Here is a 60,948-nt window from a genome sequence, read left to right on the forward strand (position 1 = left end):
GGAGAGGTTTGTTCTCAGAACCATATTGGCAGGATGGGAAGATGAATGTCTGGGTTCCCTGTTTTCCTAACTATCTGCCTGGACCTAAACATATTTCTCTGGATTCCACCTTCTGTAGCACAACTAAAGCCTGAGCCTCTGGGGTCTCTGTTGTGAACTAACAAGCTGAAGTGACAGAGAAATGAAGATTTTACTGGGCTAAGAGTAAGCAAGCTGCCTGGGGGTGGAACATACTTCTTGCACTTAGGTGCCTGATACTCACCAGCTGTTGGCTTGGGCCTTGAGGGTGGAAGGTTGGAGGGTCGAATGGATCCTAGGAAAAAGAACAAGAGGAGGGTGAGTGTTAGATGCTAACCCAAGTCTTGTCCTCCTCACTGTCCTACATCTGCCCTGTAATCTTCCCAAGATCCTCATGCTGCCTACCTCAAACCTAGATTGAAATAGAGAATGGAGTGGACATTACTTGAAGGACTGAAGTTGGCATCATCTTCTCTGGCAGGGAGAGTGCCTTCAGACTAACCTTTCCCATTGTCCCCTTAATCCCACCCAAGTCAAGGGCTCTCCTAGGATTTGGATTCTAAGTCACCATGACAGTTTAGGGTCACTTCACCTGAGACAGTGAGCTCCACGGGGGCACTGGAGTTTGACAACAGGTAGACAGATGAGTCCCAAGAACCATAGCACCTGTATGTGCCTGAGAACATTGAGGACACAGCACTCATGTTGAATTTTGCTTGAAACGTCCACATTTGGAACTTTGATTTTAGTCTCTTGGTTGGGTGGGCTGCTCCATCCTTCGACAGAATGAAAGTGTCCACCTTGTATGTTGACTGACAGAGTAGGGTCACATTGTCTCCTGAGTATACTGTTGAATTAGGCTTCACTGAGAGGGAAGGAGTGAAAAATAGCTGTCCTAAGGAGAAAAAGGATGATGAAAGGTGATGTGGGAAGGTCATTTGTCAATCTGTTGTTTCATTGGTTAATCAATAAAGAAAACTGCTTGGTCTGATAGGTCAGAAAATTAGGTAGGTGGAGTAGACAGAACAGAATGCTGGGAAGAAGGGAAGTGAGCCAGACGCCATGCCACTCCTCTCCAGGGCAGATGCGATGAAGCTGCAGCCCAAGATGGACATACACTAGAATCCTTTCCGGTAACCCAGCACTTCGTGGTGCTACACAGATTATTAGAAATGGGTTAGTCAAGATGTGAGAGTTAGTTAAAAAGAGGATAGACATAATGGGCCAGGCAGTGTTTAAATGAATACAGTTTGTGTGTTGTTATTTCGGGGCATAAGCTAGCCAGGTGACCGGGAGCCAGGTTGCAGGAATGCAGCCCACAGCTCCATCAACAGAAAGGCTACCTTTAATGTTCTGAGATGACACATAACCTGTATCTGTCCTCAACACCTGGAACCCCATCTTTGTTCTCTACCTGAGCCATTCTCCTGCTCTGCTGTCTCTGCATTTGTTCCCAAATAAGATCCCTATCCCTCATCCCAGCCACCACCTCCTAAAATTCCCCATGAGAACTCATGCTGAACCTAGGTGCTTGATAGTATCTATTTAGTTCCTTACCTGCGATCAGGATATCCAGGGGATCACTGGAGCTAACCACTCAGAGGAGAGGTTGTGTGCACCATAGCATCTGTATTGGCCTCCAGTAGAGCTGCTGACAGATCCCAGAAAGAAGTTTGCCAAGGAGAGGTCAGCCTGGCTCCACTGGACATAGTGCTGTGTGAGGTTGTCTTTCCCTACCTTGTACAGAGCAAATCTATCATAGTTGATGTCAGACCAACACTGCAGGGTGAGATTTTTCCAGGGTCCTGGATATGGCCTTGGTGAGTCAGCAGAGAGGGCTTCTTGGACAGGCCTAGAGAGGAGGTGACAGACTATGGACTGGGGATCTAGCTTTTAGCAAACATTTATCCCCTCTCATCCTGTCCTACACATGTTACTGCTTCTTCCCAGCTGTCAGGATCTGGATCCATCACTTGGCTCTTTCGTTTATACATTTTCCCTGCAACTACTCAGCAAGACAGATCCATGGCAAGGGGCTAGGCTGTCAAAAATATTTGGTTAATGATGGGGCTGACTCACCAGAGATGTGTATTTCCAGAGGGTCACTTGGTACTGATCACATCTGTGGGGCTTGTTTGTAGTAACCATAACATCGGAATGTCCCTTTACGATCTGGAGTTATATGGTCTATAGAGAAATAGGCTTGGTACTGCCTAATAATGTGTATGTTCTGTGAGTTCATGGAGCTGAGGAATTTCTGATCTTCCTTGGTGAGAATGAGCTTGTCATATCTCTCCCATGAAATACATTGGAGAGTGATGTTCCTTCCTGAAGTCGCCATAGGGCTGGGCAGTGCTGACAGCCTGGGTTTACCCTTGTGGATTCCTAGGATAGAATGAGCAGCCTGTTACACGGGCTCACACAGCCACAGTGCTCTCCAGGGCTAGAGTGTGGGAGGGGACTACTTCTGAGGGCAGAGCTTCGGGCTGAAACCCTGCCTGTCCCCTCACCTGTCACCACCAGTTCCAGGGTGTCACTGCGCTCTGACCAACCACCCAAACTGTAGCAGTAACAGTGATAGTTCCCCACATGTTGCCTTGTTACATAAGTGATGGAGAACTTGGCATTGTTCTCAGTTTCCTCTGGGGTCTGTGTACCCCATGGTTTCTGACTTCCTTCTTTATGCAGAATATATATTTCTGTATCCATGGTCCCCTGACAAGAGATAGTCATTGTACTTCCACTTGCAATCACAGAGCCTGGCTCAGCCTTGATGGTGGGTTTGTGGAGGGTCCCTGCAAGGAAGTAAAAAAGAAGCAGATGAGTTTGTCTGAAGGCGGCACTTAGAAAGTCACATTGTGGATGACCTTTTTTTTTCCTTTTAATTTATTCTTCTCTCATACAATACATCCTAATAGTAGTAGCCTTACCTCTTCCCTCTCCCAGATATCCACTGCACCTCTGTTTCCCTTAAGAAAACACAGGTGTCCCAGGGATATTATTCCAACAAGGAATGTAAAAGCATGCAATAAGAATAGGCACACATTCTTATATTAATGCTGGACAAGGCAACCCATAAAAAGAAAAAAAAAGCATCCCACATGCAGACAAGAGTCAGAGACAGCCCCACTCCTATTGTTATGAGTCTAAAATAATCCCCAAGCTAGCCAGGCAGTGGTGGTGCATGCACTCAGGAAAATAACACAGGCAGATTTCTGGAAGTTCAGTGCCAGCCTGGTCTACACAGGCAGTTTCAGGACATAAAGAGCTACACAGAATAAAACAAAACACCTAAGGTAAACAACCACAGCATGTGTGCAGAGGGCCTAGAGCAGACTCGTGTAATGTCCATGGTTGTTCTTTCAGTCTCTGGGAGCTCTCATGCTTCCTGCTTGGTTGACTGTGTAGACCATGTTCACCTAATGCCCTAAGGGCTCTGACTCCTACAGTCTTTCCTCCCTCTCATCAGTGGGTTCCTTGAGCTCTTGTGGTTGGTACTTGAGCTGAGCCAAAATGCCAGAAGGTTCCATGAAGATTCTTTTCTGTCCTGGACCTGCAGGGCATTGCTGTCACTGTCTGCCTTGGATTCTGCATCTTGGGTCCCACTGCCTCCCTTACCCTGTGTCAATGGGCTCAGGAGTCCTGGCTCCTCACGTACAGTACACACCAAGTCCTCTCTGAGCACCTCTATCATTCCAACATCATTCTAGGGGAAGTCTTGGATTCGTCACCTGAAAACAGGAGCTCCAGGGGGTCACTAGGTTCTGACCACACCAGTGGGCTGTTCTTGTTAAAGCTGTAGCATCTGAATGTCCACCTTTGACTGGAGGTCACAGGGCCCACAGAGTACAGGGCCTGAAACTGCCTAGTAGAGTTTTTATACTGTGAGTTCAGCATCCTGGAAGGCTTCTTTTGTCCTTCCTTAATCAGAACAAACCTGTCATATTGCTCCTTTGAGGCACATTGGAGGGTGACATTTCCTCCTTCAGTCACTGCAGGACTGGGCAGGGCTGACAGACTGGGTTTCCTGTAGACTCCTAGGAGAGAAAGTAGAATCAATTAAATGTTCTCAAGGGCTCATCTTTCATGGTGTTGGAGAAAGTTCTTTTGAACAAATTCACTTCTTTACCATCAAGCCCAAGGCTGTGGACCTTGTGTGTCCTCTCACCTGTAACCACCAGCTTCAGGGGTTCACTGTGTTCTGACCATCCATCACATGTCTGATACTGGCAACTATATCGTCCTGCATGATGATATTCTATGTTTGAGATGGTGAATTCAGCCTTGTCAATAGAATTCTGTAGAATATCTGTGGGACTTAATTATTTATATCTATCTTTATACAGACTGTATACTTTGGCTCCTGTTGTTCCCTCACACACGATGGTCACTGTAGCCTTCTCAGATACAACAGAGTCTGGCTGTATTCTGAGGATAGGTTTAGGGAGAGTCCCTGTAAGGAAATGAACAGCTATGACCGAGGAGAGTCATCCTCAGATTTCATGTTCCAACACCAATACTCCAGCCATCCCCAGGTTTAGCACACCTATGTCATTTTCTAGCCTCACTGCCCAGCATGGCTCCAGGAATGATGAGAAGCAAAGGTCAGAGCATTTGCATACACTCACCTGCCAGCACTTGGGTCCCTAGGCCCAGAGTCAGTCCTGAAAGAGAGTGCCCTGTGAGAGACTGTGCGACAGCATCAGTCTTAGACCAAGTTATCCCCTCCCCATCTCCACATCTCACCCACACAGAGCAGGAATGTGAAGGTGAAGGTCATGGCATCTCCTCCTGGAAGCTGCAACTGTGTTTATGAGCAGAGGTACGGAGACTGCCTGGAGAGACAGGAAACACAGGGTGTGGCCTCTGGAGGCAGGTACTCCGCATGACATGGTTGTATTGGCACAACCCCACAGGAAGGGGAACTGCCTTCTTCAGGCTCTGACTTTCTCAAGGCTGGGATTAGGTCAGGTAGTAGACTGTGAAATCAGTTCTTTGATGGATGAGGTTTCTATAATCCAATCAGTGTTTCCCCCATTCTGTCCTCATCTTTGGAACTGTATGAAGATTACATGTAAGAAACACATGGATGGTCAGGCAGTGGTGGCACTTACCTTTAATTCCAGCACTAGGGGGGGCAGAGGCAGGTAGATCTCTAAATTCGAGGTCAGCCTGGTGTACAAAGTGAGTTATAGGACGTCAGGATTGTTTCACAGAGAAAACCTGCCTTGTAAAAACAAACAAAAAATACATGCATGAACATTACACATATGAAATACAAATTGACATATGGTTTGGCTTTATTCCTCTTTACATTTGTATGTGAAATAATCTTCATATTTACAATGTTTGAAGGTTCTGTGAAGGGTCTCTCTGTGTACATCTGCATGGAATTTATTTTATAATCCTCTTCCTCACAGTCTCATGTTCTGAATTTCAAATGTGTACCACTATTTCGTTGTTCGTTTCATATGTGTGGCATTTTCATTACAACTTTTAAAGTACATTTATTCATTTATGCTTCTTTATTAAATACATTTATTTAATAATAATAATAATTACACTTATTTTCTTCATTATGTGTGTACATTCACACGTGTCACAGCACACTCATCGAGGTCAGAGGACAACTACTGAAGGCAGTTTTCTCCTTTCATCACATGGATAAGAGTCAAGGCTGAAGGTTGACAATAGACACTTACTTATACGCTGGTCCATGTCACTAGCCCAGTGTTAACAATCTTCAAAATCACTTTCCTTAGTCCTTCCACATCAGGCAAAGAAAATGCATTGGGTTCCAGGGGTCCTGGGCCAAGTAAGGTCCCAGCTTTATTTGACTTTTTTGGAGAGCAGGCTTTAGGTGTAGCCACCCTTCCTCCTTCTCCTCCTCCTCCTCCTCCTCCTCCTCCTCCTCCTCCTCCTCCTCCTCCTCCTCCTCCTTCTCCTCCTCTTCCTCCTCTTCCTCCTCCTCTTCCTCCTCCTCTTCTTCTTGAGTGTACTAAGGTTTTCTTTATTGAATGCGAAACTAGCGGATTACAATGAGGAAAACAGGAATGGGATCCAACCATCCAGGTGTGGCGAGGGGGAAGACACAGATCAGACACTGTTGCAGGCATTTGGGTACCCAAAAGCCACACCCCACCTGGTTCAGCCTCTCAAAGGCTATTGGCTGATGGAGGTTCCCCATCAGGTTAGCCTCAAACTAAAGATCTTCCTCAACCTTTCACGTGCCAGGACTACAGATATGCAAAACCATCCTAGTTCGCTTTCCTATTTCTGTAATAAACACTGACCAGAAGCAGCTTAGCTAGAAAGGGCTTATTTCACTTACAGTGTACAGCCCATCAGGGTGGGAAGACAAGGCAGGACTCCCAGATGCAAGTAGGACCTGATGCAGAAGCCGGAGGAGAATACTGCTTCCTGGCTTGCTCCCTGTGTCTTGCTTTTGTTTATTTATTTAATTAATCAATTTATTTATTCATTTATTTTCATTAAAAAATTATACTTCCTCCCCTTCGCCCAATCCCCTCCTGCTCCCCTACTCACCCTTCTCCCTCCCCCTCCCTGCTAGAGAGAAGGCAGGGAACCCTGCCTTGTGGGAAGTCCAAGGCCCTCCCCCCTACATCCAGGCCTAGGAAGCTGTGCATCCATATAGATTAGGGACCCAAAAAGCCAAAACATGCCGAAAAAACAAGTCCCAGTGCCTTTATCAATGGCTTATCAGTCAGCCCCCATTGTCAGCCACAGAGAGTCTGGTTTGATCACATGCTGTTTCAGACCCGGTCCAGCTGGATTTGGTGAGCTCCCATTAGAACAGGCATACTGCCTCAGTTGGTAGACCAACCCCTCGCGTTTCTGACTTCCTTGCTCATCTTCTCCCTCCTTCTGCCTTTCAACTGGACCTTGGGAGCTTAGTCTGTTGCTCTGATGAGGGTCTCTGTTTCTATCTCCATCCCTTGCTAAACGAAGATTCTATGGTGATATTGGAGATAATCATCAGTGTGATAGTGGGGCAATGCCAGTTCAGGCACCCTCTACCCTGATGCACAAGGGCCTAGCTGGGGACATCCCCGTGGACACCTGGGATCCCCTCTAGAGCCAAGTCTCTTGCCAACCCTAAAATGACTCCCTTAATGTAGATATCTTCTTCCCTGCTCCTATATCCACCCTTCCTCCATCTCCACCCTCTCACTCCCCCAAGCTCTCGCCAGTCTTTCCCTTCTCCCTTCTCACTCCCCTCTCCTCTTCCCCCAACCTCACACCCACCCCTGCCCCCATTCCCATGCTCCCAACTTTTGCCTCGCAATCTTGTTTGCTTTCAGTTTTCAGGAGGATCTATATATGTTTTTCTTTGGGTTCACATTATTATTTAGCTTCTCTAGGATCACGAACTATAGACTCAACAATGTCCTTTGTTTATGGCTAGAATCCACTAATGAGTGAGTACATAGCATATTCATCTAAAATTTTGGGTCTGGGTTATCTCACTCAGTATAGTGTTTTCTATTTCCATCCATTTGCATGCAAAATTCAAGATGCCATTGTTTTTTACCGTTGAGTAGAACTCTAATGTGTATATGTGCCACACCTTCTTTATCCATTTTTCCATTGAGGGGCACCTAGGTTGTTTCTAGGTTTTGACTATTACAAATAGTGCTGCTATAAACATAGAAAGTGAACAAATGCTTTTGTAGTATGATTGGGCATCTCTTGGGTATATTCCCCCACCTAGGTCTTCGGGCAGTAGAGGAGAGGGTGCCTGAACTGGCCTTGTCCCTTAGCCACACTAATGAATATCTTGAATATCACCATAGAACCTTCATCAGGTGATGGATGGAGATAGAGACAGAGACCCACATTGGAGCACTGGACTGAGCTCCCAAGGTCCAGATGAAGAGCAGAAGGAGGGAGAAGATGAGCAAGGAAGTCAGGGCCGTGAGGGGTTCATCCACCCACTGAGACAGTGTGACTGATCTAATGGGAGCTCACCAAGGCCAGCTGGACTAGGACTGAATGAGCATGTGATCAAACTGGACACTCTGAATGTGGCTGACAATGGGGGCTGACTGAGAAGACAATGATAATGATACTTGGATTTGATTCTACTGCATGTACTGGCTTTTTGGGATCCTAGTCTGTTTGGATGCGCACCTTCCTAGGCCTGGATAGAGGGGGAAAGACCTTGGACTTTCTAAGAGGGACTGAAGTGGAAGGGGGAGGTGGATTGGGGGGAGTGGGAGGGAAAAGGGGAGGAGGTGGAAATTTTGAATAGTATTTTTTATAAAGCAATAAAAAAGAAAAGGAAAAAAGATTCCTTATCAGATAATTTTTCAAAATCAGTCATAAATTAATAGGTCCTATCTTTGAAACCACAAAATACAGTCTTCCAGTGTAAGATTACTTTGCTTTCTTTCACACTGCTAATATATAACAAGTTGCTTGGGTGTGAATGTGTGTGGGTTCCTGGGATACTTTGATTTTCACCTGTAATAAGTAAAATGTTTAATTATGTAAGGGGTTTGGAAAATATGCTGTGTTTTACTTTTATTCATTGTAGTCACTAATTTGAAAAACAGAATGTAACCATATTGTAAATTTTACATTGCCTGGAAGGTTTTTCTGGGCTATATATGCTGTAAGGGAAAGAATAAAGACAGAGTTCAAATAAGTTAGAAGGAAAACATCAAGAATGAGAGAGTTAAAAGAAAAATATTCAAGAATGAGTTAGAAAGAATTAGAAAGAAAACATCAAGAATAAAGATAGAGTTAGAAGGAAAACATCAAGAAAGACAGAAGGAAATCACCAGGAAAACTAAGAATAGACAATGTAAGAGAAGGGTAAAGCAAATATCCAAAGGAAACTATTAAGAGAGTATGTGAGTATCTCTTACCTAACCTCTTGATTCTGCATGGGATCTGTCTTTGCTGGGCATAGCAGTTTCAGAAACCCACACAGAATATCAATGTGTTTTGAGTAGATTACAAGGAAAATGAAGACGAGTGAATACAGACCCCTTTTACCCCATTCACAAGAATTTTAGTAGAGTTCACTTTCAGTGTAGCCATATCTCATAGGATCCCCTGGGGAAGAAGCGTCTGAATGTGTTAATCAGGGAGTCTTGTGGACAGTGTTCTTACATAGAATAGTGAAGTAGTTCAGCACCTCCTATCATGTGTAAGATCCTGAATTTTATAGCTCAGCAGTATCAGAAAGAATTCTGTATGATTTCTAAGATCTCAGCATCTAGAGTGACATGCAGAAGCCAAGTGTGTATTGCTTTGTCCTTCTTATACAAGGTGACAGCCAAAAATGCCTCCGTCCTCCTTCTCTGAACATCTCCTCCACCTAAACAAGGAGGGCTTTATAGATGTGGTCTTTAAAGAATATTTTATTGCTGAATATTGGAAATTTGGATTGGCCAGATCCTCGACCATAATAGTCCCTGGTCCTCTATGTCTAGTCCCACATTTCTCATAGCTCTGACTTATGAGAATTACAAATGTGGTCAAAGAAGGAACATTGGTTTATGCATTGACCTTGGGGTCTGAGCTAAGTATGAGTAAAAGTACATATGTGAAATCCCAGCACTTTAGAATCCAGTCATTTATAATCCCCCAAATCTTTTGGATCTTTTGCTTAGAGCTACCAATATTTCACACTCTGTAGGATACCACCTTCTATTTTAATCAGCCTTTCCCCTTGAAGAACAGTCTTTTTCTACTAAATGCAGTTCCTATTATGTGTTGGACCTAGGAAGGTTCTGGGGATGATTGTGAAGAGATGCAACCGGGTCCATTAGAGACAAAATAGGGACTCTTCCTAAGCAGCAAGTATTTCTCTTTCTGAGAGACTCTGAGGATGAAGCCCCTTATCTACACCTGGGTGGCCCCTGAATTATCCCCAAGTGAGACTGCGAGGTTAACAGAAGAATCTGATAATGAAGGAATCTGGTGTTTTCAGTAGTCAAACTCTTTTAGAGAAAAGCATTCCAGTTTGTGGATATCCATACAAACAGCCCTCCTGAGCTCACTTGGTCCTCCATACTCTGTGGATATTGAGAGGGGTAGCACTGTGTCCCTGCTTACTTCAGTGACTCTGAGCATGACTAGCTTGAACATCTCTAGCAAATCAATCTGTTGCCACTCCGAATTTACTGGATATGCTACAATTATATCTAGTAGAATTTATTTAATTCACGGATTATTTCATGCTATTTGTCCTTACAGGAGAACTCAGATTAAATTCAGAGGCCCTAAGTGGTGGTCTATAAGCATCCATACTTACAGTTCCAGGAGATCTGCTGCCCTCTTCTGCATGTATGTACATGTAGGTAAATGTCTCATATGTAAAATGAGATGAATAAACCCAAATCTGTGCATATATTGTGAATTCCAATTTTCTATATTCTTGGAATTTCTTGAGTGTTCAAATGAATGGGTCTCTGATTCTTGTGCCCTCTTTTTTGGTTCTTTTCCTTCTCTTGGTTTTTCATCCAACTATGATGTGATTGTTTTCTTCTAATCTCATTGTTTTTTATTTTGTTGTATTGTGATAGTATCTCTTAGAATTCTATTCTTTTTTAATGAGATAGGGAAAGGGAGAGGATTCAGATGGAAGGTAAAGGAGACAGTTTCTATAAAGGAGTGAGGGAGAGGAAGTGAGTGAGTGACCACGATCTACTATATGGGAAGACAATCTAATTTTAATAAAAGACCTCTGTGTTGGATTCGTGATCACTATCTCTATCACAGAATATCCTCATATCTGCCTTTAGAAATGATTAGTGTTTTTTTCCATGTTATTCAAGACACCTTCTTTTTCATCCTGTATGAGGTATGAGCTGTACTTGATAAATACAGGATAAGGATCTTGTCACCTTTGTAATATGCCCCATTTATGATAGTCTAGAAACATGCATGCTCCCAGGGAATGTGGGACCAGTGAATGTTAAGGGCCTGTTACCAGAGGACTGTGATCTGGACTTTTTCACAGGTAACTCGGGTCATATCCTTGAATCCCATTTAAGTCCCTACTAAGGGGCAGAGCTTGAAACAAACCTATGCAGGTTGGGCATAGCTGAAGAAAACGTCATCAAGAGTTGAGTGTTTGTTTAGTATGAGACATGGTCAGCAGATGGTTGTAAAATATCCTGTTTTAACAAATATAACTTGTGGTCATTTATGAAGTATAAATAAAATGTCCTGAGGGCAGGAACTCAGTGTTCAGTCACTCTGACTTGTTCTGAAGCAGGTGAAGGGAAAGGTAACTCAATATGTTGACACAGTTAGAACCTACTCTGATGCATTTCCTTCCCCAAGGTGAGCTTAAAATATCCTAGTGTAGGAGAAATGGTTGTTCCTTCTTTCTCAGAGCCTCTGCTTGTGTGTCTTTCATTTCTTCAACCTGTCCATTTAGGCAACACATAGTTTCTTATGATAATTATTCTTCTTCTGGTTCTTCAAAATGCTTTGGTGAAGATACAGGCTGTGTTTTTGGGACTTGTAAAGCCAAGGAGCTACACTGAACACATGACTAGTGTTTATATGGAGACAAGCCCTTTCTATCAGACATATAGTACAAGAACTGCTCCTTACTTCAAATACCCATGCAGTGATGATTAACCACTGAAACCTTGTTACATCCACTTAGGTCTAGGCCAAAGAGTGACTGGTGTCACCAACTGGTTCCTTCCTGAAACTGAAGAGGACACATTTGCAAATGTTCAAATGGTGGGTGAGCTAGTATTAGTCTTTTACATACAAGGGAACTTCATAGAAGGGAAAGTTAGCTATCTCTAATGCTGGAAGTCAAGTGAGTCAAGGGTTGAGGTTGCATTGGAGATGGGTAGGATTTAGTCCTGATCAGAGGGAAAGACACTCTTATGTGTGCTTTCCTATCAAGGAAGAACACCAGCCTTTCTGAAAAGTGAAACTTTCACTGGGTGTTGTTGTTCAGTCTCAGTCTTTTGCAGTGAATAATGACCTGTGCTTTAATCTTTAAATAAGGGAAATGCTCAGGCAAAGGAATATTTGATCTTGTTACTGCTCCAGGGATTGAATTGTTGAAAGCTGAGGGTAGAAGGATCCTTTTGCCATAAATTGTGATAAACCTCCAGTAGTAATCTGAACACAGACAATGTGTCTATCATTACCGCAAGTTGTATGTGGATTACCAGTGTGACTCTAATAAGGACCTGAGCTCATTAATATATATCCATTTCTTTATATATAATATATAAGTACATTTCTTTGCCAATATCACTGTTCAGAGGATGCAGTTGTATTCTCTAGTTTCTCATTGTCCCAAGAAAGCTAGTGCAACAGGTACAGGTATTTTACAGACAGAGGGTCATCTCTCTCTCTCCCTTCCTCCCTCTCCCTCTTCCTCTCCCTCTCCCCGCCCCCCGCCTGTGTGTGTGTGTGTGTGTGTGTGTGTGTTTGTGTACGATGCATCTTGTATCCTCTATTGAATTTTGAGGGTAATAGTTTGCTGGGAAGAGCTTAGCTCTACTGACTGTGAACATTAAGAAGGGATGCTGTGATACTGTAGGGAGAAGATCTTTAGTAAGGATTCAGCATGGAGGCAGGTAGGGACCAGAGTAGAATGACAGAAGAGTGACTAAGTGTAGAGAAGAATGGATATAGAAGGGAAAGGGACTTCAAGTGCTGCAGAATGTAGACGGATCAAGAGTATAGAAGATTGAGTCTTCACTGCACTTGTGGGGGAGCAATATCCTTGGGACAGTGACTTAATCAGCTCGTGTTGGGAATGTTTGAGGTTAGTATCAGAATGAGAGTAGAGGGATGGAGAAATGGAATAAGGCTCTTTGCTCCTGAGATTACTGGAGTATTAATCATGGCCATCAGAGACAGTGACAGAGAAGTTTAGAAACAAGTTGAAAACTTTTAAGATTCAGCCTTTAAAGTATTTTCTTCAGCTACAATATATGGAAGAACTAAAGACTGAAGTTTATAAAAAGAGAATCATCTCACAACACTTTCTTTCTATTCATGTGTTCTATATTGTTTTGTGTCTACTCTAATAATTCACTCCTACTTCTAATTTTTTTAAGCTTTTTCTTCCAGTTTCTTGTTCATTTTAGTTTCTCTAAAATCTCTCATTCCCCAGAGGCTTGAAGCAAAAGAAAGAGTTACAAGAATAGCTCACAGTGGTCAGGAACACATTCCTAGGCTAAGTGATAAGGGTAGAGCCATTACCATAACAAAACAAAGTCCCAAGGCCATAGGAACAAAACTGTGACCAGCCACAGGTGCACAGTGCCCAATGACAACTTTGAAACACAGATCCATTGTAAGTAGGCTGTCAAGTAAAGAGTTGACATGCTTTTTCTTAGCAACTTTGATGGGACATCTGTGCCTCTGTCCTTGTACATAGCTGTAAGATTTCAAATTTATGATCTATTTACAAAAGGGCCTTTAATATAGTGTGAACTTACTCTGAGGTGAAAGTGAGATAATTGTGTGAAGGCAGTCTGAACAAAAAACAAGTAGATTTATGAAACATGTCCCAGTATATATTTTATATATCAGAACAATATAGCTAAATGAAAGGTTATCTTTTGATCACCACAGATATATGCGCCCAGTAAACAATTAACACACTGTAGTACTGTAGGGAGAATCCCCAAGAGGTAATGCATGGGAAAAAGCTCTTCACTGCAAGGAATCTGCAATGAGGACAGCTAACACATTCAGAAGGCATTGTACCTTATCGCTATGCTAGATAAGGTTAACGAGATGTGCATCTCTGGTGTCACTATTCCTTTTCACTTTGTTAAATAAGGGCTATCTCCATGAGATCTGTATCTCTGAAGGGCTGACTGCTGAAGTACTCACTGAGCTCTCACTGTGTAATTCTGCGGTCCATAGCAGAAACAATTATGCAAGTTTTAGGTCACTTGGGATCTGACTTCCCATCTTGCCTGAGCTTGTGGTTTGTAATTGGCAATTTCCTTTTTCCTCTGACTTCTTCATTTCTGACAGAGGAAGCCCGTCATACTCTGTTCCCTGCTCCAAAACTTCTCAGTTTGCTTTTTTCCCCTCTGTTTTTTCTCTATCTGGACCATAATTCCTGATATGACAGTACAGACACTTTCTCACTGCTCTCAGCACTAAGGCTAACAGATAATAATCTCCCTTTGACATTTCTTGGGGGTACAATGAGGGCAATGACCTCTCTTTCAGGGTTAGTGTGAGAATCAACTAGTCCAGCAACCTGGGAAGGTTCATATATGGATTCTTGTTTCTGTGAATATACATTGGTGTGGGAGGGTGCATTGGTTGTTTCTTGCCATTTTGGCATAGACTAAAGTCACTTGGGAAATAGGGAACCTCAACTGAGGATGTGTTTTGATTAGATTATACTGTAGTCATATCTGTGGGGGCACTTTTTTACTTTCTTGATTAATGATGCTAAGAGACATCAGAACCTGATGCTCGCCATCTCCGAAGACAACATGTGAATGTTTGGGACTCCTGACATGGTCACTTCCATTCCATGTTCCCAGCATGTAGTTTCCTGACATAGGTATAGGAGGAGGGTCTGTAATTTCACAGACACCGGGTATCTCTGCTTGATCCATTCAGCCCTTTCTCTTCTGGCTCACTTTGGTGTTGCTTATTCCTCCTCCCACAGCTTCACGCAGAGGCATCCAAAGTGGTAGGAAGTATTGGTAATGACTGAAATTAGGACAACCATTTGTTTTTGAGACAGGACAATAGATTCTCCTCATGTTTCCATCAGCAACCTGTTCTATTCACCATATATATGACTTTCTGTGAACTAGCATTATGCACAGAATGGAAAGGTCCTTAAAGCATCTGGGCTGTGTGGTGTCATGTGACATCCCATCTACTTGTACCCCTTCCATTGACCTCTAACTTAGTAATTATTAAAGTGTAAGTTTCTAGAGTTCACTTTAGACACCATGTATCGGTACCAGGACACATCTATTCCCTCCATGGGCCTACCAGAGTCATAAAAATGTATGACAGGACCAGGTAATATTTTTCACGAGGCCAGAGTCAAGTGGTATACAGATAGTGTGGACAAGTGTAGTCTTCTAAGGTCTGCTCACCTGCTAGTTGTGGTGGCACATCCTTTTTAGTCCCAGTACTTCAGAGGCTGGGAAAGTTGGGTAAGTTCAGTACCAACAAGGTCTGCATAGTGAATTTTAGGACAGCCAGGGCTCTGTAGAGATACCTTGTCAAATAAAAAGTCCAGCAGCAACAAGAAAAATAAAAACAAAGAGAAACAAAAGAAAAGGTTCTTCTCAGGTACAGGGAGAAATTGAGTATAGCCTACCCAAATAACTGGACACTCAGGTCTAGAGAATGGATTGTATAACCTAAGCCATATTGTAAGGGCAGCATCATCTAAGTATAAATCAAGACAAAGAAACTAGAAAAAACAATTTATAGGCTAAAGCCTTCCATGAGCAGAGCTACAAAATCTCCAAAAATGTCCTTCATGTGCCACATAAAGACAGTCCAGAAGAGCAAGTATTTTATAACATAATATTTATGAGATTTTGCTAGGAATTCTGAGATGTTTACACCATGAAAAACATTCACTAAATGTGAATTCTTCAGACATCATTCTGCTGTTAGCTATGAGGATGTATTGTGAAATGAAAATAACACTCATGAAAGAGTAGAACTTACCTAGTCATGTAAATCCCATTTAACATTCCAAACCATATGTTATTGATGATAATAACATGGTTACAAGTAAAATCATACATAATGGGGACAGTTTTTGAAGAAGAGTTAGCATTTGTCATTCATCAATGACAATGTACCACAGTCATTCATCATGGACACTCACAGGAAATTAGGAAAAGAGAACCCCCAGAGTCAGAATTACTACATATACCAAAACACCAAAGTTAGCATCATACTGAATGGAGGGAAAACATAACTTTTGTATTAAATCCTGAGGAAGGTAACAGATTCTCCTCTCTTCACACATTTTTGGCTTTGTACTTAAAGACTTAGCTAATACATATACAAAAGTAAAATAAAAAAGCATTTCATTAAAGGTAAAATGAGAGAGAGAGAAATAAATATCATTATCATTGTTTGAAGAGAACATGGTAATCTCTACAGGAATTTTGAATCATTGTTTGGAAAGTCATTCCAGCAAGGAGATTCTGGAATGATTAATAAGCAATAAATAAAAATGAGTAGTGGAAAATGAAATGACAAACACACACATTTTACACACCATTTCACACCCTCACACCTGTGATATTACATTACTGTTGTGAAGGTGTCTTTGATGGTAATATTTACAGTGGCCAGGAAATGTCACAGATCAGGATTTTGTGTTAAGAAAACTCCTTCAAAGTGCTGACACTAACTTGTCAGATAGTCCTTATACCACTCGTATGGTATCATTGCCTTTATATTTAAAGAGAAACCCCATGAAGAACATATGTTAAAGACTGAAATGTTGGAAAATCACGGAAAGAGCTGTCGGAAATCATAGGCAGAGTAACATTGAATTCTGTTCTTTGATTTTACACAACATTACTGTTATTGAGGTACCTTCCTTGTTTCTAGTCGAACATATAGACCCTCTTGCCATGGAGAATGTGGCAATGAAAAAAATGGAAAATGACACATGAGAGGGAGGGGAAGAAAAATGTACAGAAATGAGAACATAAGCTATACAGATGTGACAGCATATTACCTCACATTATAGATTCAGAAAAGAGTTGATTCAGTCAGTAATTGCCTGCAGTATATGGAGGGATATAAATTGATTTGCTAAGGAAAAATCTCATTAAAACACTCATATTTTCCTTTGCACCAAAAACATATTTGCTCCATTGACATACTCTCACAATTAATTTTTATTACTTAAAAAAATAACAATCCAAATTCCCACTCTCTCCCCTCCTCCTAGTCCCCTCCCTCTTCCTCCACAGACTCTCCCCCATCCCTCCAACCCTAAAGGAGTGCCATGCATCCCACCCTGTGGAAAGTCTAAGGTCCTCCCTATTACATCTAGGTTGAGCAAGGTTTATATCCAATATAATATAGGATTCCATGAAGACGGTATATGCAAATAGAGACACACCCCAGTGTCACTATCAGTGGCCCCTCAGTCTGCCCCAGCTGTCCATCCTTTTCAGAGGGGTTTGGTTGTCCCTATGCTCATTCACTCCTAGTCCAGTTGGAGTGGGTGAGCTCCCATTAGCTTAAGCAAACTGTCTCAGTGGATGACCCCCTCATGGTCTTGAATTCCTTGCTCATACTCTCACTCCTTCCACTCTTCAACTGGATCTTGGGAGCTCAGTCCAGTGCTCCAATGTGGGTCATTGCCTCTGTTCCCATCTGTTGTTGGACAAAGGTTCTATGGTGATATTTAAGATAATCATCAGCCTGATTACAGGGTAAAGTCAGTTCAGACACCCTCTCCTTTATTGCTTAGGGTCTTAGCTGGGGTCATTCCTGTGGGTTCTTAAGCATTTTTCTAGAGCCAGGTTTCTTGATAACTCCATAATGGCTCCCTCAATCAAGATATTTCTTTCTTTGCTCTCATATCTATCCTTCCTGCATCTTGACTATCCCATTCCATCAAGGTCTCCTCAATCCCCCTTCTCCACTTCCTTCTACCCCCTGCCCCTCTGCTCCCAAATTTTTGTCTGATTCTAATTTCCAGGTGAGTCTATATATGTTTTTGTATGTGTTCACCTTTATTACTTAGTTTCTCTAGGATCCTGAACCATAGGCTCATTGCCCTTTGTTTATGACTAGTATCCACTTATGAGTGAGTACATACCATATTCATTTTTTTGGGTCTGGGTTATCTCACTCAGGACAGTGTTTTCTATTCCAATCAATTTGCATGCAAAATTTAAGATGTCATTGCTTTTTACTGCTGAGTAGTACTCTAATATGTAGATATGCCACACTTTCTTTATCCATTCTTCCATTGAGGGGCATTTAGGTTGTTTCCAGGTTCTGGCTATTACAAGTAATGCTGCTATGAACATAGTTGAACAAATGCTTTCATAGTATGATTGGGTATCTCTTGGGTATATTCCCAAGAGTGGTATTGCTGAATCCTGAGGTAGAATGATTGACAATTTCCTGAGAAACTGCCACACTAATTTCCAAAGTGGTTGATCAAGTTTGCATTCCCACTGGCAATGGATGAGTGTTCCCCTTGCTCCACTACCTCTCCAGCATAAGCTATCCCTAGTGTTTTTGCCATTCTGACAGGTGTGAGATGGTATCTCAATGTTGTTTTGATTTGCATTTCCCTGATAGCTAAGGAAGAACATGTCCTTAAGTATCTTTTAGCCATTTAAAATTCTTCTGTTGAAAATTCTCTGTTTAGTTCAGTATACTACTTTTTATTTTATGTATTTATTTATTTTAAATTTACTTATATATTAAAAATTTCCACCTCCTCCCCTCCTCCCATTTTCCTCACTCTCCTTTCTCCCCATCCCTCTCCAGTCCTAAGAGAAGTCAGGGTGCTCTGCCCTGTGGGAAGACCAAGGCCCTCCCCCCTCCATCCAGGTCTAGGAAGGTGTGTATACCACTTTTTAATTGGGTTATTTCAAATTTTAATGTCTAATTTCTCGAGTTCTTTATATATTTTGGAGATCAGTCCTTTGTCAGATGTGGAATTGGTGAAGATGTTTTCCCATTTAGTAGGCTGCTGCCTTTTTGTCTTATTGACTGTGTCCTTTGCTTTACAGAAGCTTTTCAGTTTCAGGACATCCCATTTATTTATTGATGCTCTTATTGGCTGTGCTACTGGGGTTATATTTAGGAAGTGGCCTCCTGTGACCATAATTTGTGCCCATTTTTTCCTCTATCAGGTTCAGTGTGGTCAGATTTATATTGAGGTCTTTAATCCATTTGGACTTGAGCTTTGTGCATGGCAACAGATATGTGTCTATTTTCATTCTTCTACAGGTTGACATCCAGTTATGTCAGCACCATTTGTTGAAGATGTTTTCTTTTTTCCAATGTATCTTTTTTGCTTAAGTCTGTGATACCAGCAGTCAGGAGATGAAGTTAGGTGAATCAGGAGTTTAAGGTCATCTTCATTATGCAGTGAGTCTGAGGTCAGCCAGGGCTAGATAAGGACCCATCTAATAAAAGGAAAGCAATGTTTCCTATAGTGTTTGGTAGTGTGATAAAATACCTTGTATCTATGTATTTATATTCAATCAATTAAAGAACATATATTTATTATGTAGCTCCCACACTGAAAGTATATCTCATTTATTTTATTACTATCCATTCCTTTTTTTTATTTTTTTAAATTTATTTATTAAAGATTTCTGTCTCTTCCCAGCCACCGCCTCCCAATTCCCTCCCCCTCCCCTAATTAAGTCCCCCCCCCCTCAGCCCGAAAAGCAATCAGGGTTCCCTGTCCTGTGGGAAGTCCAAGGAACCCCCCACCTCCATCCAGGTCTAGTAAGTTGAGCATCCAAACTGCCTAGGCTCCCACAAAGCCAGTACGTGCAGTAGGATCAGAAACCCAGTGCCATTGTTCTTGAGTTCTCAGTAGTCCTCATTGTCCGTTATGTTCAGAGAGTCCGGTTTTATCCCAGGCTTTTCCAGACCCAGGCCAGCTGGTCTTGGTGAGTTCCCAGTAGAACATCCCCATTGTCTCAGTGTGTGGGTGCACCCCTCATGGTCCTGAGTTCCTTGCTATCCATTTCTATGGGGCCATTTTTGCCCCTACATCTTATGAATCACCATGCTTTGTAGTGTGCAATCTCTCTTTCCTAATGATTTAATGAGCAGTTCTTTTGCCTGACCTGAGAATAAAGGATGAGGCATGCCATGTGAACCAGTCAGTTCTACCTGTGTGTGGTAAGCTCAATCACACCATCCTCCTCACAGGCATCATTCTCAGTGGGAAGAGATAATACCTCTTTTTGGTAGGATGAGATCCATGTGATGAACTCTCTTCAGAGGACTACTAGCCACAGGCAGGGAATTGTCAGTCTTTTATGAATTCAGCGGTGTGAAATGTAGGGGCATGGCAGAGGCAATGTATGTTTTGCTAGAAATAAACTCCCTAGGCCATTTAGGTTATTAAGGCTTTTTAGTTTTCCAGCTTTGTCCTATATCTGTCCAGTCAGGGCCTGCCACATGTATACCAGAGTCACTAAGTTTATAGTGGGATGGACCACATAGGTTTAATCCTGCATTCCTATTTGTCCATGAGAGTTTGATAGATGAGGGTAGATCCTGTTGCTGCTCAGGAACTGGCTTATGATGGTATGGAGTGGAGACTCAGTCCTGAATTAATGCCAGTCTTGGCCCAGATCGATGCAGCTGGATTTTGAGTGTGGAATTTGTTTTGTGTGAGCTCCTTGGCATCTACAATGTATCTAGAATTTTGTTGGTTTGGGTAGTAAGTGATTTTCTGTCCTTCTCCAAGTAGTTTCACATCTTGAATATTGATATTTGATCAACTATTTTTTCATCAATTTGAAAGAAAACATTTCTGCTTTCCCCCTATATATTAAAAACACACACCAGATGAAGGTTCTATGATGATATGCAAAATATTCGTCAGTATTGCTATAGGATAGGGTCATTTCAGGTTCCTTATCCTCAGCTGCCTAAGGAACTAACTGGGGACCTTGGCTTGGGCATCTGGGAGTCACTCTAGGTTCAAGTCTCTTGCCAACTCTAAGATGGCTCCCTTAACTAAGAATTGTGCTTCCATGCTCCCCTATCCAACCTTCCTTTATCCCAATCCTCCTTTTTCCCCAAGTTCCCCCCATTCTCCCCTTCTCCCTTTACTCTCCCCATCTCCCCTTACCACCGGTGATGGATGGAGATAGAGACAGAGACCCACACTGGAGCACTGGACTGAGCTCCCAAGGTCCTAATGAGGAGCAGAAGGAGGGAGAACATGAGCAAAGAAGTTGGGACCACGAGGGGTGCACCCACCCACTGAGACAGTGGAGCTGATCTATTTGGAGCTCACCACGGCCAGCTGGACTGTGACTGAAAAAGCATGGGATAAAACTGGACTCTCTGAGCATGGCGAACAGTGAGGGCTGATGAGAAGCCAAGGACAATGGCACGGGGTTTTGAACCTACGTAATGTGCTGGCTTTGTGGGAGCCTAGCCAGTTTGGATGTTCACCTTCCTAGAAATGGATGGAGAGGGGAGGACCTAGGACTTACCACAGGGCAGGGAACCCTGACTGCTCTTTGGACTGGAGAGGGATGGGGAGAGGAGTGGGGGAAGGGGAGAAGGGTGGGAGGAGGGGGAGAAGGGTGGGAGGAGGGGGAGGGAAATGGGAGTCTGGGAGGAGGTGGAAACTTGTTTTTTTTTCTCCTTTTCTCAATAAAAAAATGGAAAGAAAAAAAATAAAAACACACATATGCAGAGAGACAGAGAAAAACAGAGAGAGATAACAGGAGAGAGAGAATGAGAGAGACAGAAATAGAAACAGAGACTTTGATGATTTTGCATTCTTAAACCAATCTTGATTCCTGCAGTAAATCCATATTGATCATGTCTATCATTACTATCCTGTGACAGAGGGTATCATCTACAAATATTTAGTTCAGGATTGTGTATCTCTCTACAGTCAGGAAAATCTTCTCCATTCAGCTGTGTGGCAGATTGAGCAGGATCATATTCTCTCCTAAGAATGCCACCAGGCCTAGGTTTGCTAGTAGAGAATTGTCGGGAACCTTATATCCTATTTCTGGATCAGCATGTGACTCAGTAACTACCTTTCCAACTGTTTTCCCTGAGGCAAAGCCCTTGTGGAAATGAATTCTCATTTGGGAAGGACCAGTAGACCATGGGACAGTGTAAGAATTTGCAAAATTAATGCAGCATGCAGACTTTTCTTTCTCACTACATTGTTGATTCTTTGGGTGGTGCTTAGTTTTGCTTTGTCAGTCACACATGCAACAGCTGTAATTTTCCCTGGAAATTCTGTTCTTTCCTGAATATTTTCCCTTAGAATCAGCATGAGGCTAATGCTTCTCAAATTTCTTATCTGGATTACTATCTACAACTTCTAATCCTGGGAACTTTTATGACTTAGTAGAGACAGATACATATGAGAAAACAACATTCATATAATTAACCATGCCTCACAGCTTTGTAAGGGAGAGTAAGGCATGCATGCACAGAAAAGTAAAAAGTCTTAGGAATACACACAGTGCTGGCTGTTGAGAGTAAGTTTCCTGGGCGCCAAGCATATAGAATCTATGGTAGAATGTGTTATACCGCAAGAGGAAATGACACAATGCAAAACGTGGGATGGGTAGATCCATCTTTACTACACATAGGAGCTTAAATTGGCAAAAGACACATGATATAGTGAGATGGGTAAAGAGTGCCTTATCAAAGTTTGCCCTTTATTTAGATTGAGACTCAGGACCTTCTTGTAAGTAGGGGAACTGCATGAAAGCATATTTTGCAAACAGGAAAGAATTGTTTGGGTTTGAATATTCTTGTCATTAAAGCCTTGTACCCATGTCTATTACGTTTTAACTTTGTAACCACAAGTCGTGGTCAGCTGACGTAAATGCTGCAAGAACAGGTTGTGTCGGCTCAGACTTAGTTAAGCCTGCAAAAATGCTGAACTCTTTGTTTATAGTAAGACTATGTATGGGGTGGAAAAGTGTAAGGGGAAGCATAAAGGGTAACAATATGGTTTTTATAATGACTATGATGAATTTCTTAAAATATGATGTATTTCTTAAAAGTCAAAATTAGGAGTCAATGTTAAAGCTGTACATGCAATCCTGGTAGAAAAAAATACTCTGTTAAAGTATAAATAAAGACAGTCCAAGTTGTTCAGGTTTATCTTTGTGCAGCCCACGTGGTGGCCAGAATTTTTCCTCATGCCAATTCCGCTTCCCTCTCTAAGGACATGAACTGGACCTGAGGCGTGACCATGATAGAGAAGGCTTTACAGAGAACTGTCCAAGAGATGAAAAGGGCAGATAAGGTGCCTTCTATCATGTTCCTGCTAAAACCTCACATTGGTCTTCCCCTGAGGACCTTGATCGTTGTTTTTCGTTTCACCTGACCATGCTAATCATTTTTGCTGTTTCAAACTCTCTCCCAATAGGAAGCGAACCCTTATAATCATCACCTACTGCAGCTCCTTAGTGACAACTGTGTCAACACTTCGTCTGACTAGACTTGCTTGAATTTTCATTTGTGATAGGATATTCATCATATTGGTGCTGGTAGAGAGAGCTCTATGCATCATAGCATTTTTACAATTCCCCAACCCAGCCTTGCTGACAAAGCCCCAAAAGAAGTTATTCTGAAAAAGCCTAGTCCAGAGCTTCTGGCCGTGGAACACAGTGAGGTCAGCTTCTTTATCTTTGTCAGAGTGAATCTCTCATAAATGATACCAGAAAGACAATGGAAGCCAGTGTCTCTCAAGAGGCCAGTGTCAATTCTTTTTGAGTCACTAGTGATGAATTAATGGATAATCTTGTTGGAAAGATGGTACAACAAGTTATTAACAAGGAAAGGGGCAGCAAGTTCATTCTTCCACTGCATCTTCCCTTTTACTTGCTTTGATGCAGGTCTCCTTACTTCTTCTGCTCTGTCCAACCTTGTTCCACTCAGTCACATTCCATCTTTATCTCTACTCAGAACAGGGCTCAAGGCAACAAAATCAGGTCATGAAATAATTAATTTATTTAGGAGATAAAGACTAGGAGCTTCAGGGGCTTACTGGACATTGACAAAACCAGAGTAATTTCTTTTGGAATTTGTTTTTTCCTTTTTGAGTTTTGGTTGTTTTGTTTGGCAGGCAGATGTTCCACTTACTGAAATCCCTGAGCATGCTGCCAAAGTTCTCTTAGTACATATCCACATTAGCCTGTTGGGTCTTGAAGACACTGTTTCCTTGGTATCTTCCATGTACTCCGGCTTTTACAATCTTTTTATCTCCTCTTCCCCAGAAGTTTCTGTCCTCAGAGGGTAGAGAATGTAGACATCACATTAAGGGCTAAGTGTTCCAAGCAGGGAGAAGTGTTTCTGATGATGGCTGAACAAAACATTGATCTGGGAGTCATTTTATTGTGATGTTTCTTTAAAACAGTAGCGTAATTACATGGACATGTCTCAGGTTCTTGGCTACTTTAACTGTGTCAAGGCTAACACTGCTAATGTTTTTTAATCCAGTTGCCATCATGCCAACCTCTGCTAAAAGACAACAACTTGGATTGTATGGATGTTCTTCTGCTCTAAATTGTGGGTGGAATGGTGAAAATTTCTTCAATAACTGTCCATAGTCCTGTTTGTGAATTACAAACCTCACAATGAACTAAGAACTAGATTTGGGAGATGTGAAAAAAGTAAGTGCACTTGCAGTTAACCAAAATGAGAATTTATGGAAAGCAATGTTGGCAACTAAGAAGAGGGCACGCTTAATGCACGGGTAGGAGACTGTCTTCTCCAAAAATTTCATCTATTGTCCTGGAGTTTTAACAGAAACACACTGGCATGACAGGATCCTGGCCATATTAATATCTGATGGTGATATGAGTTAAAGCCTCAGTTATTATTGTTGTTTATATAGAAGCTGTTTTGTATATTTATCTTTTATTTCTGTCATATCTCTGTTCCTTATGTTTGATAATTCAAAACCTCATTCTCCTACCCTGGAATGTATGAATTCTGTTGAAGCTGGATGCTGACATGTCACCCAGATGTGTGGCCTATGACAGCTGAATCAGTCTGTTGTGGTTTTGTTTTCTTTTTATGGCTTCAAGTATCAATCAACCCTTTATCAAAGAAGCCTCTCTTTATAGCCAATGTAGACCATCACAGAAAATCACAAATTCGCAAAATGCAGAGACCAATATGTCATGAAGAGTCTACCTTCACCCAATATAAATAGATCATAGCTCCTTGATCTATGGCCCAGTGCACATCACAGAAGAAATTGCAGACATAGTCCAAGATCCAGAATGTAAGGAAGCACTCGGTGAAACAGTTTCTTCTAGAAATAGCTGGAGAAATAGAACACCATTTTTCACAGAAATAAGGACAGAATAATTCAGTGTCAATGGCTATATTCTTGTAGAAAGAAGGAATTTTCATGTGGTCAATCCTTAGGCAGAGAACTAATGCAACTACTGACTACTAGAAAAAGGATAATTATTCTCTCTCAGGCATGAATCCCTTTATTGGTTTCCCAATGCAGAGGCACTAGTCAGGTAATTTTTCAAAAAGTACATTACCTACAACTTAATTATCCTATTAAAACATAGAGCAGGAAAAGTATTTATTCCAAACCTACTGAATCCTGTCACCAATGTAATATTTTGTTCTCTTGGTTTGCTTTTAGTTTTAAAAGAATGAATAGACAAGAGTGGTTTTCACCCCTAATTATAGACTTTTTTTTTTGCAGGAGACAGAGACCATTGTAGAAATCAGAGAATAACTGATATTGAAGTGGGGTGTCCAGCTCTAATCGATGCATATAAAATGCAGCTCCAGCACATAAGGATCAGGGATTATCACAGAAGAGGAGACAAAAAAGACTTTAAGCATCATAGGACCTGAAAAACTTTTGTGAGATTGTGTTTCTCTCTCTCTCTCTCTCTCTCTCTCTCTCTCTCTCTCACACACACACACACACACACACACACAACCAAAATGACAGGGAAGCTACACCCATGGTACCTCAAAAATATGGCTGACTACATAAGATCTGAACAAAGGTAATACCAGTAGACATGATACCTTGGAAGGACCAAGTTTCACATGGCACCCCCCCCACCAGATAAAGAACAAAAGACAACTAAGGAATGTTGAGATAATGAGGATCAATTTTCTTCAATGATAGCCTCTAAATTTCTCATCAAATATCAAATGGTGAACCCTGAAGTCACATACAAACAACACTAAATGGACTCTGCAGGCTGTGTTTATATACTTACGCATATAGATAAAGCAAATAAAAGAGAAACCATCAATTTGAGAGCATGAGGGAGAGGAACACTGGCATAGTTGGAGAGGGGAAAGTGGAAGAGAGTATAATCATATTTTCATTGTTCAAAAATTTCTGTTTTAGAGGTAAGATTCAAATTCAATCAAACTTTACACACATAAACTATTTTTTTTTTTTGCTTAAAGTAAGCAAGCAAAGTAATTGATCACATAGGAATGCAAAACTGAAAGAGAAAACAAATCCCTTTTCCTGACCTTAGGTGAAACATTTCTAAATAGAAGTGTATGTATTTGAGCTTTGTAATTTGATGATTTTATAAATATTCATGTTATGAATTTCACATTACAATCAACTAACATGTCTGTCATCAACATAGGTGATGTTGGAGAGTCTTCTGTTTTGTGTTGATTTCATTGGTTAATAAAGAAACTGCCTTGGCCCTTTAATAGGACAGAAAATTAGGTAGGCGGAGTAAACAAAACAGAATGTTGGGAGAAAGAAGTCGAGTCAGGCAGTCGCCATGATTCTCCCACCCAACACAGACACAGGTTAAGATCTTTCCTGGTAAGTCACACCTCGTGGTGCTACACAGATTATTAAATATGGGTTAAAGCAAGATGTGAGAGTTAGCCAATAAGAGGCTGAAACTAATGGGCCAGGCAGTGCTTAAAAGAATACAGTTTCTGTGTAATTATTTTGGCTAGCATAAGCTAGCCAGGTGGCTGGGAGCTGGGCAGGACACAGCCAGTTCCTTACAACACATAGGTTTAATTTTCTCCCCTCATTTATTTCATGCAGTAAATATGTTTAGCACACACATTGCCTTCTGATGGTTTTCAAGGGTCTGATATAGTGTTGTTGATACAGATCTGGGAAGAGAAAGGGAAGGTTGCTGGCTACAGGCAACACAGAGCTGCTATATAGAATGATGAAATTTGAAAAAAGTCATGACACAATTTCTGTTGTTCCTGAAATATTTAACAGAGATATTTATATTTCAGTGTATTTGGCTTTGGTTAGAGGTTGGTTGAACAGCAAGTCTCATGTGAAATTTTCACATGGCCCCTATACCTTGCATTCTAGATTGGATAAAAGCTGTGCAACCCTCAAGTTGTGAGTTTTATGAAGTGTGAACTGAGGCTATGGTGACCACATCCTTGACTCAAATGTTCTAACAACACCCTACTCATTTGCCAGTTTTGGTCAGCTCTTGCAAGACATTCTACAGAAAATAAAGCTCCCTGCAGCTACAAGGAAAAGATGTCCCTGTCAGCTTCTCCGAGCAGTATGTTTCCCCGAAGTTGAACATGTCTGAACACAGTCAACTAATTCATTTTTTTTATTAAAATGTCTAAGAATCGTAACTCTGACTGTCCAGTCCCATAGTGGAATCTTCAACAATTCTTAAGTTCTCTATCCTCAGCAAGGATCTCCCTCCTGATACCTATAACTCTTTTTTTCTAGAGTATATGAGGAAGCATGGGAAACCATGGTCATAGCTATTTTTGACCGTGACCATTCATTCCTAGCCAGAGTTCATATCTAGCAGACCAAGAGAAAAACCTGGTAAAGATATATGCCATATGAAAATTTGAATTTGTGTCATGGGCTCAACTCATGCCTCTGTTTTTTGTCACTAAACCTGCGAATGGGCAATATCTTTACAGAATTGTCATTTCTCATGAAATTTCACTAGATTTTTTTCTCCATTCATATTTTCCTATGTGCTGCTGTGATAAATAAACTTAACATTTAATTTATTTTGAGATGGAATTAAATAAAAGATTCTTTTGGTCAATTATGCAAGTATATTTTAAGCAAGAACTAACTGATGGGGAAAGAATTTCCCCAGACTTTTTAGCACTTCCATATAGCGGTTCATGTGTAAAGATGTAAGATGGGAAAACTGTTCTGATTTTGTCAGTATACCCTTAATCTATGCTGGTGAGTACATGCTTTCTTTCCATTTCTGTTTTGTCTTCCTCCTTCCCCTTTCCCCTTTGATTCATTACTCTGAGCTTCCTCCTCCCCACTTCTTCCAATTTTTTACTGCCTTTTTTTGTTGTTTTTTCAAGACAAGACAAGACAAGGGTTTCTCTGTAGCTTTGGAGCCTATCCTGCAACTAACTTTTGTAGACCAAGCTGGTCTCAAACTCACAGAGATCTGCCTGCCTCTGCCTCCCAAGTGCTGGGATTAAAGGCATGTGCCACCACCCCCTGGATTTTGCTACTCTTTCTAACATACCTTTTCCAGTAATCCCATATGAAATGATGAGTAGTAAATTTACAGAAATCACCCAGTTCTTCTTTAGCAGACTATAAATGCTGAGATATTCAGGCTTGTGAACTGAATATCTAGTGGATTCTAAACTTCTCCCACATCTTCATGTGATATTTTGTGCTACTCTGCCTAAATCATGTACTCCAATCCAATAAAAAGTCACCTGAAATATAAATTACTCTACCTACTGTTCCCATAGATATGCTGGAGTCATTTGGTTTCTATTTGTTTTTGATGTATTTCTATAAAAAGCTTGAAGTGCCAAGTGCAGAATGAATGGCTGTATACTTGTAGAATATTTTTTAAAACATCAGAGCCCCTTAACAGATACCTAATTATCCAACAACCCATTATAAGTGTATAGACATGTCAAGCTATGATAGACATTCACACATACCATTTTGGGTTACTCGTTTTCATGTTCTTGCTGAAGATATTCAAGAGATTCTAAGAATCCTAAGATGTATACTCAGGTACATACCAAGTAATTCCACACAATAACAATAAACTCATACAATGATGAAGTTTACTCTCTATCTGAGCTATTAAATATGGTGATCTCTAGGCCATATGAATGTTGTATTTTGCCTGCTTAGAAAACACATGCTTTTGATAGATGCTATGCTAAAGAAGAGAAAGCCGGCTATTTTTATTGTGACAAAATATTCTAGAATTTTCTGACTGGCAGTACAAGCTTACAGGAATAAATCTATTTTGTGTTGTAGCTTCTTGGTGAGATGACAAAGTTTCCCACCTGTGGAAAGATGACAGCCTCATAGGATGTGGGTAACACAAAGACCTGACCTCAGTAATATCTTCTCACTTCTATTGTCACGTAACTTTCTGACATGAAGAATTTTTTTTCTGACATTTTCTTTAGTTTCTCCTTAGTTTTAGTAGTTTTTTTTTTTGAGAATTTTGTAAAATGTATTTTAGTCATAATCACTAGCTCCCTGATCTCTCTTCCTTGTTGTTAAAAGAAAAATTCAGAGTTCCTGTCTCATGTCAGGAGCCATCTGGTATGGAACAGAAAGAAGGAACGATTTAGAAAATAATTTACTTTTCTCCGTACATATTTTTGTCTCTATCATACATTACATTGAATATATGTCTGTATAAATAATGCTTAAGTTGTCCATAATGAACAATGAATTTTTCTGAAGTAATCTTTGAAGTTTCCAGGAAGAAGATGGGGCCCCACAACAACTCCACCTGGTTGATATGATGTCATGATGCTGATAGTGCATGATGCTGCTCAATCTGGTTCCAACTTGGTTAGCTGAAATGATGGCCCTTCTTTACAACATTCTGGCCAGAACTCTAAACAAGATCCTCAGAAAAACCCTACCGAATATCCAGAGACTATGTGCAATTATACCAGACAGTAATCTTGAAACTTAACCATCATTTTACTTTTCCAGGATCCCATAGAAAGAACATCTCCCCATGACAGGTGGAAATAATTCTAGAAGATGATGTCCCATCTCCCAACAAAGTTTGTCCTCAGGGCTAGGGACATCAATTAGGGGTTGATTATAATTGATATAAGGTGGGAGGTTGGGGAGGAAATTATGTAGGCTCAAGGACCTCTTTTGAAAACAAAAAGGGAAATTGGATGGGATAATAGATAGATTAGTGTGAGCTTACTCTAACAATAATAGTGAGAAATAGAGTTAGTACTTGTGAGCTATTATTTCTAGGCAGTTTGCATTGGTATAGATTCATACATATTGATACAAATTCAAATTATATCTAATATGTTCCTATTTCTGTCTATAGTATTTGTACATCTTAGCAAAGTTATTTTGTTATATTGTATGCATGCAAGCTTCTATCACTGTTTAAGACATTTTGTATATTGAAACAATTTTAGGATATATTTGTCATATTGCACTATACATTTCTACCTTAAATCAAGATAATTATACATTGTTTACATTTTGAGGTCATTCTCATTTGTTGCATAGTTGTTTAAAGATTGTTTAATATTCTAATGTGAAGTTTTATTCTTTAAGCTATAAAGGTATTAAGAATTATAGATCAATGGTCATCCATGTTTGTCATATTTATGGTTAGACTAATTAGGCTCTTTATATACATTGGGATTGTTTTCTGCATAGATAGGTAATCTTCAAACACTTCAAAGTACTGTAGAACATGGCATTTAAATAACCGAGGGTTCTGTTGACATGAGACATGATTGTTCCTGGAAGCACAGATCCATTCCCGGGAGAATGTTGAGCAGTGAAGACAATCCACTTGGAGTTTGTTTTCTTTTTGGCAAAACTGGCCTTTGCGCAAGGAACATTGCCTTTGCCAATGCATTGACCACTGACAAAATGTACAGTGTCCAGAGAGGACAAGCAGGATACAAGAAAAAAGAATGTCAAATCTTGCCAAGACAGGGTAAGACAGTTTTGAAAAATTTACTGCCTCTGAAAATGGTTTATCAGTTACTCTACGCCTAAGCCAAAATTAATTGCTCCAATGTTGCAAATGAGACTTTGGGTGATTGCCGAGGTAGCCAGTTGTCTCTGTCACTTGTTGTACATTTTGAAAGTTGTTTGATTGTACTTCCTGCTTACCCAAGTTATATTATCTCCCTTCTCAGGTCTTCCATGGAGTTCAAGATTAGATAGTCGTAGTTACTTTCCTCTCATGACTTAGCCAAGTTATTTATAATATGAGATTTAGACTCCTTAGGATAGGATAATCATTGAAACATTTATCTCATGTTTCTTGCTTGATATTGTTTATGCTGGTTGTAATTCTAATTTTTATACTTAATATTTCTATCGTGACAAAATAATCTAGAATTTTCTGACTGGCAGTACAAGCTTATAGGAATAAATCTATTTTGTGTTGCAGCTTCATGGTGAGATGACAAAGTTTCTCACCTGTGGAAAGATGACAGTCTCATAGGATGTGGGTAACACAGAGACTTGACCTCAGTAAGTAACATCTTCTCACCTCTATTTTCATGTAACTTTCTGACATGAAGAATGTTTTTTATGATATTTTCTTTAGCTTCCCCCTCAGTTTCAGTAGGTATTTTTTTGAGAATTTTATAAAATGTATTTTAGTCATATTCACTAGTTCCCTAATCTCTCATTCTTATACCATTCTACCATTAGTACCATTACTACCCAAATTGGTTCTTCTTAATTTTTTTGTTTTTTTGAATTCTATTTTCTTTCTTTAAATAATTAATATTTTAAAAATCAACATTTTCTCATTTTACATACCAATCCCAAGGTTCCAGTGTCTGTCTCCTCCAGCGGCAACTACATGGCATCTCTCTGACTCCACCTTCTTTCTCCCAGCATTCAGTTTAGTTTTCCTCACCTACCTCAGTTCTGCCCTGCGGCAGGCCAAAGTAGCTTTATTCATTAACCAATAAAAGCAACACGTATATAGAATGACATCCCATATCACTGATACCTTCTTCAATTTCTTTCTTTAAAGACTTAACCTTCTTGCCATACAGGTCTTTTACTACTTTGGTTAGTGTTACCCCGAGATATTCATGTTATTTGTGGCTGAAAAGGGTGATGTTTCTCTAATTTCTTTCTCTACCTGTTTATAATTTGTATATAGGAGGGTTACTGAATTTTTTGAGTTGATCTTGTATTCTGCCATATTACTGAAGCTTTTTTTTTTATCATGTGTAAGACTTTCCTCATAGAATTTTTGGGGTCAGTTATGTATACTGTCATATCATCTACAAATAAAAGTTTGACTTTTTCCTTTCCAATTTGTATCGCTTTGATCTCTCTTTGTTGTCTTCTTGCTCTATATAAAACTTTGAGTACTGTGTTGAATAGATATGGAGAGAGTGGCCAGCCTTATTTCTTATTTTTGTGGGATCTCTTTTAGCTTCTGTCCATTTAATTTGATGTTGGCTGACGGCTTAATGTATATTGCTTATATTATGCTTAGATATGTTCCTTTTATTCCTGAACTCTCCAAAGTCTTTATCATGAAGTGGTGATAAATTTTATCAAAATCTTTTTCAGAAATACATGACCCATTCTCCTTCCTCATGCAGTAGGTAGACTGGATGTTAAATTTTAAGGGTCATCATGATTTTTCTGCTTGCCCCTCTGTATTGGGGGTTGAGAGAAAATAACCAAGAAGTTACAGTGGTTGAGAGGATGTTGTATATGTCTGTATCTTTCTCTGGTATAATACAGAACTTTTATAGGGAGTAAAACACCCATATTCAACTCAGCCTCTGCACAGGTACTAATAAGTTACACATTTCTCTTTTCAGAAATAGCAGATATCTCTTAGAAACACAGGTCCAGGCTTTATACATTCTTTTCACATATGCAAATTTGATAGTTAGCCCACAAGTGGAGAGTCAGGAACACCTTGGTTCATTTTAAGGTCAGATTCATCTTCCTGATTTCTTAGATATTGGGATCCAGCATGAATTGATTATTTCTAGAAATGGTATTAACGAGACCTCAGGATCCATTTCTCTGTGTTGAGAGGGTTTCATGAAGAATCCCAAGGTCTAGTTCATCTGTTTGCATAAGCTTCCAAGCAAGGTAACTGTCAGAATTCCAGGATATTCAGGTTTTTGCTAGATCCCAGTTGAGATGATATAAGGTGCTCCTCCACAAATACAGTTAAAGCATGAATCATCCTCACATTGATGATGTCATGACAGAACTGGAAAAAAATAGATTTTCTTGTGTCAGGGAGGATAATTGTGGGAGAGTACAGGGTCTTTCTCTTATACAGAACTGATTAAACACTTGAATGTAAGTGGAGCCTACCTAGAGAGCTAGAATCTCAGATCCTAAAAATGAGTCATTTAACCTTAATGAAGGCTTTATCTCTGATACAGGCATTGTAATAGAATAAGTGTGAACTAATACAAGTCTTAGGCCAAGATATAAAGTCTTCCACAATTTTAATTTATTTGTCATACAACCACACATATTATGATGGTCCCTCAAGACCACATTACATGTGACTTTGAGTAAGAACAGTTCGGGATGTTTGCACAGTAAAACTGTTGCCTAAATATTCATTTATCATAAGGGATCATACTGTTAGTGATGCAAATTTGATCTAATATTATATCGAAAGTTTCATATACTCCAAACAAATCAGATTTATCCATTCATCACAGCGTCAATGTAAAATTTAAGACATGTATGTGAAAGGTATGCATGTAGATGAAGAAACAGCAGTGTCAGGATTCCACACCATTCATCATGGACAGTCACAGTAAATTAGTAATAGAGAACAACAGTAGTCAGAATAAGAGTATGTGCAAGGAAAAGTGAAATTAATTTCACATTTAATAATGAGGAGCCAGAAATTTCCCATTAAAATAGAAACAACATAAATGTTATACCTCTATCCATGAATTTTTGTCATAATACTTGAAGGGCTAGCTTATATAGTAAGATCAGTAAATACAAGGTTCATATATTGAAAGTACAAGTACCCTTTCTCTTTGCATATGTCATGCTTGTTATATGTAGAATTGTGAAATAGTTTCCATATATAACTACATGATCCCAGTCTATTATTATAGCATTCAGTTATTAAAGTTATTAAAACACTGTAGAAGATTGAATAAAATGCTTGTGAAGTTTTTGTGCAAACCAGTAATCAACAGGGGAAATTGACATTCAATGTATATATGTTTCTTGTCTGACTCCAAAACCTCTCACAGGCTATATTACACTGACATTAAGAGGGAGAGATGAATAAAATATAGCAGTAACCAGGAAATATCCAAAGCAACATCTTTGAAGACAATAATATTTTCAAAACCAGGTCCACAGATAGTTCAGTATATTATCCAGAAGACTTTCCATTTCAGGAGAAACCCACAAAGAGCATTTGATGGAGATTAGAGAGTCTGAGTGACCAAGAGTGAAATTTGAGACAGCATTTGCACTCAGCTATTTTGCAATCTAAAATCTAATTTTTGCTGATCCATATTATTGTTTGAATCAAATTTTCTGTTTTTAGTATTAAAAAAGACATAGGCTTATAATACAGAAGGGCAATATGGTGATTGAAAATAAATGAAGTCAGGTATGATGCCGTATACTTTTACTATCAGCACTTGGCAGACAAAAATCTGAGTTTGATTCTACCCTTGTGTGATGGCTATTCTTAGTTGTTATCTTGCAAAGGACTAACTTTAAAAACATTTTTTTCTTCTTGGTTGAGCATATTAGAAATTAGTTATCAATAAGCAAAAATAAATGAATGACCCAGGACCAATATACTTGAAATAGCATATACGCTTGACAATTTTTTTTTTTTAAAAAAACTCAAATCTTGAAGCCTCTAAGACAATCTCTCTGTTCCAGGGACAGAAAAAGATGAAAAAACCATCCCTACCACAAGCTAAGTTCCCTCTAGCAGCAAAGCCTATGGCAGGAGAGGGGAAGAAAGGAAGAGCAGGCTCCACAATCCCAAACAAGGGCAAGTGAGAGAGAGAGCTCAGCCAGCAAACGAGCTTCCCGCCAAGTCTGATGATCTAAGTTCAGTCAACGGGACTCACAGGGCAAAAGGCAAAAACCCAGTCCCTCATGTTGTCCTCTGACCTCCACACACGCACCATGGAGTGTCTACATACCCGCTAGCAAGAACCAACCCGAGAGAATTTGAAACAAAATCCCAAACGCAATACCAGCTAGTTTATTCCTAAGATTCGCTGGACACTATAAATCCTGGTGGAGATGTACCAAGGAATCCAACAATGGCTCCACATTAAAGAATCCAGTGCGATGAAGCAACTAGGAGTGAAAACAGATCAAGAAAAACCGCTTGACGATCTAAGCTGATACAAAGCAAATGCCTGATAAAGGCAAGCATCCATTACTGATGAGCGGGACGTTTTTGGAAAGTGGGAATAGAGAGAAGTTTCTCCCTCCACTATGAGACAGCAAACACAATCCTCTGAGAGATATTCTGGTGGGGTGGTTACATGTTCTCCTAAAATTCCATTTGCCCCCAGGGAAAAGACAGATTTCCATGCTTTAAAAAGTTCTTAAAAGACCAAAGGAAAGGGGCAATGAGGAGCTGTTCCCAATTAGATGGGGCCTGAAGAGTGACAGCCAAATGCAATGTGTGACTTTTTATCTTTCTTGTGGGGCAAGAGATGGAACCCAGGGTTTCACACATGTTCAACAATGTTCTATTCCTGAGCCAACTCCCAACTTCCACTGTGTGGTTTTTGGTTGGTTCCTGAATCAAGAAAAAAAAAAGGCCCAGAGTACAGGATCTTATGGAAGAACAGATGGCAAAATCTGAATATCTGTCACATAATTGATGACAGTGTCATCAATGCTAATTTTCCTGGGTTTCGTTGTATCCTAAATGACCTCATTCTTAAGCTGCAGTAACTGAAATGCATAGGATGAAATAGCATGAGGTCTGTAAATTATTTGTAGCACGATTAGTAAAAACCCAGAGATAGATATCGGGGTTCAACGTTCAACCTGAAGGTCAGAAAAAGCAAAGTAGCCAGCACTGGCTGCTACCTCAGACCGAAATGGTGATTCTGCCTCGAGGGGTCCTCAGAATGAAACTGTGTCTGAGAGCTGTCCCCTCCCATCTTATATTCCTCTCTAGTGCTGGGATTAAAGGTGTGCACCACTGATGAAGGACAGTCATCTTTCTATCTGTTGCTTCATTGGTTAAATAAAGAAACTGCCTTGGCCCTTTAACAGGGCATAAAATTAGGTAGGCGGAGTAAACAGAACAGAATGCTGGGAGAAAGAAGCTGAGTCAAGGAGTCGCCATGATTCTCCTACCAGACACAGACGCAGGTTAAGATCTTCCCTGGTAAGACACCTCATGTTGTTACAGGGATATTAGAAATGGGTTAGATCGATATGTAAGAGCTAGCCAGTAAGAGGCTGAAACTAATGGGCCAGGCAGTGTTTAAAAGAATACAGTTTCCGTGTAATTATTTCGGGTATAAAGCTAGCCGTGCGGGCGGCTGGGTGCCAGGAACATAGCCCGCTGCCCTTATTACAACACACCACTACTGCCCATTCTCTATGTCTAACTAGTGTGGCTGTTGGGATTAAAGGTGTGTTTCATCACTGCCTGGTTTGTATGGCCTAGTGTGGCTGCTTTGCACTGACCTTCAGGCAAGCTTTATTTATTAAAACTCAAATAACATACCACTATAACTATTCTACAGTGGCTTAGAAATAGTGATAAAGAATAAAGTGACCAAACGTAAACAACTGTTGACGAAAGGCAAAAGGCTTATAGGTGTTCATTCATTCTGTATCTTTTCTGAGCTTTGGATCACTGCTTAGCTCTAACTTCTAATGGGCTAACTCTTACATTTTAATTTAACCTATTTCTATTAATCTGTATATCACCATGAGGTCATGGCCTACCAGCAGTTTCAGCATGTCTATCTCTGGCGGTGGATTCATTGCATTCCCTGACTCTGCCCTTTTTTTCCCCAGCATTTAATCCAGTCCTCCCCACCTACCTTAGTTCTGCCTATCAACAGGCCAAGGCAGTTTCTTTATTTATTAATGATAATCACAGCACACAGAGGGGACTCCTACATTGCCTCACCTTTTCTGTCTAAATAAAAAAGAAGCTTTTAACTTTAATATAGTAAAAATTACATATAACAAAAAGGTATTAAGCAAGAATTACAATTACAATATTCATATTTGCTTTGTCTTTTTTTTTTTTTTGGTTTTTCGAGACAGGATTTCTCTGTGGTTTTGGAGCCTGTCCTAGAACTAGCTCTTGTAGACCAGGCTGGTCTCGAACTCACAGAGATCCGCCTGCCTCTGCCTCCCAAGTGCTGGGATTAAAGGCGTGCGCCACCACCGCCCGGCTGCTTTGTCTTTTATTATAACCAAGATAAACTATAACTATAGCTATCTATCTATTCTTCAACTCCATCAAAGATGCCAGAAGGATATACTATTACCTAAGTAAACAGGCAGTGCGTTGTATGCTACTTCCAAAACTCTAAAATTGACAGAGACATCTTGCTGTCTGGACAGTTACCCAAAGTTCTTCTGTACCATTGGGGCATCCATCTTCATCCTACATGCCCATAGTTTCCAGCAAACTTTTCCATGAAGCGGAAAATTTTAAAGACCATTCAGTCACTTTCTTCTGTATCCTGCAGAATGTCTCGCAGACTCTTTCATGAAACAGGAACCCCAAAGGATCATCTCATCTTTAGGCAAGTTCAGCAGTCATTTCTCTGTGGGTGCTACATGTCCAGTGAAGCATTCCAGGCAAGATCAGTTTCTTGCCCAAATGGCTAACCAACTCCATAAGGAGCCTCTTCAATGCCCATCATCCTTTTCAAGTAGCTTGGTGTTGCCAGGAGCAACACTGTGTCCCATTTAGAGGTCTTTTTTTTTTTTTTTTTTGGTTTTTTGAGACAGGGTTTCTCTGTGGCTTAGGAGCCTGTCCTGGAACTAGCTCTGTTTTTTTTTTATCCAGATTTGGCTTTATTACATATCTATAATTGTTTTCTGAACGGAAACTCTTCTTAAAAGGCTAAGCCCTTCTTAAAACTTAAGCTGAGGCATTACTAGGTCAAATATGGCACTGTGTGCTTGTGTTGCCCAGTCTAAAACTTAAGCTGCACCATTAGTATGGTATATACAGTGCTACCTGCTCACTCAGTACAATCCAACATGGTGGAGCTGCTTGCGCCTCTGAGCCATGCACACCACTCCAGTTCCATGCACAAAGCCAGTCCACGTTGCCATCAAGTGAGCTGCAGCAGTCTGCTCACAAACCCCACCAAATGTTCTGTAGCCTGACCTGCCTGAAAGAGCTAGAGGTCACACTGGTAGGATGGCCAAAAAAGCCAGAATTTCAAAATGACATGGCTTTTTTTGTGCCATGGCTGAATCAAAAAAACCTCTCTCAAAGGAGTTGTGGCAAGCTGCCAGAAAACAGCAAGAAGCTGTGTTAAACTCTGTACTTTTTTTTGGTCTAGAATTCCATTTCAAGCCCTCTCAGGTTTTACATAGATTTAGTTGGCCATGTGGTTGCCAATTTGTTGGAGGAGAGTCCAATTTTTGTCCTGGCTGCCCGGAACCAAAATAATCACACAGAAACTGTATTAGTTAAACCACTGCTTGTCCCATTAGCTCTAACTTCTTATTGTCTAACTCTTACATCTTAATTTAACCCATTTTTATTAATCTGTATATCACCACAATGTTGTGGCCTACGAGCACAGTTTCAACATTGCAGCAGATTCATGACATCCTCTGACTGGGTAGGCAGGCCTTTAATATCTGACATATGGCTGATTTGTACTTCAGTTATACTTTTACAAGTGTGAAGCCTAAGCACATTCTCTTCTCTAATAGGCAATTGGAATTATTATTTTGTAGAAAAAAAGAGGTGATATTTTCCAAACTTACAGTAACATTTAGCTTACTTGTGAAGGAAGAGCTTTAGATCTTTTGTACAGCTTGTAACATTATTTTTCATTATTCCCCACTCTGCAATATCTAATATCTCAGTTATTCATGATTATATTTTAAAGTCTCATTTACTGAACTGATTTTATGGAATAACAGTTCAATTATTTTTTTGAGATTTTCATGTAATATATTTTGATCAGATTAGCCCCTCTGTGGTGATCTGAAATAAAATGGCCTCCAAAGTGAGTGTCACTATTATGAAGTGTGACCTGTTGGAGAGAGTGTCACTGTGAGGGGGGCTTTGAGGTCTTTTCTTCAAGCTTTTATCAGTGTGATGGTCACTTGACTTCCTGCTGCTTTCTGGTCAAGACATAGCACTCTCATCTTCAGCACCATATCTGCCTATATTATACCATGCTCCCAATTATGAGGATAATGGACTAAACCTATGAAACTTTAGTGAAGATGCCTCAACTAATGTTTCCTTTATAAGAGTTGTCATGGACATAATGTGTCTTTACAGAAATAGTAACCCAAACTAAGACAGAAGTTAGAGTCAGGAAGTGGGGTATTGGTGTGATAGGCCTGACCATGTTTTTTTTTTTTTTTGAGTATTATGGACTTTGATATTTTGGGTTAGAAAAGCAGTGGAATACTTTATGAGCTGTTTAATGGGGCATACTAGCAGGAACATGGAAGATAATGGTGTTGAGTGTGGTTAGAATTATGGGTACCCGGATCAAGAGGTTTCAGATGAGAAGAATGTCAGTATGTGGCTTGGAAACTGGTCTCATGATATTTTGCTGAAGAACATAGATGCATTTTGCTCCTAAACAGAGAGCCTGCCTAAGGTTAAAGTGAAGAGCTTTGGATTAATTCGGTTGTCAGAGGAAATCTCAAAGCAGCCTAGTATAGGCTCTGTTGTGTGGTTATTAATGATAATTACAATGATGATTTATAATGAAAAGGAGAAAGTTAAGAAGAGTAAATTATAAAATATAAAATTTGAGGAGAAAAGGAGCATTAGGAATTATAATGGAACTAAGCCTTGTATTCAAGAAAATGAGCACATTAAGAAATGTAATAAAGAGAGTGGTGACATTAGTGCAAGATTCCACCTAGCTAAGTTTCCAGTTTGTGAAAAGAAAATTTTAAAAAAAGGATGTGGTGGTGCTTGCCTTTAATACCATAACTCCAGAGGCAGGCAGAGACTGGCAGATTTCAAAATTTGATACCATCCTGCTCTATAAATCCAGTTTCAAGATAGCCAATCTCAGACAATAATGGCAGCAATTGAAAACAGTAAGCTAGTGAATGTGTAATTAAACAAGGGAACCATATTTCAGCCCCAGAAAGTATCAGAACTTGGCAGCTTTAGCTGTGTGGTTCTGGATGTGGAGTTAAAGATAGAAGTAAAGGGTTATGGAATTTGCCTCTGCTACTAAGGAATGTTGTAGATGACAGACATGTATCAATTGTGTCTCTGAATGGAGGCCTGGAGAGTTCATTGCTTTAAGCTGTGATGTAAAATAGTGAATTGTTTTGGAAACCCCAAGATGCTGGAGATACCAGAGTCATGGGATTCCTGCTAAGGAGAGCTGCTAACAGGACATCAAAACAGCACAAGAGAAAGAAGTATGTTGCAGTTAACAAAGCTGAAAGGAGTTAGAGATCTGAAGAGCATTTTGACATAGACATGGGGATGTAGAGTTTTGAGTTGTAGAACTGGTTTTCAGTCTTGCTTTGGTTCAGTATTTCCTTACTATACTCTCTTCCCTATATTTGGAATGGTAATGTATATCCTGTGCCATTGTATGTAAGTACTATGTGATCTACTCTTTGATAGTGACTTTATGAGCAACTACAGTTAACAGATCACAGGAATCTCAGAAAAGATCTTGAACTTCAGACTTTTAATTAAATTTGAGACTGTTATAGACTATGCGACATTTAAAGTTAGACTGAATGAATTTGTGCATTATGATATGGCTAGGATCCTTTGGGGGCCAGGAAGTAGAATGTGGTGTTTTGAAAAAATGGCCCCAAAGGGATTGGCACTCTTAGGAGGGTCTGTTGAAATAAGTATGGTCTTGTTGGAGAAAGTGTCACTATGGAGGAGGGGTTTGAGGTCTTATATATGCTCAAGTCACACCCAGTGTTTTAGACAACTTCTCGCTGCCTGCACAAGACATAGAACTCTAACGTACCTCTTCAGCAGCATGTCTGCCTTCATACTGCTTTGTTTCACCATGTCAATGGACTGAAACTCTGAACTGTAAGATACGCAATTGAATATTTTCCTTTATAAGAGTAACCTTGGTCATGGTATCTCTTTACAACAATAGAAACCCTAGACACTATGAAAGGAGAAAGGTAAATACCAAGACAACAAAACCTCTGATCTACATTGGTGTGTTGCCTGCAAGATAGTATAATTCAGTAGTAGAAATAATCTTGTAATGTAACCAACCAATATCTGGTTGGATATAAGGCTGACTCCATGAGATGGAATCAATCCCCAACACTTCTCTGGTCATCAACAATCTGAGACTAGATACAACAAGGCCAAGGAGTAAACCAAATACTGATGTTATGCTAAAGGAATGTAGCTAAAATGACTCCTAATGACATTGTGGCATACTCATAGATCAATGTCTTTTTCAGTCATCAGAAGAGAAGCTTCCTGCTGTAGTATGTGGGAAATTATACAGAAACCTACAATAGGACAATTTGCAGAGAAACCTTGGAAAACTCACTTATAAATGAGGTGTGCCCATAAAATCTCTCCTTTCAGGGTTCAGGAAAGAGGAGGCAGAATGTTTGTAAGAGCAAGAAGTTATCAAAGACACCAAAGAAACAAAATTTAAGATTAGTAGGACAGAAAGTTCACTGGAACACCCTGAACAAACCACCCACCCAAATACATTGGCTATCAGTCAAATGTGGTATCTTGGATCTTGGTTCCCTGCCTGTCCGGCCTCATCCTCTAAAAAGATGGAGAACAATTTATAAAGGCATACAGCATTGACTTTGACTCTACATGTACATGTGTACAAACATGTACAAATGCAAACACATGTACAACACATCATAGTGAAGATACTAGAAGAAGGAAATGTGAACACATTAATCAGCAGTATGACTGGGGATATGGGAACCCAAGCAATGTAGAAATTCAATAGAATACACAAGAAAATTCAGATGATATTACTCACAGAATTAGAAATTTCTCAATTGGATATTTTGACTGATACCTCTCATCCCAACATTTTGAAGGACATGGCTTTGAGGAGGTCAGTTTGTTTTAAGAAGTTCCAGGTCAGTCAGTGATATACAATGAAACTCAAAAGACACAAATAAAGATAAAAACCTAACAAGAACATTTAAAAAGTGAACAAAATATCCTCAATACTGAAACTAAATGACTCTTTTGGTGCCCTCAGTACACCCTGCTTCAAACATGAGATTCACACAAACGCAACCATCATTGTCATTGGCACAAGTATAAGCACACAGAACAGATGGGTAGAAAAAGACTCAGAGATGGGCAATGTGGCATAGTTTTTAAGGTAGGCATCTAGGGGTTGAAGCAGGATGATTAGAAGTTCAAGTTTAGAATCAATTCAATATCAAGTTTAGCCCAGCTTGGACTACATCATGTCTGACTTATATTCAACATTGAAAAGAAGAAACTGAGAACACAGAAACAAGTGTACCAAAGATGGAACTCAGGATTCTTAATGTCAGATGAGTGCTTTATTAATGAACTACATTTCCAGCCCTTCTTTAACCTTTTATTTTGAGACAGGATCTCAATGAATGGCCTTGAAATCACTCTACAGTGAAGGTGGATTTATTCCTTTCTTTCCTCCTGCCTAGGCCTCCAAGGTAGCTGGAATCTCAGGAATGTGCCACCAGGCCAAGCAATTTTTAGGTTTTAAGCTACGTATTGTCTTTGAAATCAAAATATAAAAAAAGCAAAATTAAAGCCAAACAAACCACCATTATGCTGCTTATGTCCTTTAAAAAATATTTCTGAAACTTATTTATGATTTTTTTCAAGACAGGGTTTCATTGTGTAGCATTGACTATCTTGAGATTCGCTCTGAAGACCAGACTAGACTTTAATCATAGAGATCTCTCTGATGCTGCCTTATGACTGCTGGAGATTAAAACTGTATTATCACTGTCTGGCTTTCTTTTGGAATTTTTAAATAAAGCTTTTAATGGACTACATGTAGATTGATATGAAAGAGCTTTCTTTTTAATATTTCTACTTTCTTTTTCTTTCTTTCTTTTTTTAAATTTATTTATTTATTAAAGATTTCTGTCTCTTCCCCGCCACTGCCTCCCATTTCGCTCCCCTTCCCCCAATCAAGTCCCCCTCCCTCGTCAGCCCAAAGAGCAATCAGGGTTCCCTGCCCTGTGGGAAGTCCAAGGACCACCCACCTCCATCCAGGTCTAGTAAGGTAAGCATCCAAACTGCCTAGGCTCCCACAAAGCCAGTACGTGCAGTAGGATCAAAAACCCATTGCCATTGTTCTTGAGTTCTCAGTAGTCCTCATTGTCTGCTATGTTCAGCAAGTCCGGTTTTATCCCAGGCTTTTTCAGACCCAGGCCAGCTGGCCTTGGTGAGTTCCCAATAGAACATCCCCAAAGTCTCAGTGTGTGGGTGCACCCCTCGAGGTCCTGAGTTCCTTGCTCGTGCTCTCTCTCCTTCTGCTCCTGATTTGGACCTTGAGATCTCAGTCCGGTGCTCCAATGTGGGTCTCTGTCTCTGTCTCCTTTCATCGCCTGATGAAGGTTAATATTCAGGAGGATGCCTATATGTTTTTCTTTGGGTTTTCCTTCTTATTTAGCTTCTCTAGGATCACGAATTATAGGCTCAATGTCCTTTATTTATGGCTAGAAACCAAATATGAGTGAGTACATCCCATGCTCCTCTTTTTGGGTCTGACTTACCTCACTCAGGATAGTGTTTTCTATTTCCATCCATTTCCATGCAAAATTCAAGAAGTCATTGTTTTTTACTGCTGAGTAGTACTCTAATATGTATATATTCCATATTTTCTTCATCAATTCTTCCATTGAAGGGCATCTAGGTTGTTTCCAGATTCGGGCTATTACAAATAATGCTGCTATGAACATAGTTGAGCATAACTTTTGTTGTATGATAGGGCATCTCTTGGTTTTGATTCTACTGCATGGACGGGCTTTGTGGGAGCCTAGTCTGTTTGGATGCTCCCCTTCCTGGACCTAGGGGAAACAGGGAGGACTTTGAACTTCCTAAAGGGTAGGGAACCCTGACTGCCACTTAGACTGGAAAGGGAGGTGGAAGGGGAGTGGGGGGGGAGGGAAGTGGAAGGATGGAAGGAGGTGGAAATTTTTAATAAAAAATAAATAAATTAAAAAAAGAAACACACTAGGTATCCCAGGCTGGCCACAAAACAAAGTCAATCCTTTAGTCTCAGCCTCCCATTGTTTGGAATTATGGGTCTGTGAAACCGTGGCTGTAAATTTTCTCATTTCATGGCCTTGTTGAGTAATGTTATTAAATTAGCACTCAATTAAAAAACATTCCTTCTATTTTATTTCTCATTTCACCTGATATTGAAAAATCTCCTGTTTTATTTCCAAAAATGTGAAATGTTACTTAAAAGTGAAATCAGGTTCCCAAAATTTTCCAGAATCCCCTTGCAGTCACTGTTACACAACCTGGCAGTCAGAGGGTCATTACTCCTTGTTCTTGAAAACAGGACTTGGTCCAGTGCCTTCCAGAGTAGCATATACCACAGACTCCTTAGGGTTCTCCCCTGCCTAGAAATGATGAGAAGAAACTATCCCTAGTCTGAGTGTCCTCCCGCACATCTGGACATAGATCACATCTTGCGGGCCTTCATATTTTGCAACCTGGAGTGGGAGAGAATGTGAAAAAGGTATATACTTGATAATGGGGGACCCATAGGGCCCAGGGGATACAGGACCAACCTGACTGTCCGTCTCTCTGCCCTCTTCTACTTGTCCAACTTTTGTTTCCAGGGATTCTCTTGACATAACCGAGGGTAGGAAGCTCCTGCCCTCCTTAGCTTGGAGGGTTTCACCTGGGCATATATCTCTCCCTGCGGTTGTTCCTCAGCTGGTCTCTGTAGCATGGAAACAGTAAGGTAAAGATAATATCTCCCTGTTCCCCTAGGGATTTCCTCTGGCCCGTTGTTCACAGCATGGCCGGAGTGACTTGTTTAGATTATAATATCCCTGCTTGGTTCTTCCAAGCTTCCTTCCCACATTTCTGGACTCTTATGATGAAACTCTTAACACTTCCTCTCTTAGTCTCAATCCCACAGTCCATAAGAAAACACGTATCTGGGGACTGGAGAGCTGCTCTGTGGTTAAGACCATGGCTGCTATTGCAGATAACCAAGATTTGGTTTCTAGAACCTTCAAGGGGGCTACAATCATCTGTAATTCTAATTCTAGGGTATATGACCCCTTCTTTTTGCCTCTGTGGGCACTAGTAAGGCATGTGGTACACAGACATACTTGCAAAATACCCCTACACATAAAATGAACTACAAAACAAAACTCCACATTTCTGCCAAAGTTACTTTGGTCCTGCTGTACCCCATGCCTGTAGTTGCCAGCCCTGTAGATGTCTCTGTGGACATCTTGATCTAGATTTTCCCCTCAGAAGACACCTTTTAGTGTTTTCATGCTGGCCCTCTCTGTTGCCACATACTCTACCCACTGGATCTGTTTTGGGTTTTTTGCATTTTGCACTGCCTGCTCTCTGCATCAATTACTGTGGTGTCTCAAGATGGTTAGAGAGTTTGCTGTTTGCAGGGAGCCTGGTCAGGATGGTGTTTCTTTTGACAGCTGTTTGAGTGAGTAGAGGTATTGGTAGTATTGGGACTCACTTAGTCATGTGTCTTTATGAGATTCCAAGTGTGTGTTAACAGAAGACGGATATCAAAAAGCCTGTAAGGGACCTGGAGGGAGGAGACACAGGGGCCCAGGAAAACCAGGGAACAGTGATGCCAGAACACACAGTAATGTAGGATTTTCCTCTGTATGCTGTGATTACCATTAATAAATAAAGAAACTGTTTTGGACCTATATCAGGGCAGAACTTAGTTAGGCAGGGAAGATGGAACTGAATGCTGTGGGAAAGAAGGATGGAGTTAGAGAGAAGCCATGAAGCCGCTGGAGATAGATGCTTTGAACTTTACCCGGTAAGCCACAGCCACATGACAATATACAGATTAAAAGAAATGGGTTAAATTAATATAAGAGTTAGCCATAAGAAACTAGAGCTAATGGGCCAAACAGTGGTTTAATTAATACAGTTTCTATGTGATTATTTTGGGTCTGAGCTATCTGGGTGGCTGTGAACTAACAAGCAACCTTCTCCAACACGATACACAGAAGGCAAATGGTACTTGCAGAAGGGAGGAAAGAGTCAGCTGTGGATGTAGTTTAGGGTTGGGAGGGGGTAAAAAATGAAGCCTCCCTGATCCATACTGGGTCCTAAGTTCTTAGCAATGCAGATGGGAACAGGAACCTTACCCAACTGTCCAGGTCCACATCATCCTCAGACTGCATGTCCTCCATTGAAACATCTGTCATCATACAACAAACAGAATGTAACCTGATCAGAGATTGTCTAGGGATGACTCAGACCTGGTGTAGAAGGGCCTTCTTTCTATGTGTTGCTTTCATTGGTTGAATAAAGAAAACTGCCTTGGCCTTTCGATAGGGCAGCCCTTAGCTGGGCATGGTAGACAGAACAGAATTCTGGGAGAAAGAGGGCAGTGTGGTAGATGCCATGGCTCTCCTCTCTGAGACAGATGCTGGTTAGACTCATGCTGGTAAGCCACAGTCAAGTGGTGATACAGATTATTAGAAATGGGTTGAATCAAGATGTGAGAGTTATCCAATAAGAGGCTAGACCTAATGGGCCAGGCAGTGTTTAATTAGTACAATTTCCTTGTGGTTATTTCAGGGGTTAAGCTAGCCGGGCAGTAGGAAGTGGCCCGCTGCTCCTTTTACAACACAGACCCCTAGGTTCCTGCCTTGCACCAGGTGTGGACAGAGAACCAGGTAGTGTTTTGATATCCCAAGGTTTATATTATGACGTTTAGATCCTAACAGCAAAGACCTCATGACCTCTCCATCACTTCTATAATCCTGAGACCTCAGACATCTCCCTCCCCACGACCCTCTTTCTCTCACGAAATCTTTCTTCATTGGTTGCAGAAACTAAGTTGGCTCTGGAGAGACAATGAGATGTCAGTTGACAGGGACAGGTATCAAGAAGGTGGGAGTCCAGGTCCCCGATCATGGATTTCCTCTTCTGTGGGCCTATGTCCCTGGTTACTAGCTCTGCAGTTGCTGCAGCAAGTTGCAATTCTGTCTCTTTTGAGGCTGTGAGAGAAAGAAGAATTCAGCTGGGAGAGGAAGCCTCTTCCCAGGCATTTGCAAGGAAGGAATGATGGGATCTTTGCAATGCATGGATAAGTGGGAAAATATCCCAGGAAATGGAAAAGAACACAGAACACCCAACATTGCACAGAATCTGAGACCATATGTTTTTAAAACTGAGATCTGCAAGTGTTTCTAAGCTACCCTGCCCAAGGTTGAGGTTTCCCTGAAGTTGGTAGTCTGATCTACTTGGATGGTCCACCAACACCTGAGACCCAGGTCACCAACATCATACTTACCATACATTTTGAATATGCCTTGATGATTTCTTAGGAGCAGGATAAAGATGAGGATGAAGAGGAACAGGAGGCAAACCAGGGAGATCCCAGTAAGAATCTTCAGGTACATTTCCAGTACTGAGGCACAAATGACATGAGTTGGAACCGTTACTGCATACCTGACACCTACTGTGTACCAGGATCATACAGGGTCTTTGTACTCATTATCTTCCCTCCTCACAAACATGGAAGATGTGATTGTCCCTTTCCTATCCAGAGAGTTCATCTGTCTCAGATAAACTATCTATAAGTGGCAGGACTAGGAGTTGAGCCCAGGGACTCTGACTTTCAACCCTTTTCTCTCCACCAAAGTTGAGGCCCATGAGCTGGAGGGAATGATCCTGAATTCCCTTCCATGAACCAATGCCCCACCCTTGTCCATGTCACCATTACTGCAGAATCAGATTCTAGAGGTTTCCACTTTCAGGAGAGGTCACAGCTAAGGCCAGCTCAGAAAGGAAGTTTATCATGTGGGCCAGACTTCACCCCTTTATACTCAGAGAAACAGCAGCCAGACCAGCAATGGAAGTGCTTGTTCAAGTCAGCACCTCCAAAACTAGCTGTATCAAGCCCATTATTAGCTTTTTCCCAATTGGTCCCCACATTCCAATTCTATTATCCCTCTATAGTCTGATACCATGCAGGTAAGAGGTTTGTTCTCATGACCTTAGCAGAAGTATGGGGAGGTGAGTATCTGGGATCCCTACTCTCTACCCTACCTATATGCCCCATCTTTCAGGCCAAGACAGAGCATTTTTTTCTGGATGACATCTTCTGTGGTCCAAACTAAACCCTGTGCTTCTGGAGACTCTGTTGGGATCTCAGTTTGCTGCTCACACTCACAAGGTGAAGTGACACTCAAATGAGAACTTCAGTGGACAAAGAGCTGTGGGAAATCCTAGGGCTGCAGCATACTCCCTATGCAGAGATACCTGATACTTACTAGCAGTTGACACTGGCCTCAAGGGTGGCATGGTGGATGTTCCAATAGGTCCTAGGAAACAGAATAATAATAGGTAAAGGTTATATGCTAGCACAGTAGACTCTCACTTTGTTCACTGTCCTACTTCTGTCCTATAGGCTTCCCAAGATCCTTATATGCTTTCTACTCAAAACTAGACTGCAATAGAGTATGAAGTGGATATTACTTGAGGGACTACTGCTGGCATCCCCTTCTCTGCCACTAAATTGCCTTCTGATTAATCCTTCCTATTGCCATCTTAATCCCACCAAATCAACAGCTCCCCTAGAGTGTGGATTGTAAGTCACCCCGAGAAATAAGGGTCACCTCACTTGGGACTGTGCCCACAGGGATGCTGATATGATATACTAGGTCACGAAATGCATCTTGAGAACCAGAGAACCTGTAGGTGCCCTCAAAACTAGAGGTCACAACACTCATGGAGAATTCAGCCCAGAACTGCCAATAGTGAAATTTTGATTTTATTGGTAAGGGTTAGAGGGCTGATCCTTTCTTGGACAGAGTGTAAGTGTCCATTCTGACCAACACAACGGGGTGTATTGTCAGCTGAGAGGGAAACTGACAGGCTAGGGACTGAGGAGTTGGTTTTTACCTAATGCCTATCACCTCCCTTCCTGCCATACACATGTCATTACATCTCCATAAATGTGGGACAATGACTCAGAACAAGGCTCTCCAGGTAGTAATTATGTGTCTGCAACTCCCCACAGGCAGTGGACTGTGGAAAAGAGTTTATTGTCTCAGAAAACAATTGGTCAATGATAGGGTTGACTCACCTAAGATGTGTATTTCCAGGGGTTCACTGGGTACTGACCACAAGTGTGGAGTATTCCTGTAGTAACCATAACATCTGAATGTCCCTGCATGGTCTGGAGTCATGTTTTCCATAGAAAACAGGACTTGGTAGTTCCCAGTAGGATATATGTACTGTGCATTCAGGGAGCTGGTAAACTTCTCATTTTCCTTGGTAAGAATGAACTTTTCATATCTCACCCAGGAGATACACTGGAGAGTCATGTTCCTTCCTGAGGTCACCACAGGGCTGGGTAGGACTGACAGGCTGGGTTTATAGTAGTGGATTCCTTGGAGAGAAGGAGAAAGCTTAATACATTTCACACAGCCAAAACGTTCTCCAGGGCTATGCTGTGGTAAGGGAATAATCCTAGAGCAGAGCCTGGGGCTGAGTTGCTAACTGTCCCCTCACCTGTCACCACCAGTTCCAGGGTATCACTGTGCTCTAACCAGCCAGCTGAGCTGTAACAGTAGCAGCGATATTGCCCCCCATGTTGTTGTGTCACAGAAGGGATAGAGAACTTAGCCTTGTTCCCAGACTCCTCTGGAGTCTTCATGATCCAGGGTTTTTGACTTCCCTCTTTATGGAGAACATATAGCTCTACATCCAGCGTTCCCTGACACCAGATGGTGTTTGGACTTCCTGAAGCAATTATAGAGCCTGATTCTGACTTGATGGTGGATTTTTGGAGGGTCCCTGCAAGGAAACAGGAAAGACAGAAGTAAGTCTGTCTGAGTGTGTCAGAGCAAATATCCCACTTGGAGATGGCACTTAACTGATTCAGAGGAACAGAAAGTCCCATGAAGACTCATCTCCCCCAAGGACATCCTAGAGTTTGCTATCATTGTCAGCTTGGATTTGGTATCTTATGTCCTCTGTCTTCTGTGCACTGTGCCAATGGTCTCTAGCCTCATAACTCCACATATACACCACCCTTTAAGATCTCCCTGAGTGCCTGTATCATTTCAAGATCATTCTAGGGAAAGCTGGAGATTCCTCACCTGAGAACAGGAGATCCAGGGGTTCACTAGGTTCTGACCACACTTGTGGTTCACTCCTGTGGTAGCTATAGCATCTAAATATCCACCTCTGGCTGATGGTCACAGGGTCCACAGAGAACAAGGCTTGGAACTGTTGAGTTGAGTGATTATATTGTGAGTCCAGCATCCAGGAGAGCTTCTCTGGTCCTTCCTTAGTCAGAATAAACCTGTCATATTTCTGCTTTGAAACACACTGGAGAGTGACATTCTCTCCTGGGGTCACTACAGGGCTGGGCTGGACTGATAGTCTAGGTTTACTGTAGATTCCTAGGAGGGAAGGAAAAATCATTTAAATATCCTCAGGCCCAAGTATCCTCCAGGGCTTTGAAGTGGGGGATGGTGCTGCCGAGAGCAGACATATTTCTTGACAGTCAAGCCTTGAGCTAGTGATCATAAATGTCCTCTCACCTGTCACAACCAGTTCCTGGAATTCACTGTCCTTTGACCATCCGACCTGGGTACGATAGTAACAGTGGTATAGCCCTGCGTGGTGTGACTCAACTTTTGAGATGGAGAATTCAGCCTTATTCCCAGGCTCCAGTGGAATCTTGGAATTCATGGGCCATGAATACGGGCTTCCCAATTTATAGAGATAATATTGCTTGGCTCCTCTGGCACCCTCACATAGCAACGTCACATTAGTATGCTTAGAGACCACAGATTCTGGTTGTACCCTTAGGATAGGCTTAGAAAGGGTCCCTGTAAGGAAATGAGCAGCTAGGTAACAGGCATCTATACAGAGTTTTCAGGCCTCTACTCCATAACCCTCAAGTCATCCCCAGAATCATCATACAAGTGCTGTTTTCATTCCCACTTCCCAGGAAAGTCTCTTAGTCACAATGGAAAGCACAGACCAAGGGAGATATAAACACTCACATGCCAGCCCCGGGATCCAGAGGCCCAGAGTTAGTCCTGGAAGAGAGTTACATGTAAAGGGTTTATCCCAGAAGCTTGAACATGTCCTCCCACCTGCAGAACCTCCTGAAACCCTGGTGTTTCCTGGTGTCCCAATGATAGGTTGTGAGGAGGCAATGTCATTGCTAGACCACAGTATCCCCTCCTCATCTTCACATCTCACCCGGACAGAGCAGGAATGTGAAGGTGAAGGTCATGGCATCTGCTCTCAGAGGCTGCAACTGAAGATATGGGCAGAGATACTGAGTATGTCTGTTTGTAGGGACAGGAAACATAGGGTGTGGCTTTTAGAGGCTGACACTTCTCATGACATGGTTGTACTTTATCATCCGCATAAGAAGGGACTGCCCTCCTCAGGCACCAGACTGACTCTTCCAGTGCTGTGTTAAGACAAGGTAGTAGACTCTCTGTTTTCAACTCTTACCTAAATGATATTTATACAACTCCATTAATGTCTACCTCATCTGTACTCATCGTATTCACTCCAAGTGCTATCAGTAAACAATTCTGATATCTCTCTTAACTGTCCACCACAGGTGAACATGGCTGAGGCAGGGCTGTTCTCTCTCAGAGACTCCCACGGTGTTTTATCTCACTGTTTTATCCTGTCCATCTGCATACCATCCTGGAGTTCCTTCAAAGTCTAGCATTTTCCTTGTACCAGGAGATACTTCAGGAAGATGCAGACTGTCACTGCAGGCCAAATATAGAGCATCGTAAATAGAATGACAAAGTGCCTATGCAGCTTACCTGAACATGTGCACAGAGAATTCAGACAGAGTAATGGGAGGAAATGGGAATGTAGTTCTCACAGCTATGGGTATAGGTACTTCTGTTAGACAGTCTGCTCCATGACGAAATACTTTTAGACAGAATTTCATAACAGATTGTACACAAATCATAAAAACTCAGAGACAGATATTGGGGTTCAACCCAAAACCCAGAAAAGCAGAGCAGCCAAGCCACTTAGAGAAGTTGTAACTCTATTAAGGCTGGGCTACCACATTTTATATTCCCTCTAGTGCTGGAGTTAAAGGTGTGTGACTCCTTAGGACTGGGATTAAAGGTGTGGGCCACCACCACCTGGATTTGCTTCTGCATTGATATTGTGTATCCCAGATGGCCTAGAACTCATAGAGATTCATCTGCCTCTGTCTCCCAAATCCTGGGAATAAAGGTATGTGTCACAACTCCCTGACCTCTAGTGGCTTAGCTTTACCCTTCTGATTTTTAGACAACTTTATTTGTTAAAACAAGTAAAATATCACTATAATGTAGTTCTTGTTGGCCTGTAATTTGTTGTGCATATCAGGCTGTCTACAAACTCCCAGATGTCTGCCTATCTCTATGTACTGAGTGCTGAGATTAAGGACAGTTAACACCAAGCCCAGATGATGTCTCCTTACCTCTAATCTTGTTATTTTAGGATGCATTGTTATTTGTTTTGGTAATTCTGTTACATTCTATGCTATTGAGCTTTTCAAAGAATTCGACAGTTCAGATCAATTTTTTCTAAATTTATCAAAGTTTTTAAAAAAATTATTCATTTTACTTCACATTTCAGAGTGCTTTGTTGAAATGTGTGTTTGTGCAAAACACACGAGCAGTGCTTGGGGAGGTCAGAAGAGTGGATGTAAAACCCCATAACTAAGGTTATAGGAGATTGTGAGCCACCTTGAGTGGTAGATAGACACTGAACTTTGGTCCTCGCTAAGACCCACAGATGCCCTCAATCACTTAGTAATCTCTCCAGCATCCTATTTATTTATTAACCTATTTATTTATTTATTTATTCATTCATTAATTCATCCATATATTCACGGGTGTTCGGGTTTCTTACATCCGGAGTTCAGAATACAATGTTGAGAATGTATTCCCTTTTCAACATTGTGCTCTGGAATCAAACTCTGGTCTCACTCTGTATTGCAAGCTCCTTTACTCACTGAGACACTTTTCTGGCTCAGTTTTTTTGTTTATATTTCATTATTTCTGAGCGAACTTCATTATTCTTATTTAGTGTTTTGAGTATTTTCCCAGCCCTTAAAGCAAATCATTTTTGTTTGAGCACTCTCTGATTTTGTGATAGGCATTTAGAGCTCAAAACTCCTATTTTAGGATGGCCTTTACCATATCTTCTAGAGATTTGTAGGTTTTGATTTCATATTAATTAAGGTTAAGATAAGTCCTCTGAAATATTTATATATATATTTTATATTCTTGCATATATAAAACAAAATAATGACATATCTGTTTCCACTTATCTTTTCACTGCCCTGATATTCCCCCATGAAGCTCTCTTCCCAGATTCATGCCTTTTGTCCTAGTCACCATTGTTATGGTGGTATTACAGGTGTGGTACCATGTCCAGATTTCCTTTCTTCCTTCTTTCCCTTACCAATATCATCCAATGCCCCTCTCTCTGTGAAGAACCTTCAAGCATTTCTTGCCTTCTCAGAGATATGCTTCCTGGGGGGTAGAAACCTTCTAGCTGAGATCAGTGCTGGTTTAATGTCTGTATACCACTCACTGTCTATACAAGTTTGAGTGACTCAAAGACATCTTATTTAGGGCTTAATATTCATTGATTCTCAGCATCTTGTGGATCCATGAGGGCAACGCAATTTATGTAAGGAATGAATACAATCTTGAAGCTGCCCTAGCCAGAGCATTCAGGAAATGAGTACCTGGCATCGCTTTCTCGTGGAGCTGCTGTAATGACAATCAAATAACAAATAGCACTATTCTCCATGTGGCATGTTCTGTGTCCATCCAGCCAGGTATTGTGGTCCCTTGGAAAAGATTACATGACTTTCAACTTCAAAACCCTGTTACATAGGTATGGATGACATATGGGTATGGGAGTGGGCCTTGAAGTCTGGTAAAGAACAAGACTCAAAGCTTACACTGCTGCATCAAAAACTCTGGGTGGTGGAATCTAGGAGGCTCTAGAAATAACAAAGATCTGATCGGACATTCAGGAAAAAGCATTCATAGGCAGCACATATATCATGTCCTCCTACAGAGGATCAGCTTACTTGTCTTCTCCACATTTGATCTTAGCTGTGCCAGTGTTCAAACAGACTTACCTACTCTCCACCTGCTTCCTTGCAGGGAACATCTTTAACTCCACTATCAGGGCAGAGGCTGGCTCTGTGATCACCTCAGGGCATCCTGTGACTTTACAATGTCAAGTGTTCATGTATGTCTTCATTAGGGTTTCTATTGCAGCAACAAAACACCATAACCAAAAATAAGTTGGGGGAGAAAGTGTTTATGTGGCTTAAATTTCCGGATGATAGTCCATCATTGGAGGAAATCAGAATAGGAACTCAAGCAGGTATGGAACGTGGGAGCAATAGCTGATGCAGAGGCCACGGAGGGGAGCTCCTTACTGGTTCTCTTTCCATGGCTTGCTCAGCCTATTTTCTTATAGAACACAGGACCACTAGACCAGGGACGGCACCACCCATAATGATTTGCCTCCCCCATTGATCACTAATTGAGAAAATGCCTTGCAGCTGAATATCATAGAGTCATTTCCTCAACTGAGGCTCCTTCCTTTTTGATGGTACTAGCTTGTGACAAGTTGTCACACAAAACATCCAGTACAGCTCACTCATTGACATTTCAACACACAGATATCACCATGAAGCCATAACCACCTCTTTCTTATTATTCCCAAATATCCCACATTAAAACATAATTAACCTTTAAAAATCCTACTCTTTACAAATTTAAATATATTAAATTTTCAGTCTCTTTAAAAATAGCCAGTCTTTTTTAAAATCCAGTCTTTTAAAAATTCTCTCAACCTTAGGCTCCAGAAAAAATACTTTCTCACTTCAAGAGGGAAAATCAGGGCACAGTCACAATAAAATCAAAGCAAAGCCAAATTCCATCTGTCCAACAACTGGGATTCACACTTGATCTTCTGGACTCCTCCAAAGGACTTGGGTCACTTCTCTGGCTCCGCTCTCTGAAACACGTACAGCTTGTCTTGTAGGCTCCAGTTGGCTCCACTCCACTGCTGCTGCTATTGTTAGTGGTCACTCCATGGTACAGGCATCTCCAAAATGCTGGGGTCTTTTGCAACTGGACTCCACTTTCACCAAAAGACAAGGTATGCCTCATTGTGGTAAGCCTAAACTTTGCATGGCCCCTTCAGTTCTTGTTGTTCAACTGCCACTGACGCTATACCTTCACCAATGGCCTCTCCTGATCCCTCCCAATGCCAAGTCTTAGCTGCTTTCCATGACCCCTTCATGCATTCAAAATCAGTACCACCTAGGTGATTCTATCATGATTGGGGGATACACATGAAATCAAGTTCCTGAAGAGTTCCTTTCTCACTAAGGATGTGTTTCTACTGCTGTAGTTGAACATGAAGAATGTGTCATCAGAGAAGGCAGATGGGATGGCATCTACTGAGGACACAAATCATCTGAGGGAAGTTCATCACAAGGAGCTCATTCCAACAGCAGGGGCAGTACCTTTTCTTGCTGAGAATGATTTCTGTAGGGAGTATGGTGTTGTTAAGCCCACAACCCTGAATGGAAGTCTGACTGGTTCACAGGGTTAGTTCATCACATCCTCTCTGTCCAGGGAAAACAAGTACACATGAATTGATAGGAAAGAAATACGATGCATTATACTGTGCATGACAGGATACAAGGATGAATAAAATACTAGGATTGAGTGCTGCTATGTCTGAGAGAACATAAAAACGTCTCCTTAGAACTGGATGTAACAAAAAGCTTGAGATTTACTTGTAGTATAGTTTTCTGATTGTTAATTCACTTTTTTTGCTAGACAGGGTCTTATGTACCCACGGCTGACTTTAACCTCATTGTATGGCATTAATGATTGTCCTGTTTCCCTCATCGGAATGCCGAGATTATAGGTAAAAACGTCCACACCAGATTTATGTAGTGCTGAATCAAAGCAAGGGATCTATGGATACAAACATCATCAACTGAGTTGTAATGTGGCCCCCAGGTGCAACATTTTGGTACAATAAAACAGGGACAAATAAAATACATAGACATAGAAGATGAAAATAACAGATGTGACAAAAAAGACTATCAAGAATATTCAACCTCACGAGGAAACAAAGGACGCTGAAGAGACAAGAATGGGTGAGAAAAGTTGTCCCTTGAGGGATCTGAGTGTTTTGTGCTAATATGGAGTATAGGAGAGACTATCAGGGTCAACAAAGGGAACATAAAACCAGAGTGCCACAAAACAGCCCTGTTTCCTACACTGTTAAACCTACATGTGAGCTGCAAAGCCATGTGTTCAGTGTCTCTCTCTGCTTTACATGCTCCCTAAAGCATCAATGTACAGCTTCCCCTGCATGAAATGCTATCCTGAAAGCAAGTGATGACCCTGGCCTTCTTGAACTCTCAGTCCCTGTGATAGCCTAAACATGATATATATAAGATTGGGCCCATCAAGGTATTCCTTCATGGTTTTAGAATCCCAGAGGAATCTACCTCTATCTAAGGACAGAAGTCACTTAAGGGTTGCTAAGAAAAATCTTTATTGATGTAGGTGTTAAACATATGGCAATATTCCTGCCATACTACTAAGAAAAAACTCATTCCCGAGTTGCTGAGGAATCCCATCAGGACGGGTGAGTGTGTGCTATCCAGGGGCGGACTGTCCCGGAAGAGAGCACAAACCCCCTCCCCCAGCTCCTTCTGCAGGGCTGTCTTTCTTTCGCACGACCCAGCACCCCCAGCACCCCTCCCCAACCCTGCCCTGCTGTATGCTAGGACCAGTGCTCAACTACAGTCTTAAGCTCCTAAACTAAGGCGACCCACCCAGAGCGGTGAGTGCCTGCCTACCGGGCAGACCTCAGGGTCCCCTGTAAGGGAGTCCAGCACCTTCAGCTCCGGCACCAGGCTTCCTGCGTGCTCCAGGATACCCCCCCCCCCACTTGCTCCATTCATCCTGTTGGCCCCGGATCATTGGGCTTCCGGCGGCCCTGTTTAGTTGCTGAGGAATCCCATCAGGACGGGTGAGTGTGTGCTATCCAGGGGCAGACTGTCCCGGAAGAGAGCACAAGCCCCCTCCCCCAGCTCCTTCTGCAGGGCTGTCTTTCTTTCGCAAGAACCAGCACCCCCAGCACCCCTCCCCAACCCTGCCCTGCTGTATGTTAGGACCAGTGCTCAACTACAGTCTTTTTTTTTTTTAAACTTTTTTTTTATTGAGAAAAGAAAAAAAAAAACAAATTTCCTCCTCCTCCCAGCCTCCCATTTCCCTCCCCCTCCTCCCACCCTTCTCCCCCTCCCCCCACTCCTCTCCCCCTCCCTCTCCAGCCCAAAGAGCAGTCAGATTTCCCTGCCCTGTGGTAAGTCCTAGGTCCTCCCCCCTCCGTGCATTTCTAGGAAGGTGAACATCCAAACTGGCTAGGCTCCCACAAAGCCAGCACATTACGTAGGTTCAAAACCCCGTGCCAATGTCCTTGGGTTCTCATCAGCCCTCATTGTTGGCCATGTTCAGAGAGTCCAGTTTTATCCCATGCTTTTTCAGTCACAGTCCAGCTGGCCTTGGTGAGCTCCCAATAGATCAGCTCCACTGTCTCAGTGGGTGGGTGCTCCCCTCGTGGTCCCGACTTCTTTGCTCATGTTCTCCCTCCTTCTGCTCCTCATCGGGACCTTGGGAGCTCAGTCCAGTGCTCCAGTGTGGGTCTCTGTCTCTGTCTCCATCCATCACCAGATGAAGGTTCTATGATGATATGCAAGATATTCGTCAGTATTGCTCTAGGATAGGGTCATTTCAGGTTCCCCATCCTCAGCTGCCCAAGGAACTAACTGGGGACCTCGGCTTGGGTATCTGGGAGCCACTCTAGGTTCAAGTCTCTTGCCAACCCTAAGGTGGCTCCCTTAACTAAGAACCGTGCTTCCATGCTCCCCCATCCAACCTTCCTTCATCCCAATCCTCCCCCTTCCCCAAGCTCCCCCCATTCTCTCCCTCTCCCCCCTCTCTCCCCATCTCCCCTTACCCCCATCCCACCCCACCCCCAAGATCTCAATTTTCTCCCTGGCAATTTTGTCTACTTCCCATAGCCAAGAGGGCAACTATATGCTTTTCCTTTGGTTCACCTTCTTACTTAGCTTCTTTGGGATCACCAAGTGTAGTCTCCGTGACCCTTGTTTATGGCTAGAAACCAATTATGAGTGAGTACATCCCATGTTCATCTTTTTGGCTCTGGGATACCTCACTCAGGATAGTGTTTTCTATTTCCATCCATTTGCATGCAAAATTTGAGAAGTCATTGTTTTTTAACGCAGCATAGTACTCTAATGTGTAGATACTCCACACTTTCTTCATCCATTCTTCCATTGAAGGGCATCTAGGTTGTTTCCAGGTTCTGGCTATTACAAATAATACTGCTATGAACATAGTTGAACAAATGCTCTTGTCATGTGATAGGGCATCTCTTGGGTATATTCCCAGGAGTGGTATTGCTGGGTCCAGGGGTAAGTTGATCCCGAATTTCCTGAGAAACCGAAACACCGATTTCCAAAGTGGTTGCACAAGATTGCATTCCCACCAGCAATGGATGAGTGTTCCCCTTCCTCCACAGCCTCTCCAGCAAAGGCTATCATTGGAGTTTTTTATTTTAGCCATTCTGACAGGTGTAAGATGATATCTCAAAGTTGTTTTGATTTGCATTTCCCTGATCGCTAAGGAGGTTGAGCATGACCTTAAGTGTCTTTTGGCCATTTGAACTTCCTCTGCTGAGAATTCTCTGTTCAGTTCAGTGCCCCATTTTTTAATTGGGTTAATTAGCATTTTAAAGTCTAGTTTCCTGAGTTGTCTATATATTTTGGAGATCAGACCTTTGTCTGTTGCAGGGTTGGTGAAGATCTTCTCCCAGTCAGTAGGTTGCCTATTTGTCTTGGTGACAGTGTCCTTTGCTTTACAGAAGCTTCTCAGTTTTACTAGGTCCCATTTATTCAATGTTGCCCTTAAAGTCTGTGCTGTTGGGGTTACACATAGGAAGCGATCTCCTGTGCCCATCTCCTGTAGGGTACTTCCCATTTTCTCTTCTATCAGGTTCACTGTGTTCTGACTGATAGTGAGGTCTTTAATCCATTTGGACTTGAGTTTTGTGCATGGTGATAGATGTGGGTCTATTTTCATTCTTCTACAGGTTGACATCCAGTTATGCCAGCACCATTTGTTAAAAATGCTTTCTTTCTTCCATTGTATACTTTTGGCTCCTTTATCAAAAATGAGGTGTTCATAGGTTTGTGGGTTAAAATTTGGGTCTTCTATACGATTCCATTGGTCGACTTCTCTGTTTTTATGCCAGTACCACACTGTTTTCATCACTGTAGCTCTGTAATAGAGTTTAATCCTCAACAAAATACTGGCAAACCGAATCCAAGAACACATTAGGAAAATTATCCATTATGATCAAGTAGGCTTCATCCCAGGGATGCACGGCTGGTTCAACATATGAAAATCTATCAATGTAATCCAGCATATAAATAAACTGAAAGAAAAAAAACATATGATCATTTCATTAGATGCTGAAAAAGCATTTGACAAAATTCAACACCCCTTTATGATAAAAGTATTGGAGAGATTAGGGATACAAGGGTCATACCTAAATATAATAAAAGCTATATACAGCAAGCCGACAGCTAACATTAAACTAAATGGAGAGAAACTTAAAGCCATCCCACTAAACTCAGGAACACGACAAGGCTGTCCACTCTCGCCATACCACTTCAATATAGTACTTGAAGTTCTAGCAATAGCAATAAGACAACATAAGGGGATCAAAGGGATTCGAATTGGAAAGGAAGAAGTTAAACTTTCGTTATTTGCAGATGATATGATAGTGTACATAAGCGACCCCCAAAACTCCACCAAAGAACTCCCACAGCTGATAAACACCTTTAGTAATGTGGCAGGATACAAGATCAACTCCAAAAAATCAGTCGCCCTCTTATACACAAAGGATATGGAAAAAGAGAGGGAAATCAGAGAAGCTTCACCTTTCACAATAGCCACAAACAGCATAAAATATCTTGGGGTAACTCTAACCAAGGAAGTGAAAGATCTATTTGACAAGAACTTTAAGGCATTGAAGAAAGAAATTGAGGAGTATACCAGAAAATGGAAGGACCTTCCTTGCTCTTGGATTGGGAGGATCAACATAGTAAAAATGGCAATTCTACCAAAGGCAATTTATAGATTCCATGCAATCCCCATCAGGGTCCCATCAAAATTTTTCACAGATCTTGAGAGGACAATAATCAACTTTATATGGAAAAATCAACTACAGTCTTAAGCTCCTAAACGAAGGCGACCCACCCAGAGCGGTGAGTGCCTGCCTACCAGGCAGGCCTCAGGGTCCCCTGTAAGGGAGCCGGGCACCTTCAGCTCTGGCGCCAGGCTTCCTGCGCGCTCCTGGATACCACCCCCCCCCCACTTGCTCCATTCATCCTGTTGGCCCCGGATCATTGGGCTTCCGGCGGCCCTGTTTAGTTGCTGAGGAATCCTATCAGGACGGGTGAGTGTGTGCTATCCAGGGGCGGACTGTCCCGGAAGAGAGCACAAGCCCCCCTCCCCCAGCTCCTTCTGCAGGGCTGTCTTTCTTTTGCAAGACCCAGCACCCACAGCACCCCTCCCCAACCCTGCCCTGCTGTATGCTAGGACCAGTGCTCAACTACAGTCTTAAGCTCCTAAACTAAGGCGACCCACCCAGAGCGGTGAGTGCCTGCCTACCGGGCAGACCTCAGGGTCCCCTGTAAGGGAGTCCGGCACCTTCA

At 41.4% G+C, this 60,948-nt stretch overlaps 1 protein-coding gene and 1 pseudogene across 1 annotated transcript; both read right to left on the reverse strand.

Annotated features, from left to right (window-relative positions):
- Positions 1-4,798, reverse strand: part of LOC121449805 — a 7,295-nt pseudogene extending 2,497 nt beyond the window's left edge.
- Positions 4,799-44,281: 39,483 nt separating this feature from the next.
- LOC121449806 (leukocyte immunoglobulin-like receptor subfamily B member 3-like) lies at positions 44,282-51,363 on the reverse strand. The gene is given in 12 exon segments (XM_041654479.1): positions 44,282-44,581; positions 44,660-44,728; positions 44,731-44,814; positions 46,235-46,287; positions 47,389-47,505; positions 48,371-48,421; positions 49,186-49,491; positions 49,614-49,898; positions 50,204-50,509; positions 50,651-50,941; positions 51,119-51,154; positions 51,321-51,363. Coding segments are annotated over 12 exon segments (1,725 nt in total). The 5' UTR covers positions 51,355-51,363; the 3' UTR covers positions 44,282-44,488.
- Positions 51,364-60,948: the final 9,585 nt, after the last annotated feature.

The sequence above is a fragment of the Microtus oregoni genome, unplaced genomic scaffold (assembly GCF_018167655.1).
Source record: "Microtus oregoni isolate MIOR12 unplaced genomic scaffold, Mior012 000006F_ref0000085, whole genome shotgun sequence".
Lineage (NCBI taxonomy): Eukaryota > Metazoa > Chordata > Mammalia > Rodentia > Cricetidae > Microtus > Microtus oregoni.